Raw genomic sequence first — 72,089 nt, forward strand, 5'->3', positions numbered from 1 at the left:
TATGAAAAGTAAATAATAGGGAAAGTGGAACGTTTCCTAGTTAGAGAAACTAGGGAATTGCATAGGAAATTCTCTACATTCCCTACATGGCTATTTAGGGAATTTCCTATGCGATTCCCTAGTTTCTCTAACTAGGAAATGTTCCTCTTTCCCTACTTGTGTGTATTTTTAACTAGGGAATTGATAGGGAATTTCCTTTTTTTTCCTATGTAGGAAACGATTAAAAGTCCCTTGTGATAAGGGACCCCATCAGGTTAAAAGCAGGGCATGGCATAGATGCATGATCAAATTGAGGCATATGCAGGGGGTATGCATCATAGATGTGCAGGGACGTGTCTCCACACTTAAAACCTTAACAGGAAGGGCAAACCAAACATCAGGGACTACGACCACACATTAGACCAATTGCTGACGTCCCCACACTTAAGACTTGACCATCACTAAGAAACAAAATGTGTAGGTTTAGGAAAACTTGGCCCATGTTGGAGAGAATTGAGGTTGACTGTCGATGTCACATATTGTGTCGCAGTCGGATGTAGGAGAGACCAAGGTGTCTTTGCAACACATTCACATCTAGCAGGGTAGACGCCATGCAGTAGCCATACCCAGGGAGGCAGCTTTGTTGAGGGAATCACACAAAACTGTCGATTGCGCAAAATATTGCACTCAGCTCACGGTCACTCAAATGGAATGAAAGAACAATCACTCGCCCCATTATTGACATCACTCAAGTGAATCATGATGCAAACCCAACTCTCACACCCAGGTTAGGAATCGACAAGGAGGATGGTGTAGAGGGAGTATGCCAAGGTGCACAGTTGATGGTGCATTAGTGCGTCCAATCCCATCTGGCATAGGTGCAAGCAGGAAGGCTAGGGATCCGGATAATGCAATGCACAAAATAAAGTGACGTGTCCTGTGGTGATAGTAGAGACCAATCCCGTGTGTGCATAGGAAAATGAGAATATATCTGACTCCAATTGTCGTAATGTCCCTCAATTCTCGCCTCTCAATAATTGATTTAGGAAACACTAGTCACACTCAACCCCCCTCTATCTCACACTCTGTGGATAGATACAAGAGGACATCACATTCCTAAAACCCATTGGTGTTATCCTCTATTGAGATTGAGAGAGGCAGAGACAGAGTGAGGAGCAAGCATGCTCTCATCTTCTTCATTCATACATTCTCACTTAACCACACACATAGAGTAAGTGTATACAATAGTACTAAGGTCCATAGGACCATTTACACTGGGTCTAAGACCACCGACTTATTTAATGTCCCACACTTGCAGATACAGCTGGACACAGCTAATGTTGGTCATACATACTAACAGGAGAATAGTATGAGCTTGATATGCTAACACTCCCCCTCAAGCTCAAATCATCTGATGAATTCCAAGTAGTTGTCTAAAACCACTAAAGTTATCTTTACCCAAAGACTTGGTAAAGATATCTGCAACCTGTTCATCAGTCTTTACATGCATAAGATCTACTCTCCCTACAAGAACCATCTCTCTGATAAAATGATAGTGTATCTCTATGTGTTTTGTCATGGCATGGTATACTGGGGATCCATCTTACTTCTCTTGTCCCTGGGCACATGGCAAAATGCCTCACATCCAAACACACGGAGATGTGCATAAGAGGGAGGTTTTCCAGTCCATACCTCCTCTGCAACCTGGAAATCCAAACCACTAGAGGGTGATCTATTTATGACATGCACAGCTGTACTAACTGCCTCAGTCCAAAAGCTCTGTGGTAGGCCTGCATGGCTAAGCATACTGCATACACGCTCTTGGATGGTTCTATTCATCCGCTCAGCCAAACCATTCTGGGGGGGGGTGTAGGGGGCAGTCAACTAGCGCTTAATACCCCTCTCATCACATAACTGCTCAAAAGCACGTGAGACATACTCACCCCCATTATTTGTCCTTAGGCATTTTAGCCTATACCCAGACTAGTTCTCAACCAATGCAAGCCATCTCTGAAACACAACCAAAACTTAATGGGATAAGCCCAAAATTTCCATGAAAAATCATCTATGAATGTAACAAAATACTTTGCAACACCCATAGACTGACAAGGCATGTCCCATAGACATCCGAATGTACCAATGCCAAGGGCTCACTCATGTGTGGCCTACCAGACTTCTCATGCATAGACCTAGTCTGTGTGCCATAAAGACAATGCTCACATGAATCAAAACATGCATAATCAAGGGGTGGTAAGTACTGCAAACCAGAAAGCATTTTCATTCTCTTCAAAGACATATGGCCTAAATGGGCATGCCAAAGAGATACATGTGGGATAGAACCCACAGACAAAACATGATCAAGGGAAGAAGCTGATACAATCAAGGGGTAGAGACTGCCAGCCCTGGCACCTCTCGCAATTACAAGTCTGCCCCACGAGTGATCTTCCATGCAGAGTCTCCAAAACATACATGATATCTTGCATCATCAAGCTATCCAGCTGACATGAGATTGCGTGTTAAAGAAGGTACATGACGTACATCCTACATAACAAAACTACTGCCAAAGGGAAACTGCAGCCTAACATCACCAATGCCCACAATATCAAGAGAGTTGTCATCACCCAAGCACACAGAACCTGAAACAGTACGGTATGAATGAAACCACTCTCAGCAAGGTATCACATGAAAGGACGCACCTGAGTCCAAGAGCCAACACTGTGCATACATAGAGTGTATCTCTGTCATCTGCGAAGCACTAGAAGAAGCTGCTAGGATATAATCATCATCATCAACATTCTTAGGCTGTATAACATTGATCTCTCCAATTTTAACACCGGACTTTGTAGGTACTATGCTGTGATCAGAAGACTTATCCTGCACTTTGTTTTCTCCTTATCTTTGCACCTTTCATTGTGCAATTCTTGGGATTATGGCCTAATATGACCCTTTTTCCCACAATGGTGACAAGTAACATCTACATTCTTGCCACGGGATTTGCTACGTGACTTCCCATGAGACTTGGACCGAGATTTCTAAGAATCCCGTCCACGGCCACTACCACTGCCATGCTTTCCATATCCATCATTCTTGCCTCTAACTGTCATAGCATGAGTCACACAAGAGGCATCCAAATTCTTACGGTTAACCTCTTCCTGCAGAAGAGCACTCTCAACATCAGATAATTTCAAGGTAGTAGTAGAGGCACATAATGCAATACGGAATACATCCCATGACTCATTAAGAGTACTAAGCAAGAAAAGAGAAGTGACATCCTCTGCAAAAGTGATGTCATGTGAAGTCAAGTTCTTGAGTATAGCATGGAACTGGCTCAAGTGAGCAGACATAGTCACATTCTCCTTCATGCACAAATCCATAAGCTGCTTCAGCCAATACATCTGACTCATTGGACTTTTCTTGTCATAGAGATTTTTTATGTTTTCCCACAACTGACATGCACTCTGTTCTTCCTCAAAGACATTATAGTGAACCTATTCTATGAGAGACAATACAATAGTGGACTTGCATAACTCATCAAGCTCAAGCCATTCCTCATCTGGCATAGTTGCAGGTGGATTCCCGCTTAACCTCAAAGGTTTGATCTACGATTTCTGCAGCAACACCTGCCAAATCTGCCAAATCCAATAAGATTAGTTCGTACCATCAAGCTTAGTGATGTTGAAAATAGCATGAGAACTTGCCATAATGCAGGCTAGAAGACTGTAGACAGTTCAAAACTGCTTGTTGTTTACTGTAGAAAATGATAAAAAAATAACCAAAATTTAGGAAAAATGGCAAAGAAAGTGGAACCAAAGCTGCTGCCCACCAAGTACTAGTGAAAGTACATAATTTCAGAGTGTTTCAAAATGAAAAATCCATGTCATTCCATACATATATGCTTGTTGTAATAAATTTCAGATTTCAGTCAAAGAGAGCTAACAGTGCCAAAATCGGATCCCAAGGCAATCAGATACTGCCAAGACCAAAGCCGACATCATGCGGGCATAGCATAAGTATATGACAATCGATAAGCATGAATCCAACACCCAAGTATGTCATACAAACATCTTCCAGTGAGTAGGCACACCCCCCAAGCAACGGGGCAAAGTGTTCCTACCACTACCAAAACTTGACACAAGTAGGTGTCAGTTCACAAAGATACGGATCCAAAACTAAGACTTAGCTCATAAGCATACAGTGAACCAAGGAATATGATGTATCATCCCAAAAGGTAAGAAGTCCCAAAGTCTCAAGTGTCTGTAAACTGCTCAATAGCATGTAATGGCTCAATGCATAAAAGTACCACCTGCTCAATGTCTGATAAGCATTCAAGAATGCTTCCATTGGCACAAAAGCCATATGTACGAGCTCAAGAGCTCAAGCCAAGGCAAGACACAGTGCCAATGACATAAGTCCAAGACAATACATCAATAGTACATCCCGAACATGTAGGAGGGAGTAGAGCATCTGTATGTAGCATCCATAAGCATGTAAGACATCAAGTACATCCCAAGATACAACTCTGGCAAGCCAATAAATAGCTCAAGTAAGATCTGAGAATCCAAGGTTATGCCAAGACCGAGCTCCAGTAGCAATAGGCTCCAAACAATGTAACTAGCATGTAGTAATGGCATAGGCTAAGCATGTCAAGACCAGTTAGACATAATCAACATATATGCCATAAGTACATCCAAGATGGAGCATCCAAATGCTTTGCAAAGAGAGCTCAAGCTCAACCAATGATCCCGAATCAAAACCAAGCTCTATGTCGAGCCCCAAGTGTCAATACATCACCATATATGTTCGAAACATAGCCCGAAAAGCATAGGTATAAGTATACATGAGTAAAATGACTTAAGCCCAACTGTGTACAGTAGTGATTTACTATTCAAAACTGAGAATTTCAGCACCAAAATTAGCTTCAAATGGTTGCCAAACAATAGGCATACATACTTTCATAAACTACCTGTGGACTCTTATGACAGTCCCAAAACAGTGTTAAATCAGTCAAAATTCTATGCCAACACATCAACCATCAAAACCAAGCATCAAAGCATGTTCATATGCCCGAAATGGAGCCTTTCCAAGTGCCAATGGAAGGGGAGAGTTATTATGACTGTCAATGCTGAAGACACATATGGGAGAGCTGCGTGATTCCTCCAACTATAAATGCTGGTCCTGGGGCTACAAAAAATGGTGGCCAAGCTTCGGAGGGGTCTGGTTAAAGCCAAGGAACGCCTCAAACAAGCTCCAGCAAGTCTTGTTCAAAGGCAAGTGAGATATGAAGCAAGGGAGCTTCAATGGTGGCTGCCCCAATCTTGTTTATAGCCTGTGAGACTTGAGAACTGAAGTAAACCCTGAAGAAAATGATCAAATACCTCTGATGTAATGCCCTGAAGGTGCCCAATAATGCCGAGAAGGTGCTTCAGAAGCCGGGGAGTGACAAGAGCTCAAAGGAGTCAAATATGGCTACCAAGAAGGAGACCCAATGTAAGTAAGGAGTCGATGGGATGTTGAGAATGCCACGAACCAAGCTCAAGAGTTAGAAAGCAAAGCTCTGATACCAGTTGAAAGGGAGTGATGGATTGAAGGTTGGACTCGAGAGCTATGGCGGGAGAGCAAGAGCAAGAAAGGGAGATACTAGAAATGGGAACTCCAACAGTCATAATGTGTGACCGGGCCTTCCTTTATTCAAAATTTCACTAAAAGAATAAAGAATAAAGTGATGGTGACAGGCGCCTACCACCTACAGTGTGCAGTAGTGGCAACTGTCAGTGTAGTAATACACGGGCAGCTAGGCAGAGGTGCCTTTACCCCCAACAAAGCCTAGGCTTGATGAGAAACCTCTCAAAGATGTAGCCAAGGAGATGGCGCATTTGACCAATGAACCTGGCAAGGCTGTCCATCAGGTCGAACCTACATCCCGTGAGCACACACTAGAGAAAGGGAAAGCTGAGACCCAACTAAGCACATCAACGGCTAACCTAGTTCAAGGTCTTGAGTGATTAAGAGATGCACCTTTATTGACCAAGAAAAAGAGGAGAAAACAGCGAAAACAATAGCAGTTACAAGTGGTTGTGGACCCCAAGAACATTAAGACCAAGAGAGCTGAAGAGCTTAGGAATAAAGCATCGATTCCATCCACCAATGAACCCATTGATGTCTCTCCTAATAGCGATGAAACCTCAGACACATTCGTGTAATCTGAAAAATCAAAGTAGCTATTACCATCAAAAGTTTCTTGCAACACTCAATCCAACGACAATGGAACTCGCATTGACCAATCAAGAGTGGATACAACACTATCACAATAGGGTGACCAATCTATACCAGTCGCATCCAAGGAGAACCATGGCGCAGTAACAACAAAGCCTCAAGAGACACATAGAAACCCCGAGGATATAAGCAATCCTAGAGTCGACCAATCTTGCTCATCTAGGCCTGAGCCCCTAGCTATGCTAAAGCCTAGGGAAACTCCTAGAACCTTGCATTAGATAGCAATCCAGCAAGCCCTCGTTGAACATAGAAGTGTCATAGAATGCTTAACTGAGTTGGATTCTAAACTCAAAGTATTCGCACGTGTCTATGTCCTTGTGGACATGGGTGCATTCCCAAGAAGCAACTTGGGGAATACTTGCCATTTTCCCTATCCTAGGAAGAGTAAGAACATCTTGACGAGCACTATGACAGGCTCATGCATGAATGCATGCGACTCACCTCTGACAAGGAAGTTGACAAACTACACTTAACTGTAACATTCAATTATGTGTTCTGCCAACCAAATCTCTTAAAGATAGAGCAACTAAAGTGACAATCAGAGGGTTGAAGTCAATTTGAAAAACGTTGATTTGAAAACCGCATGGCAATGGCCGAGAACTAGGAGCCCAGATTATGATAGTCTCTGAGGAGCGATTGGCTGAATGGAATTCTCAAAGAGATCCAACCTATGCAACATCGACTTTCTTTTGAGTATTGACTACCACTCGGGGTATGGACTTAGCCGGAACTAGCCAAGAGAACTCCCTAGTTGATAAGGTTCTCACTGAGGAGGATCTACATGTTGCAAGTAGACTCGAACAAGGTACCATGATACTTGATGTTGCAAAAAACTTGATGTTATTAAGAAGGCTACCACGTGTACTAGATGCGTGTGCCACACTCTAGTACAATCCTAAGTTCTACAATTGGTTTTTATCCTCGCAATGTGATGGGTTCGTAAATATGTACATAAATAAACAATGAGTTTTGTGACCCTGTATAGATAATATCAACACACACAAGCAATGATAGTCAAGTACATGGAGAAGAGTTGGGTTTGACAGGCTGAGCTCCTCAAGTCCTCCTCTCACCACACATGTAGAAGATGTGTGACCATTTCCATCTCCAAGTGAAGGACATGCAACCCTCATTACCGCCATAGGAAGCTGTGACCAACATCTCTGATGGCATAGATGGGGCACCATCCCCTTCTGTACACCTTTTCCCTTTCCGGTCTATGTCTCACCTCACCTCACTCCTCTTCATATACACTTGATAATCCACTATTTAATCTCTTCCATGCAAATAACTCTACCTTTCCTCAAAGCCTAACCTTGGCTCACATTTTGTAGGTTCCTCTACAGTAGCCGTCATGGAGCACCCAGTGCAACTGGCTTGCAAGGATGCTATCCACCGTCGAAGGGAGCATGTGACACAAGCTCCTTCGTCAGAATGCTATGTGCCTACCCTTAAGAGGTATGTAAAGAAACGAGGCCCCAAGAGACACCGCCCTAGACGCAGGCCAAAAACTTCCCAGGCCAAGAAAACAGAAGCTTAGGGGAATGCCTGGGGAGTAGCAACCCTGGCCATGTGGGCCCTCCCCAAACTCGAGCACTAGATGCTCAAAGGAGGAGAAGGAAGCTCGATTCAAGAAGGAATTTGATGAATTGTTTTGGGACATTCTTAAGATCCAGGCGGCCAGGGACTATACCTCTTGGGTCCCAGCCAACGTCTTCCCTGCCCAGCCTGCCAGGCGCCCACCACCGGCACAACCCTAGTCGCCTGATCGGCCAAATTCACCTCGCCTCACACAAATCGAGTAGGCTTTATGTTGTATGAGCTGCTTGCCAAATGCCATCCTACCACAACTTTTTATTTTTAAGTCATTAAAGGGGCAAGCTTCCCCCATCTGTGCAAACCTTCCTTACTACTAATGCATGGAATATCTTTAACAAGCTTGGATTGGATGCATTGCAATCAACACCATAGGATTTAGATGAAGTAATATTTTTTGCATTGTAGCTGTTCATCATGATCGATGCATGTGATTTACACATACTCTCACGAAGCGTCAAGTGGATGAAGGATGACACAAGTCTTTGTACAAAAGTGTTCAATGCCCAAGTCACCGCAAGACCACCAACCTCACAAGAGCCATGATAGAAGCCTCACCTCCGGAAGAAAAATCACCCTTGCGATCATCCACATCGCATGGCTCACAGTGTGATCAGTGGCAACTCTCTCCTTCTAAGTCAAACAAAGTAAGATGAAGCAACACAAGATTGGCTTCAATCTCCCCCCGACATGAAGTGGGCAGCTCCCTTCATGCCGTATTTATAATAATATTATGAAATCTTCTTTGCCCAAGATTTAGGCCCTTTACAATCACTCTTTGCATAAAGAGTTTGAGTGTACTAGAAAAGAGATAGAGTAATCTAAATTAATGGATGCTAGCAGTTGTGCATCCCACAACTCTCTAGAACCATTAATATTTTATTAGACATATATTCTAAAAATCTATTTTGCTAATAAATATTTACATAGAGGCTATGCGCACGCTTTATAAGAAATAGCGGTGCGTCTAATACAATAATTCAATAATTTCCAAATAAATTCTTGAGGAAATAATCTTTAAAATGCTTGCACGTGGTGCGCCTTTCCAATTCTCTTTGCTCTACACATTAGCTTCCAAAAATTAAGAAAATCATGTTAGAATAATAACCAACTGAATAATTGTAGCTAGCCATATAAATCAATTAATTTGGAATTCCATACGATAATTAATTCACGAAGGCGTTAATACTCATGTGGATAAAATGGTATCACCCACGTTCACACTTGCATCGACGCCTAGAAAGGATAGGCGTCCCCATCGACCTTCTGCCTAAGACAATTCTTAGGAGCGTGCCCCGCATTGATGGAGAACCATTTAAGGCGCTCATCCTGCCAATGTACACACAAAGGAGAACCATTTAAGGCGCTCATCCCTTTTCATAGGTGCCACCTAGCAACAGAGACTAAGGTTCTTGATGATGGGTCGGCCTATGCAAGGATCTGAAGCAAGGATGGAAAGAGAGGTGTCTAGTTCATGACCATTTGTATTAACCATTAGCAGAATAAAGATTCTTTGAGGGATTCCCCTCTTCTAGCAGGAGAGCTGAATTTTTGTTAGGTATCACTATCTTGCGAGACGATAGTGGTACGAGTCAGCAGGGAAAGCTCTCGCCTCCTGAGAGCGGTAGTTTTTCCTCATGTATTTATGGTGTATCCACTGAAAGTACTTTTTGTTTTCAGCATATTTTCAATATGCCTAGAGATACCAAGCAGTATGTAAAAAGAAAAGAAAAAGAATTGATTCTTGCAGGTATTTTGCAAGAACAAGATAAGATAGATGGTCTCTATGATGGCCTTTCATGCTCAAATACTATGGAAGTTATTTCAGTATTGCTAAGTACTAACAATCAAGAGTTGTCATATGTCTTACAAGTCCATTCTCTGGCGATCTGTTGCAAAATTGTTGATTCATGATTCAAAAGAATTTGGGTGCTGAGGATTCTCAGCAAAAATTATTCTTTACTGATCTATTTCAACAAAAAGAGTTGGATGTTGCTGTTTATACACAGCAAAATTTGTGTTTACCAATGTATTTTCATCAAGGGTTGAAATTTGCAAGTTGTAGCAATGAATCCAAAGTAATTCAGACAAATATAAGATAGTTGACAAGAAGGCTAGACCAATTGCAAGATCGCTACCTTTCAATAGTAATGAGATGGTTAGGAGAGCTACTTTGCAACCTCCTTTACGAGATCCTGCGGGTGTCAATGGACATAAGTTTTCAACTAAGACATTGAAAGAGATGGAGTTTGGGACCGAAGAATTTCTACTTCCCAAAGAGGTAAGATGTTTTGAAGAGATGTTATGCAGACGAGAAAAGCTTTTGCTTTCTCTCCACATGAGATTGGATGTATTGATCCTAGGGTTGTGACACCTATGGTTATCTTTACCATTCCGTATGTCCCTTGGAATCTACGGCCTATTCCTATGCTGAGGGCTCACTTGCCCAAATTGGTGGAGCTTTTGAATGAGCAGATCAGGATGGGGATTCTAGAGCTCCCTTCAGCTCCATATTCCAATAGATGGTTCATAGTTCATAAGAAGCATGGGACGCTCAGATTCATACAGGACTTAGAGCTAGTAAACAAGGTCACTATTCGAAATGTTGGTGCGGGACCTATTGTGGATGAGTTTGCCAAAGATTTTGCTGGGCGTACTATCTATTCACTTGGTGATATTTATTCTGGATATGATCAATTTAATCTTGCCCTTGAGAGCAGATATTTGACTACGATGAAGACACCTTTAGGCCTTGTCTGAACATGTACGCTTTCGCAAGGAGCTACTAATTCAGTAATCCATATGATGAATGGGATGAACAAGGTTCTACGAGATTTTATTCTTGAGCTTAACATGCCTTTCATTGATGATTTACCTATCAAGGGTTGATTGGAGAATGAAAAAGATGATTCTTTAGACGATCATGGAGGCAGGTTCTTTGTGGCTTTACATATTGGAGATGTTGAAAAGGTTCTTTGCAAGTTGGAGGAAGTGAATTTGAACTTGTCAGTATTATAGTCTATTTTTGGAGCCAAAGAAGTTTTGATTGTTGGACATATGTGTGGATATTATGGCAGGAAGCCTTCTCCTACTAAGGTTGATGCCATAGAGAAGATTGCAGATACTTGCTCTTCTACTTCGAAGGTTCGCATGTATCTTGAGGGTTGTGTGTTTTATCTTATTTGGATTCCTCATTTTGCTCATGTTGCAAATGATCTCTATCAGCTCTTGAGAAAAGGGAAATGTTTTTCTTGGGAGATAAAGCATACTAAAGCTATGCAGAAACTAAAGAAATTATTGAGAGTTGCTTTGACTATTTGAAAGGCAGATTATGAGTGTGAGAGACCTATTGTTCTAACTATTGATACTAGTCCTATCGACATTGGATGGGCTATTGGCCAAGATGATGCAGATGGGAATAGGTATGCTATTCGGTTTGGGGCAAAAGTTCTAAACAAGCGGCAACGTAGGTATTCACAGATTAAGAGAGAGCTATTGGGAGTTATCATGGCTCTCAATAATGACAGAGAGGTGCTGCTTTGGTGGTCGAGACTAATTTTTTCCCTCTTCTAGGTAGGATCACGAGTTGTTCTACTCCAGATATTGCCATGCTTAGGTGGATTGGGTACATAAAATCCATGAATCCTGAGTTCAGGCACATAACAGGTATAGATAACCCAGTAGCTGATATGCTTTCACGTGTGAGGTATGATGGTATGGAGTTTTCTTGCATTAATGACGTTGATGATGGCGTTGATCTTTCAGCCATGCATACTGATTATATTTGTTATGTGTCTGCTTTGGAAAGCTTTGATGAGTCTTTGTATACAGGAGAGTATTTACAGATTGGTCGTTATTGGAGTACCATGTCTAGACACGATGGATGGACTGATGTGGACTTCAAGAAGATCAAGAGAAAAGCTTATGGGTTCTTCTTACAAAGTGGGCTACTTTGGAAGTATCCATAAAAGCAAGGATGATAGTAATTAAGAGTTGTCTGTGATAGAGCTTCACAAGTACGGATAATGAAAGAATTTCATGAAAGTCTTTGGGTTGGTCATCGAGCTGTTTGGGCAACCTATGAGAAGATCAAAGAGCGCTATTGGTGGAGAGGCACGTATAGAGATATCTCATAGTTTGTTGAGACATGCCCTGATTTTCAGTTGTTCTCTTCAGTGAGGCATAGAGATGAGCTTCATCCTACCTACCCGCTATGTATTCATTACAAGTGGGTTCTTCATTTGATTACTATGCCTGTTGGTTTATGGCAGACGAGATATATTATTTTGGTAAGAGAAGATCTCACAAATCAAGTGGAAGGAAGAGCATTACGAATGAAGTCTACTTCAGTGGTTTGTAAGTTTCTGTTGGAGAATGTTATTTGCAAGTATGGATGTATTGGAAAAATTATTGTAGATAGAGGTGAGTAGGATGCTGATGAGGCTAGGGAGTTTTTCTCTCACCTTGGCATTAAACTAGGCTTTGACTTCCACTACAAGATATAGACCTTATACCGATGTTTAAAGTGACAAAAATACAAACAACAAAATTTGCCCCCGTCGTCGCAAAAAGCGTCATTATTGACGACGCCATAGAAACGTCGCTATTGGCGTAGCTATATGCATCGCTAATAGCGACGCATATAGCGACGCCAATAGCAATGCAACCAGTAAATTTGCGACGCACATAGCGATGCCAATAGCGACGCGAGCAGTAAATTTGCGACGCAAATAGCGATGGTAACAGGGGAAAAAAAATTTGTGGCAGGGCAGCAAGCTGCCCTGCTACATATAGCACTGTGTGCTGTATGAGAGCCATACAAAATAGTTTCTGCACTACTGTATACAAAGCGCTGGCAAACAAAAAGAATGTATACTGAAATCATAAAACTGATACATGAAATAAATACATGATCGCATAAAAAGCGATTGGTACAATCATGACAGGATATCACTAATACATAGAAAATGTCTACATAGATTAGGCGACTAAAAAATAAAGGTGTGTGAGCTCCAAGGATCCAAGGGCGAGCTACAAATCCTCGTCCCCTGAAAGCTCGTCCCGCTGCAAAGGAGCATCGCACGGATTCTGCAGAAAAAGAAACAACACATCAATCCACCATACAATAATGCATTCAAATATCTCATGGTAACTACCGACAAGAAAGATGAGTGACTTACAAGGCCGCCGCGTCTATACAATCGGTCGATCAATGCATTGAGACAGTGCCTCTCTGCATATCGAGTCTCAAGGCCTTGCGGATCACGATTTGTAATGGAGTGCTACAAAGAAAACAAACTGCTAACTGTTAGAAACATGATTGTCAGTACAAAGAATATTTCAAAAAAACAAACAAGCAAAACAAAAGCGAAACTTACAAAGTCCTCCAAATATGTCCTGTGGCCGCCACTCCCAAGATGATGGACCACTCCCGCCTCGAGTCGTGCCCTCGCCGCCTCGCGTTGCTGACTCCAACATCCTGGAGAATCTGTAGCCTCCTCCCTCAGTCGCCGGCGCCAGTCGTTTTGCATCTAACCACTCGGGCTTTGCAGCCCCACTCTTGATTGCCTTGTGTGCGTCGGATCATCTATGTGACATGTATGCACGCATGCAATCCATCATCCAGCCCGTAGAGAATCTATCTACTACGGCTGGCACCGAAAACTCCTCGTGCAAGGATGCTACTATGTAGTCCTTGCTCCCCTCCGGTAGGTTCTTCCAATGATCCAGGACGTTGTGCCGAAAAACTTGTTGCCACAACTCTCTCATGCGAGCCATCACCCTCCTCCCCTCATCATTCATGATGATGGCTCCTGACCTACTATCAACCAGATATCCATAACCGCTAGGAGTCTGCCTAAGATGGGTCCTCTCCCATCTCCGTCCACGCTCTTGGGCATATCTAGGAGACCCCTCTACATTCGGTGTACCGACGGGGGTAACCTCTCTCGGAGTGGCACTCAAAGGGGTGCCACCAAAAGGGGTGCCACCTGCTGACGGCTGCGCAAAAGCCGGAGTAACTGGAGTAGACGTCCCCACAGGTGTGACAAATCCTAGAGGTGACGCAGCTCCAGCTGAACAACGAGACGGAGACACCACATTCGTGTCTCCACAGTAGCATCCCCTGATCCCGATGCAGTCCCTCCCTCTGGCCCAAGTCGTGAGCGTCGAGATCATTTGCTCGAAGCTGGAGCATCTGATCACGCTGAAGCAGATCTAGTAGAGCACCCTGACGAAGAACAAGACAGCTCCTGGTCTGCCATCTCTTTGAATCTCGCGAGCTGGTCTGGAGACATGCGTGCCATCATGTCTTGAAACTCCTCATCGCTCATCCCTCAACTCATCCTGAAAATTTCACCTGCACAGATAAAAAATGATGTTAGAATAATCAATTTAAACTATACGAAGCATAGTAATGTAAATCATTTTTAAAAAATCCCTCTTAAAATGCATATCTTATGTACCTTTATAAGAGATCTAAACAACGAATTGAGTAAGTGGATGCTCCAAGAATGAAGTATCCTATGGTCCCATGTTAATCTCCTGACACAACTCTGCATACACTGGAAGGTCGATAGACATGTCACCACAAAAGAATGAGTCTGCCTCGTTCTCAAAAAATTCTTGGACTTCTGTATTTCCATCATTGTTAGCTGATACGGGCTCCAAGCTTGCGGAGGCCTCCACTCCTTGTAATATTGACCCCTCTATTTGCATATTATCTTCATCTATGCCCGGAACATCGCTTTGACCATATACTCTTGCACTTCGAGGAGTTGAAGGTATAACATACCACCATCGAGGTTGTCGGGTGTTTGATAGAAGATTACATGTTCACAAACACGTACAAAGCGAGTTCAAACCATTCTGACATAAACCATGTCGTATTACAATTAGCAAGCAAATGACTCTATGCACCTGTTCACAATGGGCCGGAAACACAAAGGTGTCGCGCAAATCCGTCCATTTTTTTTCGGAATCTATTTCGAGAAATCCAGATGGATCTCGTCGAGCTGTTGCTCCAGCTCCTCCAAGTACCACTTTGAACCACTGCACACCAAATAGTATCATGGAGAAGCTACGGTAATCCACCGTAATAATACTTTGCAAGTTTCCAAAATACTCCATCTCATCCACAACCGTGTTCGGATCCGTTGCTCGTCGCCGGCTCTCTTGCTCAAACCTTGCCATGACACCACAGTCCATTGTGGAGAGCATTTTGTCAATACGCTCCACGCGAAAATGCCGTCCACGTGACCACGCTGCACTATATATTTTATACTGTACATTGAAACACTCAAATTAGATGTCGCATATAAAATTTAGATACGACATATTCTAAACCCCTCATCACCTTTGGACTACATCCCCTGGAGAATTCCCACTCCTCCATTGAGACCTCTGTCCCTTCGCTGGATGCTACGGTCAAGGCTCCATGCAACCATCGTGTTGACATAAACCGCGGCATCTCCTCCATGCCTTCGGGATATCGAATCGGTCGATGACGCGTACTGCATTAGAGTTCAGCTCGCGCTTCCTCTCGATCTTGCCTTGCAATCTGGTACTTGGCGAGCCACGTCTCCATGGAGGCATGGTGCAACATACAAAAGCAATTCACCTTCTCTTCCATTGAGGCATCCATTCTTTTTTCTACCCCATTTCCAACCACCACATCTCCAGTCAATCTATCATCGTCCATCTTTGTTTTCCATCTTATCTACATTACAGCAAACGAGGCTCAAATTGATAGCTTTATGGAGATGTATGTCAAGTTGCAAGTTGACCATAAATCTTGCATTGTACATAGTAGTTGAGAGATTTATTGATGTTATATCTCGGCCCTATATCATGCTCAAGGATTTGTTTATCCCAGTAGATAATTATTCGTTATTGTAAAAAACTGCACTAGAGGACTTTGAGTATAAGTAATCCATTTATGAGCATCATTGAGGATCTCTTAGTCTAATAATAAATCAGTCTCAACAAAAAGCATCTTAGAAATGTGGTTTTTTTGTCCTAGGATCACGTATTAAAATTAATGCCATCTATGAAATTTATCAACTATAGTAATAAATTTTGTTTCAATCAATTCTACTCATAGTCATAAGACCTGAGAGAAAATATCCTATACTCAATTTAAGGGATTCTTCTTCTATAACAATACTTTTGGGTTCATTTTGATGAAGTATCGTAATGACCATTAGCTAGGATATCATTTTCTTTTAGTCCTTCCATTGACTAGTTGGCATGATTTCTAATTTGTTATGCCTATAAAGTTAATACAAAAACAATGAATTATGCATATCACAATTAGATCCCCTACTTGGACATTATGAAGGACATGACCAATTTTATACCATCTTAAAGAGTCACCAATGTACGTGGCCCATGGCAAAACATATTGCATACCATTATTGATAAGTCTATTATCGTGCATCTTAAATCTCCTAATTAGACTTTATAAAGTGTATGACTAATTTTTAGCCCTCTTAAGGAGTCGATGTAATGCTACCCATAAAAAAAGCAAAGTGGATACCATTACCATAATCATGGATATGCTATCATTCCAATATATGTTATCTTTCTCTTTCTCTCCCTCTCACATTTCCTCCCTCTCCCTCTCCCTCTCCCTATTCCTCTCCCTCTCCGATGACACTCGACACATTGGATCTCAGATCTCCAGTTTGCTCTTTCTCCATCGCTGATGTACCACATCCTGCATCCAGGAGGGATCACCTGCTATTAGCGACTTCGACGACTGCTACTACATCCCAAGATAGTATATCTCCCTGCATCTGTTACATATACACATCGCACCACTTTATCACAGCCGACAGTTGTTCCCCTATCACAGCCGACATTTGTTCCCCTTTTGTAGCCATTATCTGGAGTACCAGAGCTACATACGCACATACACATACACGACACTTATCACACTCACAGCACCATATTTTCAGTTTCCAGTTTTTAGCCTTTCATTCATCACTTTTATTTTGGATAGCTGGACCTCATCAGTTGTATCACAGTTTGTCTCATAGGCCAGTTTTGGTCTTTAGAAGACGTTAATATAACTTTCTTTCTTTCTTTCTCCCTCTCCCTCTCTTTCTCTCTCTCTCCCTCTCCCTCTCCCTCTCTTTCTCTCCTTCTCTCTCATTTCCTCTCCTAAACAAGCAAAAAAGAAAGTGATTTAAACCTTTAATAAGCAAAAGGGAGAGGGAGAGAGAGAATGCACTCTCCCTCCCTCTCCCTCTCCCTCTCTTTCTCTTTCTCTCCCTCTCTCATTTCCTTCCCCTCCCTCTCCCTCTCTTTCTCTCCCTCTCTCTCCCTCTCCCTCTCTCTCTCTTTCTCTCTCATTTCCTCTCCTAAACAAGAAAAAAAGAAAGTGATTTAAACATTAAACAAGCAAAAGGGAGAGGGAGAGAGAGAATGCACTCTCCCTCCCTCTCCCTCTCCCTCTCTTTCTCTTTCTCTCCCTCTCTCATTTCCTCCCTCTCCCTCTCCCTCTCTTTCTCTCTCTCTCCCTCTCTCTCCCTCTCCCTCTCTTTCTCTCTCTCTCCCTCTCTCTCCCTCTCCCTCTCTTTCTCTCCTTCTCTCTCATTTCCTCTCCTAAACAAGCAAAAAAGAAAGTGATTTAAACATTAAACAAGCAAAAGGGAGAGGGAGAGAGACAATGCACTCTCCCTCCCTCTCCCTCTCCCTCTCTTTCTCTTTCTCTTCCTCTCTCATTTCCTCCCTCATTTCCTCCCCCTCCCTCTCCCTCTCCCTCTCTTTCTCTTTATCTCCCCCTCCCTCTCTCTCTCTCACATTTCCTCTTCTAAACAAGCAAAAAAGAAAGTGATTTAAACCTTAAACAAGTAAAAGGGAGAGGGAGAGAGAGAATGCACTCTCCCTCCCTCTCCCTCTCCCTCTCCCTCTCTTTCTCTTTCTCTCCCTCTCTCTCCCTCTCCCTCTCTTTCTCTCTCATTTTCTCTCCTAAACAAGCAAAAGATAAAGTGATTTAAACCTTAAACAAGCAAAACAAAGAGAGAGGGAGACTCACCGATGAGATATGGCGAGTGTGGGGCGGCTCCTATTTGCGATGAAGGCTCCTCCTCTCCTTCGCAAACAATGGCGGCGGCGGCAAGTCTTCTTCCTCTCCTTCTCTCATGACGGTCGCTCTCTCCCTCGCTCTCGCTCTCAAAATACACAATGTGCAAACGCGAAATGAAATCGCGCTCGATTTCGGCCCGCTTTTTTTCCCTGTGGAGCGTTGCTATTGGCATCGCTATTTGCGATGCAAATAGCGATGCCAATAGCAACGCCGCTACCCGCCGTCGCTAATCGGCGTCGCTACTAGCTCAAATCCTTGTAATGTTTGGCATATAATCCAGAAGGCAATGAGAAGAGCCAAAGAGGCCATCCAACGATTGTGAAAGATTTGGCCAAAGCATGTGGTTTGGCCAAAGCATGTGGTGGATGGGTCAGGGAGTGGCCTAGGTTGTTGCCCTATACCTTATGGATTAATCACACTACTCATAGTGTGATTACATGTTATATGCTAGTTGAGTTGATGCATGGACAGAAGCCAATAATGCCTACAGAGACTTGCATACTTACTTGGAGTACTTTACTGTGGCAGTAACACTACAAGGATATGGAGGTATAGCGACGGCTATTTGCAATGCAAAATAGCGGTATCGCTATAAGCGTCGCAAATGTGAAGCAAATAGCAACACAAATAGTGACGTAAATAGTGACGGTACTCAGACGAAAAAAACGCGGGTCGAAACCCGAGCGCGTTATTTTGCGCGCATACATGAAAGAGAGAGAAAGGGAGAGCGAACATCTTGCATTTGAGAGGGAGAGGGAGAGAAAGAGAGAAAGAGGAAGAAGAAAAGCTTCTCATCGCCACCGCCGCCGTTTGCGAAGAAGAGGAGGAAGTGTACATAGGGTGAAGAGGAGCGGCCATCATGAAGAGGAGCCGTCAAACCCTTCTCCGAGCCTTTACGGTGAGTGCATTGTTCCTTCTTGCTTTGTTTTTGTGTTTTCTCTTTGTCTTTTACTTCTGTTTGTTAAAATTCATGTGTATTGAGAGAGGGAGAGGAAATGAGAGAGGGAGAGGAAGAGGGAGAGGAAGAGGGAGGACGAGAGGGAAACATTAAACATAATAGGGAAAGAGAGAAAGAGAGGGAGAGGGAGAGGGAGAGGGAGAGGGAGGGAGAGAAAATGAGAGAGGGAGGGACAGGAAGAGGGAGAGGAAAGAGATGGAAACATTAAACATAATAGGGAAAGAGAGGGAGAGGGAGAGGGAGAGGGAGAGGGAGAGGGAGGGAGAGAAAATGAGAGAGGGAGGGACAGGGAGAGGGAGAGGAAAGAGAGGGAAACATTAAACATAATATGGAAAGAGAGAAAGAGAGGGAGAGTGAGAGGGAGGGAGAGGAAATGAGAGAGGGAGAGGAAGAGAGAAAAATTATTAAACATAATAGGGAAAAACTTGAAACTGCATAATAGGGAGAGGGAGAGGGAGAGGAAGAGAAAGAGAGAAAAAACATTAAACATAATAATGAAAGAGATCAAGAGAGGGAGAGGGTAAGGGAGGGAGAGGAAATGAGAGAAAAAGAGGAAGAGAGAAAAGAAAATGGGAGAGGAGAGAGAAAAAACATTAAACATAATAGGGAAAGAGAGAAAGAGAGGGAGAGGGAGAGGAAATGAGAGAGGGAGAGAAAGAGGGAAAAGGAAATGAGAGAGGGAGAGGAGAGAGAGAAAACATTAAACATAATAGAGAAAGAGAGAAAGAGAGGGAGAAGATTAAGCATAATAGGGAGAGAGAGAAAGAGAGAGAGAAGGTGAGGGAGGGAGGGAAAGGAAATGAGAGAAAGAGAGGAAGAGAGGAAGAGAGAAAAGAAAATGAGAGAGGAAGAGGAGAGAGAAAAAACATTAAACATAATAGGGAAAGAGAGAAAGAGAGGGAGAGGGAGAGGGAGAGGGAGGGAAAGGAAAGAGAGGGAAACATTAAACATAATAGGAAAAGAGAGAGGGAGAGGAAGAGAGAAAAAACATTAAACATAATAGGGAAAGAGAGAAAGAGAGGGAGAGAGAGAGGGAGGGAGAGGAAATGAGAGAGGAATAGGAAGGAAAAAACATTAAACATAATAGGGAAAGAGAGAAAGAGAGGGAGAGGGTGTTTAATAGAGAAATATAGAAAGAGAGGGAGAGGGAGAGGGAGGGAGAGGAAATGAGAGAGGGAGAGGAAGAGAGAAAAGGAAATGAGAGAGGGAGAGGAGATAAGAGAAAAAACATTAAACATAATAGCGAAAGACAGAAAGAGAGGGAAAGGGTGAGGGAGGGAGAGGAAATGAGAGAGGGAGAGAAAGAGAGAAAAGGAAAGAAAGAACGAGAGAGAGAAGGAGAAAACATTAAACATAATAGAGAAAGAGAGAGAGAGGGAGAGGGAGAGGGAGGGAGAGAGAGAAGGGGGAAGAGGTTGTTGTTTTCTTGTTTGTTCTTATTGTAGTAGTAGTAGTTTTTTTCTTTTCTTTTCTTGTTTATTATTGTTTAGTTTTCTTGTTTTTTATTGTCGTAGTAATAGTAGTTTTTTCTTCTTTTTTTGTTTATTGTAGTAGTAGTAGTAGTAGTAGTAGTAGTAGTAGTAGTAGTAGTAATAGTGGTAGTTGTTGTTGTTGTTTTTTTTTTCTTCTTCTTCTTCTTTTCTTGTTTATTATAGTGGTAGTCGTAGTTATAGTCGTAGTCGTGGTCGTAGTTGTGATTATTGTAGTAGTAGTAGCAGTAGTAGTAGTTGTTGTTTTTTCTTTTCTTGTTTATTATAGTGGTGGTAGTGGTAGTGGTGGTAGTGGTACTGATAGTGGTATTGGTAGTGGTAATCGTGGTCGTGGTCGTGGTTGTGGTCGTCGTCGTCGTCGTTTTCTTCATCATGGTCATGGTCGTGGTCGTAGTGATCGTAGTCGTAGTGGTCATCGTAGTGGTAGTCGTGGTCGTGGTCATGGTCGTGGTCGTGGTCGTCATAGTCGTAGTCATGGTTGTAGTAGTAGTAGTGGTTTTCTTGTTTGTTGTTGTTGTTGTTATTGTAGTAATGGTTTTTTTTTGTTTTCTTGTTTATTGTTGTCTAGTTTTCTTATTTGTTGTTGTTGTTGTAGTAGTGGTAGTAATAGTAGTTTTCTTTTCTTTTCTTGTTTGTTGTTGTTGTTGTTGTTGTTGTAGTAGAGAGAGATATATGTTTTATTAAAGAAAATGAGAGAGAGGGAGAAAGAGAAAAAAAAAATGGAACGAGAGAGAGGGAATAAACATATAGCATAATAAAGAAAGAGAAAAAGAGGAAGAGATGGAAGGAGAGGAGATAATGAATGGATAAAAAACAAAGAGAGAGTGGTGGCGAGGTCCGGTGCAACACCACGAGACAGAAACACTCCGACATACATTAATTTGTGGGTGGGTGGGTGGAGACTTTACATACGTTAATTTTTGCTGAGTTACAAGAGAAAAAATCCCTTCTTAAACAATTTAAGAAAGAAAAAAAAGAATGATAACAAAAACAAATTGTTTTTCGTAACGTAGACAAAATGGAAAACGATGAAGGTCTTGACGTTCAAGATCGCGAGGCATATCTTAATCAGCGCATCCCATGTCCTTGCTCTCAATGCAAGCTGGTAATATTCGACGAAAACATCGATTGTCTATAGAACACGTACGACACTTCGGCGAGTTTCAATTTGAGATCATTGATCAGGCGATCTTGGATTTTCAAAAAATGGTAAGAAAACTTAATATCAATCACGCATTATACTCGCAAGCTAATTGAATACCATATACAAAAAGATTGGGTGTAGCTGGCAAATTTTCTATCCAGGGAGGTGACGTCTCGTCCCAAGAAGGAGTGCACCCTTTGTGGCCAATTAGAAGAGTTCCTGGGTGTGCGATGGATGGAGTGCCTGAGCCAATCCACCACTTGGAAGGTACTACCCAATATATACCGTCAATACCAGAGGAGACAGACAGCCTTCGAGACTTAACTACAATCTTGGAGCCTAAGATGGAGGCAATGATTGATGCATTGGTTCCCATGGATGTCGAGACTTTTGATCCGCTTAGACATAAAGCATCCATACCATTATATGATGGGTGCCGAGTATCTTTGACTCGGTCTTGCAATGGATGGCATGAACCCATTCGGTTTGCGCTCAACTTCTTACAGTGTGTGGCCTATAGTCCTTGTCAACTACAATATCCCTCCATGGCTTTCTACGAAGAAAGGACATCTCATTCTTAGCTTACTCTTCCCCGGCCACTACAAAGTAAAAAACATGGACGTATATCTTCGTCCATTCGTTGATGAGCTTAAGATTTTGTGGGAGGAGGGGGTCACCGTGCAAGATATGAGTAAGCACGATGGTCAACGGTCTGCCAATATTTGAGCCATTCTCATGTGGATGATGCATGACTTTTCGAGATTCGGAGAGTTCTCAGGTAAATAGTCTTTTGTTCTCGTTGGTAATATCTATCATAGCTCGTTCAAGTTTGTATTCACTGGATAGAGGTGTTGGGACACGTCTCGTTACCTTAGGTTATCATGCATGTCCATTGTGCGGGCCAGAGTTAGAATCTCGAAGGTCACGAACCATGAAGAAGATAATATAGCCGCTTTCTTGCCAGAGGGTCATGAACTTAGGGAAGGTTTTCTTGGATAACCTCCAACACGTATGAATGCCCAAAGCTACTACGAGCTGAAAATGGTCCATGCGAAGTCACATCCAAATGGAATGCGATGGTTCTCAGTTTTCTACGAGTTGCCATATTCGGCCCACTTAGAGATCAACCGCTTGTTGGATCCCATGCATATTTTCAAGAACGTGGGTAGCTTGCTATGGGACCACATCACAGGAAAGAGAGACACTATAGGGGCACGAATGGATTTAAAGAAGGTAGGCAATATGGAGGCACTTTGGCCGCAGTCAAGTGGTGCTGATGGTCGTGTGCAGCTACCTCGTGCTCCTTGGATTTTGTCCACTAAAGAAGAGCGCATTGTGAAGCAAATAGTTAAGTCTATCCACACTCCGATGGGTATGATGTGTTCTCTCAAGTCTGTGTTTTCTAAAGACGACCAATTATCAAGGCTAAAATCCTATGATTGGCATAAGATATGTCAGGTTTGTACTACGAATGGATTGTAAGTGGCCTGCGCATTTTGCTATTTGGAGTGTAGTCATTGTTCATAATGCTTTCTCATTTGTGGCAGTTTGTACTACCGATCACGATCGCAGGATGACTTACTCCAGAAATACGTGGGGCCATTTACAAGTTATCAACTTTAGTGCAATGGATCTCACAGAAGGAGATTAAGATGTCCTCTATTGAATCTACGAGGTGGGGAGCAGTGGAGAATATCTGTCTCTTTGAGAAACGCCTATCTACCAGCATGCTCACACGACACAAATCCACCTTCTTGTGCATCTTGTAGATGAAGTGGAGATTGCTGGACCTCTCCATACACGATGGATGTTCTTCTTGGAGAGCTTCATGAAAACCTTGAAAGGCTTTGTGCAATAACGAGCTCGGCTATAAGGTAGCATGGTTGAAGGTTGGTTAGTGTCTGAGGCGCTAGTGCATATTTCACAGTGGCTACTAACAGTGGATTCACACAACAGTATGCTATGGTCACTGAAGGACGATGATAGACTGACCGGAGATGTGGTTGGAAATGGGGTAAAAAAAGGGATGCTGGAATGGAGGAGAAGTGAATCACTTTTGTATGTTGCACCATGCCTCTATGGAGACGTGGCTCGCCAGGTACCAGCAAGCTAGGCAAGATCGAGAGGAAACGCGATCTGAATTTCGACGTAGTACACGCCATCGACCGATTTAATTTTCTGAGGGCATGGAGGAGATGCCACGGTTTATATCAACAAAATGGTTGCATGGAGCTTTGACTGCAACGTTTCATGAAGGGGCGGAGGTCTCAATCGAGGAGTGAGAATTCTCGAGGGGATGTAGTCCAAAGGTGATGATGTGTTTAGGATTTGTCGTATCTATATTTTATATACGGAGTATTTCAATGTACAGTACAAAATATATAGTGCAGCGTGGTCGCACGGACAGCATTTTTGCGTGGAGCATATTGACAAAATGCGCTCCACAATAGACTGTGGTATCATGGCAAGGTTCGAGCAAGAGAGCCGACGACAAGCAACGGATCGAAATATGGTTATAAATGAGATGGAGTATTTTGGAAACTTGCAAAGTATTGTTATGGTGGATTACCGTAGCTTCTCCATGATACTATGTAATATTTCCGCACACTGCGTACCGTAAATATTGACTTCCCGCACGCCGTGTAAATCCTGTGCAAGGGTATCACCTACATCGTATTATTGGTAGCTTAATCCATACCATTCACGCTCAAAAATGAGGCCGCCACATTGTAAATTAGAGGCTGGGGTTGAGGACCGTAAAAACCGCGTGGGAACACCCTTTTTGAAGGGGCAATTGGATAAATTCAAGGCAATTTTTTTTAAAATTATTATCCCTTCCCCCAGCCGATGCATGGCTGGAGGAGAGGGAGTGTGGGGGGGGGGAATGGCCAAGGAGGAGTGAGTTGGACTGCATGAGGGGGAGTCCTCCACGTGTGTGGAGGCCCTCTTCCCCACCCCCCCCCAAGGCCTATAAAAACCCCCCCCTCCCCAGGGAGTCAGAGAGAGAGGAGGGCAGGCTGTGAGAAGGAGGAGGTCGCCGTCGTGAAGTCGCCACGCTGCCGCCCCAGTCCGCCAGCCGCCAGCCGCCATAGCTGCCGCCCCAAACCGCCAGGCCACCTCAGTCCGCCGCCGCCCGCTGGATTACGACTCCCCCCCCTCGACGTCGCTGCAGAAGCTCAGAAGCTTCTTAGAAGCTTCTTAAGAAGCTTCTTAAGAAGCTTCTAAGGGGGGGGCTTCCTTAAGCCCCCTTCCCACTACATCCCCCATAGACCCATTCATACCCCCCCCCTCCCCGGGACTTTGAAGAGGAGAAGGTGAAGCCCATAAAGACCTCCCACAAGACCCTTCGTAAAAGGCTTTTCGCAAAAAGACGTCAAAGCCCACAAGCCATCCGTGAATCAATTCCGTGCCAACCCGGGTTTTCCCTAAAGAACTCATAAAGCCCTCTTCCGCAAGCACCATTTATCCAAAATCTCGTAAAGGAATCTCCTGCGTACGAGGGAAAAAGGCAAAGGTCGGGAGGTTGCATGCCAAGGCAAGTCAATTCGTAGACCGCAAAGGCTAACCAGAAGCCGAGACCACGCCCACGATGGCCCCAAAAAGATCACAAGGTGTGCTTGCGGGAGGTTCATCTCCAAGCATTCAAGTGGATATCTCCCCGAGCCCTCAAGTCCAGGTTTTTTTTTCGAATTTATTCTCGCATAAAAGAAATGTTTAGGCGCGCTTAATTCCATAAGGGAGAATGAATTTTATGCTTATTTTTAATGCATGTGGCAGTGTTAAAAATACATTTGATAAATTACCTCTTTAAACATTAGATAAGGTTGGTGCATGTCATGGAATTGAAACGGTTGCATTTCCGGAGTTGTCCGCCTTAAAGGACTAGCTGCATGTTGCTATTTTGGAACATTATCAAAGTAATGAGTCTAAACATATAGGACAAAGAAATGAAATTGAATAAGTGCATTTGGTTACTAGACATGGTAGGAATAAGCGTGTGCCGCATTTTGGGTAATATCTTCCTTGTAATGATTTGTGGGGAAAAGTTAACACCCATAAGATATTATCCGGAAAAAAATAGAAGAGTACGAAAATGATCTTATGAACTTGCAAGTAGCATGTAACATGGAATAAGTTAACACTAGTTTTAGTTGGTATGAACTTCATTAACTACATTGTAGCTAGGGGAAAGTTGCGTGTTGCATAGTCATCATGCAGAAATTCCATTCATTAGGAGCCGTATCTAGAAAAGGTCGCATGGGTTATCAAAGCATGAGATTCTAAAGTGTAGACAACAAGGTTGTAAGCATGATTATTTGATGTAAGTCCTAGTATGTCCTAGGAAGGTTAGTATCCAGATTATCATGCATTTTTACTATACCAAGGAAAGATAGAGTTATTGTGAACCATGTGATGCGTGGGAGCAATGAAGCACATGTTTACATGTAATATGTTAGTTGCAACTATTTTTCCTCTTTTAGATCTAGTTTATTGTCTCTAGGAAGGATTCATCCTTGTCGCGAGACAAGCATAATGAATTACCCAAATCACCTAGCCACAAAGGAATCATATGGTACGATAGACACCCCGAACGCTAACTAGGCTAAGGATTCGGCCAAGTTTTCCAAATGTCGCTAAGTCGAAACCTTCAAGCCAATAGTCCTAACCACATTCCCAAAATGTTGAGCTAATTGGATGCTCATGTAAACAATAATCTAGGATTCCTACCTTAAGGACCAAGCGTTCAAGATGATGAAACTCGATTCGAGTTGGACTAAACGCTGTCGATTTAGTGAAATTAAGGATGGGTGGGTAAAAAGACACCCTAAACCCTCCTTCTCGACTGAAGTTAATTCCGTGACCTGAATACGCCATTCATTAAGGGAAATGATCTCTTAGAATGGAGGCGACACTTGTGCAATAAATTGCAACGTCACATAGCTTTGCGGTTTGATCGTGAGAAGTTTTGCCATTCCGTGGATTAAGGTTGGCGGGTTCTTGCGCCAGTTTAAACTCGCAAGGGGAAAAGGGTAGTCGTCCTTTTACTCTATCCTCATTAGGGAAACTTTGTCAAGTTAAGGGAAGCTAGGCATTTGCTTGGACGCAAATGATTAATCAATAAACTAAAGCGACATGGTCGCCGGAATTTACCATAAACCAAACCTAAAGTATTGACAGGGTATGACCCTAGCCCAAGGACGATAGGAATCTTGCCAAGTTGCAATTGATTCCGGATCGAATGCGGGTTGCATTCGGAGAAAAGGAGTCACCCCTTAACAGTTTGCCAGCTAAAACGACCACTGGAATTGATTGTGCTTGTAACAGTTTAGAAAGCACTGTTTGCATTGTTTGCTCAATGAACTAAAGTATGAAATGATATCTAAATACTTCAGGTTGAAGGCCTGAAGGGAGAGGCAGCTTCAGTTACCCCCGACTGCCTGCCTGACCCTAACCAAGGGGGTTGTTAACCGCGCCGGGAACGTGGACCGAACCCGCCGTGAGAGGTCTCTCCGTTGAGTTCTACTTGGAGCAGGAGGACGCTTGGGTGCCAGAGGGGGCTCTGGCCGTAAATCCCTCGCCTTCCGGGCCCTGCACAAGAGGCTAACGTGACTCGGGATTGGATCTCGAGGCCCGCATACTAGTCTACGGGCAGAAGCTTGGATTAGTGATCCCTGGTGGATTACTGGATAGCCTTCGGGCGGATTATGAACAAGCCTACGGGCGGAACTCCTTGTATTTCAAAGATAAAAAGATAAAATGATAATAAAGAAGTTGCTTTGACATTGTTTTCTTTATGTCCTGTGATAAGATTACGTGAAGGAACCAGTGCTTAACAGGGTTAATCAAAGAAGCTGTTTGCCATATGTCAAATTAATGTGGTAGGTAATTACATAACTAAAACAAACCGAGGAAAGTGCGGAGGATGGACCATGGGTCCGTCCTATGGATGGGTGGTCCCGGTTAGCCGGGAACTTTTCTCAAAAATCTTCAACGAACAGAGGGATGATCATCATCGCCGAGCAAATAACGAGAAGGATGATGTAGATTTACCTGTTACCCGATTCACGCTGTTTTAGGGGAACGGAATGGGACTATGCCTTATGGCAGAGAGGTTGAGCATGGCATCCCTCTCGTTTCCCATTCTCCTTGAACCAAGTGCAGCGTGAATCCGCTTCGGACCTGGCGTTCTGCGTAAAGTAGTTCGCTCGGGTCTGACGCTAGTTGCCGCTAGCTAATGACCAAACTAGAAAACCTTAATTCTGGTCGATCCTAAGTGGGAAACGGCCAGGACACTTCCGCTACGTGGCAGACGCGGAAAGACCTAGATTACAAAAACCGTAACATTCCATGGGAGTGCCGGGCGGAGTTCTCTAGACAGCCTTCCGATGGACTGCCAAGACGTGTCCTAGAGGATTCTTGCGGACACGTTACAGTTGGTATCAGAGCCGACCAACAATGGAATTGTTTTCATGAGATTTCATTAAAAATGAAGTAAAGAAATTGTTCCTGTCCAAACATTTCCTCATCTTCAATACTGTCTTGCAGAACTATGAAGCGTGGAACAAGTTTTTGGTGTTCCGGATCATGTTTATGACTGCAATGCATTCTCCGCATTATAGGCAGAGAATTGAAATGATGAACATCCTGGAGCAGATTTATAACCCATCACCTTTATATATAGAACGAAGATGGACGGGGTCTTCAGGAATCTACTACATAGCTGCCCACCGGTTCGCTTATCTACAGACCAACCTGAAGAGGATCAAGTGGTTGGAAGATTTGAAAATCGTGAAGCTGTTCATTTTTGTGGAAGCTCACGTAAATTCGACTTTGCATATTCGAGGTCGGAGGGTTGAATTGAACTCATATGTATATGAGGAAGTAACCCGTGTAATCCCAGCTGACAGGATTAAGGTATTGGGCCGCCATGGGAAGTATGGATTCCAGCGGAAAGGATATCCTGAGCTTCCGATGAATTATCGATTCCTAAAGATTCATGACCCAAAACCCTACTATTACACAGTTCCTGTAGACAAATCCAATACAATGTTGTTCTCCCCAAACTAAATGTAATGATTGGATTATCATCACACGAGATGTTGTATAGGGCTACGCCATATAAATATAAATAAGGACTTCTTTTTATCACTATCCGATTGTGCATCAGGGTTGTTGCAAGAAGTTAAGTAGCTTCATGAGTTACGAGATAGCTGAACTAAAGATAAGCTAATGTCAATTATCATACAATAATGTTAAGAAAACTTTTACTCAGGCACAACCCCAGGTACAGGTTCCAAATTCGCCCCCTACATCAAGTACTACTGTGATCCAGGAGAAGAAGTTCCTCCTCAAACAGATAAAGCCACCCGAGTTTGACGGGAGAGGCAGATTCGTCCAGTCGGATGCTGAGATTTGGATTGAATCTATGGAGGACTACTTCGAAGCAGCTGGCACTGCACCAACCAATCAAGCCATGCTCGCCAAATTAAAACTCACCGGTGAAGCCAGACTATGGTGGAAACAATGGTGCAAGGATCAAGGGATTTCAGAGGGGTCCGTTACCTGGGAGAAGTTAAAGCAAGCCGTGCAAGGGAGATATTTGCCGCCTGCATATCGTACACAGAAAATGAATGAGTTCTATGAGCTAAAACAGTTAGGACTCACCCTTGACGCATACTACTCTAAGTTTGTCTCACTCTTAAAGTATGTGCCACAAATGGACACGACACAGCAGGTGTCCAAATTTTGCGCAGGCTTAAATCCACCTGTAAATACCCGTCTCGAATCTATGCGTCCATCAGATCTTCAGGATGCACTCATTCGAGCGGCACCTATAATTCAGGAAGTGCAAGCTAAACCAAGGGGTATTAAGAATTGGTCTTATAGCAACCCGAACAGAGGAGCATTCAGACCCCAGGTTAAGAGAGTTCAAGGCCACAATCAGGGACAAAGGAAGAAAGCAAGGACAAATAACGTCAATAACTTTGTTCCTACTCACGGTAATGGCCGAAACATCCGATGTTTCCACTGCAATGAACTCGGTCACTTCAAAAGGCAATGTCCCAAGCTTAGCGAAGGACTCCGTCAAGGTGCAGGGCGCGGTCAAGGAGCCGCCACCCGTGGTAGAGGAAGAGCTGCTTGCATTACCAATAGGCAAAGATGTGAAGCAGAAGAAGGGGAAGATCCGACTATGGAAGCGGAATTCGAAAGAGCGACAGTCCATGCCGCTCTACATAAGAAGGGCCCGAATCGCCAATTCTCGGTGATTCAAACACCGTCGGACTATCAAGGTAAAGGTTTCAAAACCTTGATTGACTGTGGCAGTACTCATTCCTTTATCTCACCAGCGTGTGCTAAGAGATTAGGAATAGCCACAGTAGAAGCACCTACCCTACTTGTGGAATTGGCAAACGGTCGTGAGGTAACTTGTGCTAGGCAATCTGCTAAGGAGGAGTTCTATCTGGGAGGAAAGAAAACCTCAGTCAAATTCAGAGTCATGAACTTAGGTATCCATGAGTGCCTACTCGGGATGGATTGGCTTAAGCCTAATGACGCTCACATCCACTGTGGAAAGGGCCAAGTTTCCTTTCGAAACTCTGAAAGAGAGTTTGTTACAACTCAAGGTGAGGCAGGAGTGCCAAGGATCCAGTTAGCCAAAGTATCGCGGATCATAAAAGGGGTTAGGAAAGGATTACCTGTTTACTTGATCAAACTCAACAAGTTAGATCGGAAGCAAGAGTCTCATGAGGGACCCTCTTGGCTAAAGGAATATGCTGACGTATTCCCTGAGGAATTAACTGAACTTCCACCTCCAAGAGAAGTTGATCATGAAATAATAAGGTTCAGGGGGGAAAAATAATAAGGGGAATACGGGGGATTAAGAGGAAAGCTTAGGGATTTGGATTTTTAGGTTCAGGGGGGGAAAAATAATAAGGGGAATACGAAGGATTAAGAGGAAAGCTTAGGGAGTTGTGGGAAAAAAAAGAAAAGAGTTATGAGGGGGGTTGAAAAAGGGTTAAAAAGGGTTATAAGGGGGTGGTAAGGCTTAGAAGAATAAGACACAGGGGAAAAAAGTAATAAGACCTTAAGGTCTTCATGCTTTTAGGGGGAGTGACTTCAAGGTGAAAGTAAGGGGTTTTAGCACAAGGGTAAAATGGGGTTTAAAGGTTTTTAAAACCCGGGGGGGGGGGGAAGGGGCTTAGGGGGGATTAAAACCGGGGGAAAAAGGGGGTTTAGAGGGATTGAAACCTGGGGTTAAAACGAACTTTGAAGGGGAATCTCAGTAGGAAAGGGGGTTAGGTGGAACCCCTAGAAATGGGGGCTTAAATCCCGGCGGGGGGGATTATAAAACCCACTTGGAAGGGCTTATGGAAGCCCATAAGAAGGGGGCCTTCCCAAGGCCCTTAGAAGCTTCCTAGGAAGCTTCTTGGAAGCTTCTCTGGCCCACTGAATCCACCACGTGGAGGAAGAAGACGATTTGACGATGCTTGATGGCGGCCAGTTTTTGTCCCTCTCCCTTCACGACACTCTTCAACAGAGTCACGACGGCTTCAAATGTTGGTAGGTTGCATAGTAGATCAAAGCCCTTCGGCTCCTCACCTCCATGGCCTGGCGCAATCGATGATCAAAGGGAGAGAGAGGTGGCACTCTGCCTGGAAATAGCGGCTTTATACAACACCTCCTCCCTCCTCACAGCCATACACCACTCTCTCCTTTCTCACAGCAGTACATGACTCTCTCCTTTCCCTCGTCCCGACGTCATTTTGGCCCTCCTTGTTTAAATAGTGGAGGGGAGGGGGATCTTCCCTCCCCTGCGTGTCATCACGCATGTTCCCCCACCCTCGCTCCAGGCTCCACCAAGGAGCTTACTCAATCCTTCTATTCCCCTCCCCCTCCAGCTCGTCAGTCGGCTGGAGGGATAAGGGGGGAATAAAAAAAAATTCATTTATCCAAATTCATATTCATTTTGAGGCAGTTCACGCGCGTGCTTCTATTAGCGAATCGGAATATTACATTCTCTTCCCCTTGGAGGAATCGAGATGTCCTCATCTCGAGATAAACTGGGGATATTGATGGTTGAGAGAGATTTCATCTATCCAAGTGGCATCCTATTCGGGATAATCTTTCCACTGGACGAGGCATTCTCTCAAGGTTCTAGATCTTAATTGTCTTTTCCTAACATCTAAGATCCTATCCGGCCTTAGTTCAAGGACTCCTTGACTAGGCATTACAATTTGTTGGTCATCAAGTACATGATTAGGGTTGGGTATATATTTTTTCAATAGACTGATATGGAATACATTGTGAACCTTTAGGTTCTCTGGGAGTTGCAATCTATAAGCATTGGGTCCTAGGCATTTGAGGATTTTGTACGGCCCACAATACCTTGGACTTAGCTTCTTGCATTCTCCTAGGGATAGAGAACTCTTTTTAGGGCGTACACAAATGAAGACCATGTCTCCTTCTTCGAAGACTCTATCTTGACGTTTCAAATCTGCGTATGCCTTTTGTCTATCCTTGGCCGCTTGTATGTCTTGTCTTATTGACTTTATTTGATCATCCATGTCCTCCAACATTTGTCTTGAAGCTTCAACTCTTAGGGTTGGATCAGAAAAGTTTAGGGGACTTCGACAATCATGACCATACAATGCCTGGAAAGGGGTCATTTGAATGCTTTGCTGGTAAGAAGCATTGTAGGCAAATTCAACCAAAGGCAAGAATTGAATCCACCTCTTCGGCTCTCGACAGTAGTATGCCCTAAGCATATCCTCGATGACTTGATTTACTCGCTCTGTTTGGCCATCCGTTTGGGGATGGTAGGCGGTGCTAAAAGAGAGTTGAGTCCCAATAGCTTCAAAGATAGCTCTCCAGAAGTGTGATGTGAAGAGAGAATCTCGATCACTAATGATTCTTCTAGGTAACCCATGTAGCTTGAATATCTCCTTGATAAACAATCTCGCAATTTCGGAGGCTTTATAATTTGTCTTTACTGGAATCAGGTGTGCAACCTTGGTAAGCATGTCAACCACAACCATAATGAAATTGTATCCTCCTTGGACTTGGGGTAAGCCCACAACAAAATCCATACTGATGAATTCCCATTTCATTTGGGGAATGTCAAGCGGTTGTAGTTTCCCTGGCATCATGACATGTTCGGCTTTGATACGTTGGCAAGACAAACACTCAGTGACATACTTGAGAACGTCACCTTTAAGCCTCTCCCAATGGTAGCTCTTCCTAACTGCATTAAGAGTCTTAGCATAGCCAGGATGTCCTGCGAAAGGAGAATCATGAGCTTCCCATAATATCTTCTGCTTAAGTGACTGGCTTGCTGGTATACACAGCCTTGTTATGTAGTAGACAAGTCCATTATCAATGGAAAATTCCTGATACTTAGCTTGCAACTTCTGATTCTGCTCGTTGGTAGATATTTCATTTATCATTGTTTGGTAGGCCAAATCATGGCATGCTTCCTCTCTAGCTAGTTCAAGTATAGGGTTGTTTGGCATAGATACCTTTGTAGCCAGAGATCTGGCCGTTGATGGATTCTGCAAGATTAGGGGATTTAGGAATGCCTTGCGATTGAGTGCATCGGCAACTACATTCTCCTTCCCTGGTCGGTACTTGATTTCAAAATCATATTCCTCCAATACTTCAATCCACCGACGTTGCCTCATGTTGAGCTCGTTCTGGGTAAAAATCCATTTGAGACTCTTATGATTGGTTACTAGAGTAAACTTGTTACCCAACAGGTAGTGTCTCCAAAGCTTTAGAGCATGGATGACAACTAGTAATTCCAGATCATGCGTGGCATAATTCTTTTCATGACTCTTCAATTTCCTTGAAGAGTATGCTACTGGATGACCTTCCTGCATAAGTACACACCCCAAGGCAAGAATGCTAGCATCAGTTACTACCGCGAACTCGTTATTGAGGTCAGGAAGTTTTAGAATAGGTGCTGATACCAAACTTTGCTTCAATTTGTCGAAGCTATTTGTTCGGAAGTTGACCATGTAATGGAAGATCGCTTCTTTAGTAAGTCTGTAAGAGGTGCTACAATCAAAGCATAGTTTTTGATGAAGACTCTATACCATCCTGTCAATCCAAGAAAGCTACGTATTTCTTTGATGGATACTGGTATTGGCCATTCAAGCACATCTCTGACCTTGGCTGGGTCAACTGATATTCCTTCTGATGATACTATGAATCCCAGATATTCAATCTGACGCTTGAAGAATGCACACTTCTTCATTTTTGCATACAGCTTATGAGACCTCATTGTCTCAAGGACAATCCGAAGTTGAGGTTCATGATCTTCTTCCTGTTTGGAATAGACTAAAGTGTCATCGAAGAAGACAAGCACGAAATCATCAAGATATGGTCTAAAAATATCCTGCATTAATCTATTGAAGGTGGCAGGTGCATTTGTAAGCCCGAATGACATAACCAGGAACTCAAAGTGCCCATATCTTGTATTGAAGGCCGTCTTTGAAATATCTTCCTCCTTGATCTTTATCTGATAGTAACCTGACCTGAGATCAATCTTGGAGAAGATCTTTGCACCTTGAAGATGATCAAGAAGCTCATCTATTCTAGGAATAGGATACTTGTTCTTGACTGTTGATTGATTCAACCCTCGGTAATCAATACATAGTCGAAGTGTCCCATCTTTCTTTTTTTGGAATAGTACTGGAGCTCCCCACGGTGAGTTGCTAGTGCGGATGTAACCCTGATCTAACAGTTGCTTGAGTTGTTCCTTCAACTCAATTTCTTTCGGTATGGACATTCTATAAGGTCTCTTTGCAATTGGTGCAGCTCCAGGCACTAGCCTAATCTCATGATCTACTTCTCTTTGAGGCGGAAGTTCAGTCAATTCCTCAGGGAATACGTCAGCGTATTCCTTTAGCCAAGAAGGTCCTTCATGAGACTCTTGCTTTTGATCTAACTTGTTGAGTTTGATCAGGTAAACGGGTAATCCTTTTCTGACTCCTTTTATGATCCGAGATACTTTGGCTAATTGGATTCTTGGCACTCCTGCCTCACCTTGAGTTGTGACAAATTCCCTTTCAGAGTTTGGAAAGGAAACTTGACCCTTTCCACAATGAATGTGGGCGTCATTAGGCTTAAGCCAATCCATCCCGAGTAGACACTCATGGATACCTAAATTCATGACTCTGAATTTGGCTGAAGTCTTCTTTCCTCCCAGAAAGAATTCCACCTTAGCAGTTTACTTGGTACAAGTTACCTCACGACCGTTTGCCAATTCCACAAGCAGGGTAGGGGCTTCTACTGTAGCTATTCCTAATCTTTTTGCACATGCTGGTGAGATAAAGGAATGTGTACTGCCACAATCAATCAAGGTTTTGAAACCTTTACCTTGATAGTCCAACGGTGTCTGAATCACCGAGAACTGGCGATTCGGCCCTTTCTTGTGTAAAGCGGCATGGACTGTTGCTCTTTCGAATTCTGCTTCCATAGTCGGATCTTCCCCTTCTTCTTCTTCGCATCTTTGCCTATTGGCAATGCAGGCAGTTCTTCCTCTTCCACGGGTGGCGACTCCTTGACCGCGGCCTACACCTTGGAAAGGCGTTTGACGATGTCCTCCGCTGAGCTTGGGACATTGCCTCTTGAAGTGACCGGGTTCATTGCAGTGGAAACAACGGAGGTTTCAGTCGTTACTTTGAGTAGGAACAAAGTTGTTGATGTTATTTGTCCTTGCTTTCTTCCTTTGTCCCTGATTGTGACCTTGAACTCTCTTCATTTGAGGTCTGAATGCTCCTCTGGTCGGGTCACTATAGGACCAAGTTTTGTTACCCCTTGGTCTAGCTTGCACCTCCTGAATTATAGGCGCCGCTCGAATGAGTGCATCCTGAAGATCTGATGGACGCATAGATTCGAGACGGGTATTTACGGGTGGATTTAAGCCCGCACAAAATTTGGACACCTGCTGCGTCATGTCCATCTGTGGCGCATACTTTAAAAGTGAGATGAATTTAGAGTACTATGCGTCAAGGGTGAGTCCTAACTGTTTTAGCTCGTAGAACTCATTCATTTTCTGAGTACGATATGCAGGTGGTAAATATCTTCCCTGCACGGCTTTTTTCAACTTCTCCCAGGTAACGGACCCCTCTGAAATCCCTTGATCCCTCCACCATTGCTTCCACCAAAGTCTGGCTTCGCCAGTGAGTTTTAACTTGGCGAGCATGGCCTGATTGGTAGGTGCAGTACCAGCTTCTTCAAAGTAATCCTCCATGGATTCAATCCAAATTTCAGCATCAGCCTGGACGAATCTGCCTCTCCCGTCAAACTCGGGTGGCTTTATCTGCTTGAGGAGGAACTTCTTCTCCTGGGTCACAGCAGTACTTGATGTAGGAGGCGAATTTGGAGCCTGTACCTGGGGTTATGCCTGGTTAAAAGTTTTCTTGACGTTATTATATGATAATCGACGTTAGCTTATCTTTCATTTTTAGTTCAACTATCTCAAAAACAATGTAGCTACTTAACTTTTTAACAACTCTTATGCACAGCCAGATATTGATAAAAAGAAGTCTTTATTTGTATTTACATGGGCATAGCTTTATACAACGTTTCATATAATGATAATCCAATTATTACATTCAGTTTGGGGAGAACAATATTGTATTGCATTTATCTACAAGAATTGTGTAATAGTAGGGTTTTGGGTCATGGATCTTTAGGAATCGATAGTTCATTGAAAGTTCAGGATACCCTTTCCGTTGGAATCCATACTTCTCATGGCGGCCCAACACTTTAATCCTGTCGGCTGGGATTACACGGGTTACTTCCTCATATACATATGAGCTCATTTCAACCCTCCGACCTTGAATATGTAAAGTCGCATTTACGTGAGCTTCCACAAAAATGAACAGCTTCACAACTTTCAAGTCTTCCAACCACTTGATCCTCTTTAGGTTGGTCTGTAGATAAGCAAACCGGTGGGCGGCTATATAGTAGATTCCTGAAGACCTCGTCCATCTTCGTTCTATGTATAAAGGTGATGGATTATAAATCTGCTCCAGGATGTTCATCATCCCAATTCTTTGTCTATAAAGCGGAGAATGCATTGCAGTCATAAACATGACCCGAAATACCAAAAACTTGTTCTACGCTTCATAGTTCTGCAAGACAGCATTGAAGATGAGAAAATGTTTGGACAGCAACAATTTCTTTACTTCATTTTATAAAAACAATTTCGTTGTTGGTCGGCTCTGATACCAACTTGTAACGTGTCCGTTAGTATCTTCTAGGACACGTCTTAGCAGTCCATCGGAAAGGATGTCTAGAAAACTCCGCCCGGCACTCCCATGGAATGTTACGGGTTTTGCGATCTAGGTCTTCCCGCGTCTGCCACGTAGCAGAAGTATCCTGGCCGTTCCCCACTTAGGATTAGGGTTTTCCTGATTGGTCATTAGCTAACAGCAACTAGCGTCAGACCCGAGCGAACTACTTTACGCAGAAATGCCAAGTCCGAAGCGGATTCACGCTGCACTTGGTTCAAGGAGAATGGGAAACGAGAGGGATGCAAGGATCAACCTCTCTTCCATAAGGCATAGTCCCGTTCCGTTCCCCTAAAACAGCGTAAATCGAGTAAGACGTAACTCTAGGTCATCGTTCTCGTTATTTGTTTTGATGATGATGATCATCTCGCTGTTCTTCGAGATTTTTGAGAAAAGTTCCCAGCTAACCGGGACCACCCAACCGTAGGACGGACCCATGGCCCATCCTCCGCACTTTCCTCGGTTTGTTTTAGTTATGTAATTATCTAACACATTAATTTGACATATAACAATCAGCTTCTTTAATTAACCCTGTTAAGCACTGGTTCCTTCACGTAATCTTATCACGTGACATAGAAAAACAATATCAAGCAAGTTCTTTTAACATTTCATCATTTTATCTTTGAAATACAAGGAGTTTCGCCCGTAGGCTTGTCCATAATCTGCCCGAAGGCTATCCAGTGATTCCCAGGGATCACTATACCAAGCTTCCGCTCGCCAACTGGTATGCGGGCCTCGAGATCCAATCCCGAGTCACGTTAGCCTCTTGTACAGGACCCGGGAGGCGAGGGATTTACGGCCAGAGCCCCCTTGGCACCCAAGCGTCCTCCTGCTCCAAGTAGAACTCAACGGAAAGACCTCTCGTGGCGGGTTCGGTCCACGTTCCCGACGCGGTCAACAACCCCCTTGGTTAGGGTCAGGCAGGCAGTCGGGGGTAACTGAATCTACCTCTCCCTTCAGGCCTTTAACCTGAAGTATAGGTACTCATTTAATTTGTAATTCATAAAATAGAGCCCTAAAATCTCTAGCAAGCACAAAAATTTCCATTAATCAACCCAGTTGTATGGCAAACTGCTAAGGAAGTGTTCTTTCCTTTTTGAGTGTATCAGCACTCGTTCCCAAGGTGTCTTGTAAATTGGCAAGATCTTTTACATTCCGGTGTAGGGCATAGCCAACTTGGTTAACCCTAAAGTTCCTTAGATATGCTAGTTTCCGGTTTACAACCTTCCTTATTTAGAAGGATATCCAAAAATACGTCTTTTTGCAAGATAGCTTGCGTAGGGATCTGCCATCCTTGATGAGGGTTTTTACCCTTTCTCCTTGTGAATCAATCACAAGACTAAATGATTTCATACTTGTTGCGCAAGTCCTGGTTTTGGAATAATCTGTTTAGATCCTTTAAGCTGATGTATGTCAGGCCTAGGGTTTCTTCTTTTAAGAACCTTAGGGACAAACCCTAGTTTCTTATCTTTACAAATTTATTGTCCCTACAGTAAGGGAAGTAGTCAAGTGCTTAGGGTATGAATGTTTCTATGTCTAGATTGGTTTGGATAATTTTTGGAAGGTAATATTAATCGTCTTGTCACAGTTTTGCTATTCTGGTGACCATTTACTTTTTCAGTCAATACAGTTCAATTTAAACTTCCGTTTCCTTACAGACGAACTCATGCCAAATAACAATATTTGCCTTGCTAAGATGTACAATCAGCAAAGATAACTTTCTAGTAAATTGGGCAACGAAAGAAACCTTTCATGAATTTAACCATTTACAATGACTCATTGCGAAAGAAATAAGGCTAATGGTGCAAGATATTATTTCTACACCTTTAGGACTAAAATATACTACTATAGTAAATGGATAATCTTGCTCGTAATTTATAATGCTTGACGCAACTCGAAGGAAACTAAGTTCTATTCGTTATCATTCATTCAAATAAGCTAAACTCCTTCATTACAAATAACTCGGACAAATATATCCTATCCCTAACAATTTCTCTTTGCAAGATCGACTTAAAAACCGAAGTAAAGACAAGAAGAAAAACCTGGTTTTGGGGTGAGATATCCACATGGATACCGGTGGATGACCCTCCCACAGCTACACCTTGGACTTTCTTCGGCGGCATCGTAGTTCAAATGTGAGATAGCCTTTTCCTCTTTCTTCTGGAATTCCACCGTCTCTTTGGATCAAAAAAAGTGTATGGGTGAGTGTGGTTTTGCAACCACGGAACCCTTGGAGGATTTTGACTTGGGGTAGAAGGAATAGAAAGCACTTATTCTCCTTCCTTCCCTTTCTTTTATCTTTTTCCCACTCTTCCTCCTTCACTCCTTCTTTTCACTCCCTCTACTTTCCCTCCCTATCTTTTATCTCACGGCTACTTTTCCCTTACGGGATATCATCCGAGGCCATGATGACGATTTGGATTTTTAGGTTCAGGGGGGGAAAAAATAATAAGGGGGATATGGGGGATTAAGAGGAAAGCTTAGGAAGTTGTGGGAAAAAAAATAAAAGAGTTATGAGGGGGGTTGAAAAAGGGTTAAAAAGGGTTATAAGGGGGTGGTAAGGCTTAGGGGAATAAGACACGGGGGGAAAAAGTAATAAGACCCGTAAGGTCTTCGTGCTTTTAGGGGGAGTGACTTCAAGGTGAAAGTAAGGGGTTTTAGCACAAGGGTAAAATGGGGTTTAAAGGTTTTTAAAACCCGGGGGGGGAAAAAGGGGCTTAGGGGGGATTAAAACCGGGGGAAAAAGGGGGTTTAGAGGGATTAAAACCCGGGGTTAAAACGAACTTTGAAGGGGAATCTCAGTAGGAAAGGGGGTTAGGTGGAACCCCTAGAAATGGGGGCTTAAATCCGGGGGGGGGATTATAAAACCCACTTGGAAGGGCTTATGGAAGCCTACATGAAGGGGGCCTTCCCAAGGCCCTTAGAAGCTTCCTAAGAAGCTTCTTGGAAGCTTCTCTGGCCCACGGAATCCACCATGTGGAGGAAGAAGACGATTTGACGATGCTTGATGGCGGCCAGTTTTTGTCCCTCTCCCTTCAGGACACTCTTCAACAGAGTCACGACGGCTTCAAATGTTGGTAGCTTGCATAGTAGATCAAAGCCCTTCGGCTCCTCACCTCCATGGCCTGGCACAGTCAATGATCAAAGGGAGAGAGAGGCGGCACACTGCCTGGAAATAGCGGCTTTATACAACACCTCCTCCCTCCTCACAGCCACACACCACTCTCTCCTTTCTCACAGCAGTACATGACTCTCTCCTTTCCCTCGTCCCGGCGTCATTTTGGCCCTCCTCGTTTAAATAGTGGAGGGGAGGGGGATCTTCCCTCCCCTGCGTGTCATCACGCATGTTCCCCCACCCTCGCTCCAGGCTCCACCAAGGAGCTTACTCAATCCTTCTATTCCCCTCCCCCTCCAGCTCGTCAGTCGGCTGGAGGGATAAGGGGGGATTTTAAAAAAAATCATTTATCCAAATTCATATTCATTTTGAGGCAGTTCATGCGCGTGCTTCTATTAGCGAATCGGAATATTACAATGGCATCCACCTCTACATATAGTTTTGAATCATTTTCTATGTATGAGTTAACTTGAATGATTAGTAAAACCTGGGCTCTATCATGGCATATGTTCCTAAAAGAAATGAAATTCTTGACTCATTTGCAATATTTACTATCTCTTGACTACTTATGTCTTGATTCATGTGATCATTGTTTGTATGAAAGGCAAACTTGTAACTCGTATAAAAAGTTTGGTTCTACATGCATGGTGAGCCATTGGCTCTTGTGCGTTTAGACTTTTGTGATCCTAGGCCCTATTCGTCATCAAGTGGTGCAAAGTATTTCATTATATTAATTAATTATTATTTACATAAGATTTGGGTCTATGCCATAAAGCAGAAATTATAAATTTTACCTATGTTTCAACACTTTCTTGCTATTGTTGAGAATCATTCTAGGGATAAGTTGAAATGTTTATATCTCACAATTGATAGTGAATATGCCTCTAAGACATTTGAGCACTTCTATGATGAGAGAGGTATTAATCATAAATTAATTGCCCCTTACATCCCACCCTAGGATGGTGATGCAAGGTACATGAATAGGACGACTGAGGAAAGAGTCCACAATATGCTTAGTCAATTAGGCTTACCATAGTATTTTTTGGCTAGGTAGTTACTATTGTAGTTTATTTGATTGATAGATCCCCATGCACTACTCTTGGTAGTAAAGTTGTTGAGGAGGTATGGTTTAGTAAGCCTCCATTGTATGCATACTTGCAAGTGTTTGGATGTGAAGCTTTTTGCCATATTTCCAAAGAGAAGCATAATAAGTTAGATCCAAAGTCTATCAAATGCATCTTCCTTGGTTATTGTAATGCAGGTCAGATGGGCTGTCACTTTTGGTATATTCGTAAAATCAGATGCTCGAAAGGTTATCGACATCCATGATGTTGTGTCTCATGAGAATAAGTTGTATAAGAGACTAGAGTAGGTGGTTGAAGTATGCAAGGTGGTCTTTCAGGAGAAGCCTCCTATTATAGTACATCAAGTCCTAGTTTGAAAACTTGCCTATTAATGATATAGTGGCCCAGGACCCGCCTGTTGTGCATAATCATGATATTAGACAAATAGGATATGCAATATGAGCCCCACAGCCAATTTTGAGATACTCTACTATAGCCTCATATTCTCTTGATTGTTTTGAGCTCTCTATGCATTATATCTTGGTCGTAAATTATGAAGAGCGTCTTATTTATGAGGAGGCTATGCACATAGGTGATAGTTACTCTTGGGAGAGGGCCATGTAGTCTAAGTTTGATTCACTATAGAAAAATCATATGTGGGACTTGGTTCTTGTGGTAGATGGTAAACATGCATTTCCATGCTAGTGGGTATATAAGTTGAAGAGTATCCCTGGTCACCCAAACCTAGTATACAAGGCCCATTTGATGGTTGCAAAGGGCTCTAAATAGGAAAAGGTAGTTGACTTTTAATGAGATATTCTCATCTATGGTCAAGATGACTATACTTGGTTTTGGCCTTGGTCACAGAATTATCTCGAGCTTTATCAAAGGGATATAAATACAACTTTCTTACATGGGGACTTGCACGAGGAAATTTATATGCAACAACCTAAGGCTTTGCAAAAAAGGTTAGGGAACACCTAGTTTGCAAGTTGAGAAAGAGTGTCTATGGACTTAAGTAGGAACCTAGGGAATGGTATCATAAATTTGATGCTTTTATTCATTTGCACAGTTAGTCCCACATTGATATAAATCTGTGTCTTTACAAAAGAAGGCATATGATGGTAGCCTTATCAATTTGGTACTATATATTAACGATATGCTAATTTTTGGGAGTGCTCATGCTGAGTTGAATACTTTGAAGATTGAGCTCAAGAAGAGATTTTAGATGAAGGATATGGGTCATGTCTCTCACATACTTGCTATGTGTATTATATGCAACCGATGTAAGGGACTCCTTTACTTGTCCCAAAAGGGGAACATCCAAAGAGTACTTGAGCAATTCCATATGCATGGTGGTAAACCTATTAGCTATCCATTACCTTCTCATGTGAAGAGAAATTAGATAGATTTTCACCCGATGATGAGAAGGCCAGGATGGCCAAGGTCCCATATGCATTCGCAATGGGAAACTTTATATATGCCATGATAGCCACTAGACTTCACATAGCATTTGTACTAGGAGTTGTGACTCATTATATAGAGACATTTGGCTTGAGATATTGGGATTCCATGAAGGGTATGATGAGATACCTTAAGGGAATTGTAGATATGTTTATTTATTATAATAGCAAGGATAATGGACTCTTGGGCTATATAGATTCAAAATATGTAGGACATGAAAGTAGGAATTCCACCTCTACCTATGTCTTCACTTTTTCTGGAGGTGTTTCTGGGATGACGAGGATGCATAAATGCACAACCTTATCTACTACCGAGGTTGAGTACATTGCAACCAATTGAGGCTTGGAAGGAGGCTCTATGGTTGTAGACCTTGGTATAACTATGAATCCTATATTGTCATGAATTACGTAGGGGGAGGACTTGCTTGAGCTATTACAGAAAAAACATACACTATACACAAGAGGAAGATCATTTAAGAACAAAAGAAGAGATATGGAGGCCAAAACATTTTCTTGTTGGTTTTTCTTATTTCTTCCTCGCATAATACAATGTACACAAAGTATAGATAAGATACAATATATAGAGATAACTAGCTATACTAATCGACTTGTACTATAACTATACCAGCTCTATAGGTAAATCTAATAAACCAAATATAATAAGCAATAAGTCAGTGCGGCCATATGAGGATCATAATGACCATTGACATACTAATTATAGACTTGCAGACCCTTCTAACCAAGTGGTCAATCATCAATGTCTACATATTTTGATCTTGCCATGTCAACACTCCCCCTCAAGCTCAGCTACATTGTTGCAACTCTAAGTAAGCTTCAAAATTTTTGAAGCTTCTCTACACCCATTTTTGCCCAATGCCTTTGTGAAAATGTCAACTATCTAATAATGTGTGCTAACATATACCAAGTCAATATCTCCTGCAAGTGCCTTGTCTCTTACAAAATGGTAATGCATTTCAATGTGTTTTTTCCTAATATGGAACACTTGGTTCTTAGCTAACTATATATGATTCATGTTGTTACAATGAATGACTAATGAACCATCTCCTTGCATATCGAAATCACCCAATAACTTTTGCAACCATACAATCTCACATGTTGCCATAGCAGCACCTCTATACTTAGCCTCTATACTTGATAAAGAAACCATTGGTTACTTTTTGCTACTCCAACTAACTAGTGCACTACCAAGGAAAAACATGAATCCATTGGTAGATCTTCCATCAGACCTACTAATAGCCCAATTTTCATCCACCATGTATCCAAATACTTGCACATCCTTACTTTTCTCATAAAAAAGTCCATAATGCAAGGTGGATTCACATACCTCAATGTGTATTTGATTGCACCCAAATGAGGCTTCCTAAGTACCTGCATAAACTGACTCATAATTCCAACATCATAGCTCAAGTTTGGCCTTGTGTATAATCATATAGATCAAACTCCCTACTATCTTCCTGAACATAGTAGGGTCTTCTATCTCATCCCTAACATTCACACTCAACTTTACATTTTTCTCAAATGGTTTTGAAAGAGGCTTACATGCCAGCATACCATACTTGCATAATATATCCAAGCCATACTACCTTTGGGATAGCCATATACCATTAGTACATCTATTTACCTCAATACCAAGAAAGTATCTTAGCTCACCCAAATCCTTCATCTCAAACTTTTGCTTCAAAAGGCCCTTGATATTAGAAATCCCACAATCACTATCACCTATAATAATTAAGTCATCCACATAGATGACTATGACAACCAAACCTACATCATCCTTCTTCATATAAAGTGGGTGATTTGCATCTAAAACATGTCTCTTCATAATCTATGCCATACGTCTGTGCATAACCTTTTGCAACTAGCCTGGCCTTATACTTACTAATAGAGCAATCTGTGTTATTATTTATTTTATAGACCCACTTAAAACCAATATATTTCTTGCGCTTAGGCAATGATACTAGATCCCAAGTCCTATTGGCCCCTAATGTAGCCATCTTCTCATCCATTGTTGCATCCCAATAACCATAACCAACAACCTCCTCAAAACAAGTGGGCTGAATATCCTCAACTACCTTTACCATATAAGCATAATGGTGAGCTATGTAACCCTCAAAATCAAATCTTCCAATAGGTTATCTCACCCTACTAGACCTCCATACCACTGGATCACTCAATGGAGGTTTTACATTACCATTTGATATCTGTACACCTAGTGTCCTAACTAAAGGAATACCAAGCTCATCATCCAAGCTCTCTAAGCCACTAGAGTCTCCATCAAGAACTACATGACTAGTTGATGCATTATTACCATTAGACATTTTCTTCTTCTCTTTGTCATTACCTCTAACACTAGTAGATGTAGTTGAAGATGTGGGCCTAGCCCTTAGTCTAGCCGTTAGTCTTTCAGACCAAGAACTAACTACAAATCTACTATAAATTGTTGTCTTTGAACCACTAAGAGTCTATGATTCCTACTTTTCTATCTACACATGGTTATCATGATCATCAAAATCATCCAATGCATCTCCACTAGAATCATACCAATTGCTCGTATCATTTAAAAAAACATCCCTGCTTACTCAAAACTCACCACTAGTAGGGTTACAATTGTGATAGTCTTTCTACTCATCAGTAGAGTATCTAGTGAAAATACATTTTTTAGTTTTTGGGTCCAACTTCTTCATTAACTCATCAAGCACATGAACATATGAGATATAGCCAAATACTTTCTAGTGTGATAGGTCAGGTTTCTTGCTTGTAAAACATTTTTTAGGGATCATACCACAAACTATAGCTATAGGAGACCTATTCATAATGTAGACAATAGTATGAACAACCTCAAACTAAAAATGCTTAGGCATAATTTTATTAGCCATCAATGCCCATGCAATTTCTGTAATATGTCTATTTTTTCTTTCTACAATCCCATTTTGTTGTGGGATGTACTTGCATGTAAATTGTTGCCTCATCCCATGAGACCTTAAAAATCCATTGAACTCATTGGAGAGATATTCTTTCCCTCCATTTGACCTCAAGCACTTAACTTTCAAGCCTGTTTCTATTTCAACAATAGCTTTGAAAGTTTTGAAGTGCTCAAACGCTTCACTCTTTTTCTTAATGAAATATACCTAGATTTTTCTAGAGCAATCATCAATGAATGCAACAAAGTACTTGCTAGCACCAAGAGATACATACTCGATAGGCCCCCAAACATTTGTATGCACAATATCAAGTGTATTCTTGCTTACATCTTTAACATGTGAAAATGATTGCCTTGCCTTCTTCCCAAGTTGACATGCTTCACAAAGTTTATATAATTCTATAACTCTGAATGCAACTCTTTGGACTACATTAATTTTAGCCTTTGGAGATTTTCATATCCAAAACATTTGTGTCATATTTCAATGTCTGCAACCACATCTTTGCCTTTAGCATACATATCAGTATTTATAGTAGGGACTCTAGTATCCAAAGTAAACATATGACCAACTTTTCTTTATTTTGCAATCAACCTTCACTTATTATTAAAGCTTTCAACAAAACAACACTTTGCATTAAATCTAACCCACAACCCTTGCTCTACCATTTGACCAACAAATACCAAATTCTTTATCATTGATGGCACATGTAAAATATCTGATAAATACTTTGTCTGACTATCATGCAAGGACAATGGAACTTTTCCAATATGTGAAATCAAATGACATGAATCATCATGTGTCTCTACATAACCTACACTTTATAAATTATGCATTTCTCCAAATCATTTAGCATGGCAGGTTATATGATTAGATGCACTCAAATCAACATGGTATACATCATCATGTGCCCCCTTTCCTATAACAACTTTCATCATATATTGCATGACAAACAAACACTCTCTTTTTTTCATCATTCTATCTTGAAGACGATGTATGATTTCCTTGCTACGACTTGCCATTGCAAATGACATCCTTCATATCAAAACAATGGGCTATAATATGACATCTTCTTCCATAGTAATGGTAGAAAATATAGAATTGCTAGAACTTGTTTTCTGTCATCCACTTCTTTCTCTCGAGCTCCCCCTACCTCTAGAATTACAATGGTCTCTTATAATTTGCATGTCACTAAACTATTGATTTAACTTGTTTTGTTGGTTATCATCACTAGCATGTCCCATACCATGGCCTCTTGAAGAGAATCTACCACATCTCCTTCCTGATTCTCCTATAGAGAGATCCGTAGATTTCAACTCATTTAACCCTTTCCTATTTGGATTTTTGAATGTGTCATTGTTGCTACCCAAATTAGGTAGGGATTCAATCCTAGGCCCATCACAATGATGTATCCTTGAGCAGTGCACATTGCTAGATATATCATTATGGCCTCTGGTCTCATCCACTTGGGAATTAACCATAGTATATCCAGTTGGAACTCTTTGCTTGTGATCCGATACACTAGCCACACTTTTAGAGATTTTGGGCCTCCAAACCCATCTCTTTCTAATCTTTGCATGGCCTGATTGGCTGCCACCACTCCTTCTATTTTGATATTCTTTCATGATGACTGATCCATCTCAGCTCACTTGCTGCCTATCACTTCCCTTCAAGAAGTTCCTGCTACTATATTCAACTCTAGGTGGATCTTTACCATTGTAAATCCCAGATTCCCTATTACCCTAGTTCTCAATGGTTGAGACATCCTCCACATGGTAGCATATATCAGCTATGTTATGGGGCGTCATCTCATTGACATGATTTTTTTTTCAAACTTAGACCACTAGGGGTTGCTTAACCACTCCACCCTATTAGGTCTACACCCATTTCTATCTAGCTCATGGATTTGGAACATGGGATTGGCTGCACTAGGATGCCACGGTTCTTGGGCCTCAAGGTCATTATAGTTAATGCAAGGATTCTCCCTACTATAGCTGTCATTTTCACCTCCAACATGACTAACCTTCAGCAAATGTTGCCAATCCTTATGGATTTCAAGGGTGTGGGAAAAACTCCAATAGCTCTCCCAACATCTCTGAATACATCTCTCATGATCTTCTGCTTGAACCTTTGCCTCCTTCAATGACTTAGGGTTTCTCATCCTAAGTTGGAACTACATATTTGTTTTCAAGCCGCTGACAAAGAGTTCACCAAGAGTTCACCAAGCCGTTGACAAAGAGTTCACCAAGTATGTCTTCTGGTAGTTGACTAACTTTCCTTGGCCAAATCTTCAAAATGTCATCAAAGGCTCTCATGTACTCTTTGATGGAGGTATATAACTTTTTCCGAGTTTGCATAAGTTATTCCAATACCTGAATAATGGGAACCTTATTCTCATATTCATCCAAAAATCTATCACATAATTCATCCAATGATTTGATTGACCTTCTTGGGAGGCTCCAATACCATTTTCTGGCCTCTCCCTTTAGGGTATTTGAGAATACAAGCATCCGATGTAAATCATCAAACCCACTTGCAAGGCAAGTTAGGCCATATTCTTTCAAGTGTACCATTGGATCCTCATCCTCCTGCAGCCCATGAAACACCAGGAGATCCCTGTAAGGAGAAGGACATTTAGTCCTCTTCTTTGAGATCAAGAGGGGGCCATCAAAAACTTCATATTCATCTTGACTTAATATCCGTGTGTCAGGGTCTCTAATCTCTTCCGTTTCCACCTTTATCGCATTGATTGTTGAGTGTCCGCCAACCCTTTAAGATTTGTCTCTTCTTCTCATTTGAATGAGTGTTAGCTTGCACATCCGACCATGAAGGTGTATCCACATGAAACCTTATCTCGCATGATGGAGTCTGCCATCATAGCTAAAAGTTTGCATACACTAGGTACATCTCGAAAGTTGGAGATGAGTTCTTATAGAGCTAGACAAGAGTAGCTCTATGATCAACAAAGAGACAGGGCTAATCAAAGAAAACCTACCTCTATCTATGACCAATATTCAAAGCCAGAGGTTAACAAGAAGAAGTGCAAGTATCTCTCACCCTCTAAGATACAAAAGTACAAAGAGGAAGGAATGTGCTTTCTTTGTGGTGAGTTAGGGCATATAAAGCCTGATTGTCTTCACAAAAGGAAGGAAGAAAATGTTTTTAAAGATCCTCCTCCGCCATTAGAATCCACACGTCTTAAGTTACTGCATGCCTTAAATATAAGAATTGATTAATAGATAAAATATTAAAATATACCTCATTAATTCATAACTAATCTGTATTCATGGGTTTTGGAAAAAAAAGATAACCATAAGGATAGTGGTCATAAATTATTTATTTAAATCCGAATAGCTGCCATAGTTAGTCTTGACCAAAACATTATTTTAAGGCTTATACATACACAAGCCATACCGTTGTTATTTTCTTCATTTATTTAGATAAAATTTTTGATATTTTTGATTTATGGATTGGGACTAATCACAATCAGTGAGAATTGATTTTATATTCATTTCTAATCCATATGAATCCCAAAATCACAACAAAATCTCCAAAATTTATCATTTTTATGAAAATCATATAATTATAGGTTTTGCGTATTTTGATATAAATCATTCTATGACTAAATTTTATGGTTTCCTTCAAGATTTCTTATAGATTTCAAAATTAAGGACCAAATCCATCCATTTACAAACAATTTTATCAGAATATCTATCATAAAATAAATAAATCTATTACTTTCGCATAGAATCACACTGGTCTCCCAACCATGAAATACACATCTCCAAAAGTGTGATTCTATGCGTAAGTAATAGATTTATTATCACAATGGTCTCATTTTGCATGAAAATTTGGTCTTTTATGGCCTCCCGACCACTTTTCGGCTTCAAAGGAATCTTTAAAATTCGCTCTTAGTTATACTACTTTGCATATGCTTTTCCTACTAGATTCATTATCTTGTTGGAAAGGATGTGTTGTCTTCAATTTCGCTAGAATGTGCCTATATACTTTGTAGATGAGAGCAACACCTTGGAATATCTCAAGCTAAGCATGAAGTTCAAGAAGAAATATGTTCATTCTACATAGCAGTGGAGTAGGCTTTTGATTGTATATTCTTTTTAATGAAATATTTTCTTATTTTTGCTCTCCATTTTTTTTGGAGCATGTGCCACTCAGACTACATCATTGTAGTGTATGTGAATTCTGTGTTCTGTGATGTGTGTGTGAGGTGTATGTGCTTTATTCTTGTCAAATGGAGATAAAGTCGAAGCTGAAGATGATCAAAAGCTTGATGGTGGTTGAAGCTAAAGATTTTTTTGAAGATTATGTGTTGAGATGCATAGAAACTCTTATATCCTTTAATGGTTTGAGTTTAGGCCTAGGAACTAGCTATCTTGAGTAGTGGGAGAACAAATGCCAACCTTTTGAGTTCTCCTTATACTACTCTCACTCCTTAGACAGGGTCATGTCTCTAAGAGTGGTGCAGTAGGTGATTAGGATCGCACAACGACTAGGAAACTATTGGATAGATGAACAAGAAAAATACCCTATGGGTGGCAAAGAGAGTCTGCGGACTACTGGCAAGACAAGGTTTGGGAGATCCCAAAGACCATCAGTGGATATGAAGCCCAAAGGAAATGGCAAAAACGTGCATGGGACTCCAACCTTGATGCTTGGATGGCCTTTTTTAATACCCAAAGGAGCGCAATGATCCCACCTATATGCCATATCCATAGAGAATAGGGATAGACTATAATCCAAACGTGCATGGTAGATATGATTTTCGCAAGATCTATAATGTGATGCAAGGAGTCTAGAGGAGTACTTAATCTTCATTAATGAGTGAGACATCCGTCCATCCATCACGTACTTCCTTGATGAGTTTTCATCTTGCCTTGACCCCGTATTCATCACTACTGTAATTATCCTAGGGTACTTAGGATTTTTCTCAAGCAAAAGCCCGTAGTGGAAGAGGCCTAGCTATCACCACTCTTTTTTTATCTCAATGTAGGAATCAATAGTTGCGCGATGTCCCACCTCATGATGAGGGCCACGCTCCTACCTTCCTTTTGTATGGCAATCCTTGAAGATATGAATGACAACCACTTCACCAAGTGCAGTCACCCCTTCCTATCAATGGCACCCCTAAATGTATGTATTTACATAAAAGGCTACTTGCAAAGCGAACCATTTCTTACCAAGTCTCTTAGGCCTCCTCACAATAATGTAGCTCCTGAAGAATACAAGGATGATATTTAGTGGGCTCCCTCCTAATGTATTTTTATTTTTTTTAAAGGAGAGAAAGAAAGAAGGCAAAGAAAAGACAAAGACGAAGCATAAGAAAAGGAAGAAATTGAATTCTCATGTACCATCAAAGTGCTACAGACACAATGCACCTAGGGACAATTATAGCCCTAGCCCCTAGCCCCTTCCCCCACTTCACACTTAGGGCACATCAAGGGGAGGATGTGCCTAGGGAGTTTACACTCACCTACGGGTAGACCTGTCTCCCTAAGTCACACCCACAACATCTCCACTTGTATGATCTGGGTCCTCAAGTGTGGGATAATACCACAGGCTTGCTTGAGGTTTCGCTTGAGGTTCAACCCAACTCCCAGTTCCACTGGCATGCACACCATGCATTACACACTGAGATAGGAACAGCCTCAGATAGTGCACTTCCTTTTCCTTTTCAGGTACATTCGATAACCCATGATCAACCACCACTGACCTCTGAGACCCCCGTCATCCACTCGATCACTTCTCGGCCTCCAGAACCTCACATCCATTTTGTTATGCTTCTTCTCCACGGCCAATCTCCCCAAAGGCCCATCATTGACCCACATGGCCTATTATAAATACATATATAGGCCTTGAACACACGTATAGAGGGTATACATATAGTGAATTCCTTGGGATATACATAAGATTTTGAAGGCCTATACATAAGCTACTTTCCACATAAATATTGTGATAAATATTTTGAAGTCCTATACATAAGCTACTTTCCACATAAATATTGTGATAAATGAACCACTGTATTTGTTGCACAAAACAAAAAACTAGTCGGCCTGCGTGAACCCTAACACAATCTCCATAGCCACCAAGCTTGAGCTCTTCTCCCACTTCAATTTCTCATCCTTCTCAGTCAACTGGAGTTCTTGTCATTTAGATCTGATCAGTTTCAGCAAGTGCAAAATTCAAGAAGAAGATATAGCAACCCACTTGAACTCAAGCAGTCCACTTGAAATCATGCATCATAAAGCCTGACATCAAGCTAGTATCTCTTGATACTAACCTAGTGCTTCTTGGCACTTTTGTTCTTAGCACATTCAAGAACAATTCATTTGTTGGTTTTATCTCAATTCTTGTAATGACAAACATGAAGATTTTTATTGTGGAATGCCCAATTGATTAAATCACTTGTAAGCCTCAATCTCATTGTAAAAGGATAGACACTGTCCGAGTATACTCGTGGTAAGACCTTCTTCAAAATGTCTAAACTTGAGCAAATAGCCAAACTCAATGATGAAGGCTTTCACACATGGAAAGGAAAGACAATGTACCATCTCATGAGGAAAGACCTCTGGGATCTATTTGAGGATGATAGAGGAGATGCAAATGGCAAGAAGGAAGATGATGAAGACAGGTTCATTGAAGAAGTCCAACTTAAGACAAAAGAGTGGAAAAAGATGAACAACAAAGCTCTAAGCATCATTGCCTAGCGACTATCTAATGATGTATTGCACCATATCTCCTGCATCAAAGATGCAAAAAAGGCATGGGATGAGCTTGACATGATCTTTGGAACTCAAGCTAAAACCTCAAAAGTAAAATTTCTCATGTAGTTCTATAAGTTAGATGTAAAAGATAGTTCTTTGATGACCATGCATATTAACAAGCTTAAGAACCTAAAAACTCAACTTGCAACTTTAAAGAAGAACATAGATGAGGATGAAGCCATAGTGGTGCTACTAGCAAGTGTAAATCAAGAACCATATGAGAACCTTATGTCTACCCTAAGTAATGTTGATAATCTATCACTTAAAGACATTGAGCATTCTCTACTTGATGAAGAAAGTAAACTTAAAAACAAGGATGCAAAAGAAACTATTTTAAAGGACAATCTCTTTTGCGCAAAGGGAACTTATGGAGCAAAAGGATGTGGATGAGAATTCAACACCAACAATAAGGATCAGGTCACATGTCATTATTATGGTAAGACTAGGCACATGGTCAGTGAATGTTTCCACAGGAAAAGAGCATGTCAACAGGTTCAGAATAATAACCATCAAAATCAGTTCATGAATGAAGAAGATGTTTCCACTATTGCTTGCTTAAGCTTGCAACTTGGATCTTGGAGCTACTGGAGAGTTGGTGAGAGGAAGCAACTCGATTGGACATGAAGGTAAGCTCACTACACTCATAGATGTGAGAATGCTCACGACTATGTGAGAGGTATCCATTGCAGTTGGCTTGAAATTATTGAAGCAATAAGTGGTCCATGGGACTTGGTGGCTAACCATGATCTTCCACACCCAAGCTAAACATCCATTCATTAAAATAGATATAGAAGCAAAACAGAGGCTTACAGAATAGAGAAGAAACTCTATAGACACTACAGAGGGTCAACAAAAGGCATAAAAATCATACACCTCAAACCAAAACCAATTAAAACCATCCAAAACCATTCAATACACTTTCAATCATTCCTCAAAAGACTTATTCACATTCCCAACCTCACAAAAAAAAAACATATCAAAACAGAGGCAAAATAGACCATATCAGAACCAAACATACACATTAGAAAACCTATCAAAACATCATATCTCAAATAAAAACCATCATAAGCTTTTCAAACATACTCAACCTATCCCAACACATTTCAAAACACTTCCAGCACAACAAAAATCAATCAATAAACTCTAAAAATCAACCATTTAGCTTAGAAAAATAACCTTTATTGGCCCAAAAAGCAAGTCAATTAAGCCATCAACATATCCCCACACTTAATCGGGGAACATATTCGCAACCTTGAAAAAGGAGGAATACTAAGTCCAAAAACTAACTCAATACTACATTCTCGAACATGGATCAATTAACATCCACAAACCAATCTCAACCCCATTAATCTTCAAAATAACCTAGATCTATCAAACGAATTGACGAAAGAAAAATACTTTTATAACATAACCAATTCTTAGTTTTCAAAAGAGAACCAAACAATTTAGTAAAGGATTCTAGATATTCTTTCAGTACTTCACAAGTCTTCAAAACTTTTGCCAAATCCATAAATCAACATCTTCAATCTTTTCACCTTATCGAACTATATATCCAGATAAACACAAAATGAAACAAACCCACACACTCATAGAACACATAACATAGATGAATATGAATGATACCCCAAACAAGGGAAAATTGAAATGAGTGATTTCATTAAAATTCAATCAACCAAGTATATCATAAAGAAAATATCAATGAAGATGTTCCCTTTTAAAGACTTGATGATTTTGAAACTTATCCATAGAAAGAGTTTCATCTACAAATATCTTGGGAGGATTTTGAAAGAATTGCAAATAGCACATCCTCTCCACAAGGACAAGATATATGCTCAGTAGACAAATAGCATGAAAGTACAAGATATCTAATTGACAAGGATCAATAACCAAACTGGCATTTAAGCACAACTTTGGAACTTGCTTCTGATCATTATGAGAGTGTCAATGCATGTACACTAGATAACAAGCAAAATGAGTAGTCAATCAAACTGAAGGATCAGTAGATTGATGATGAATCTGGATAAATTGCAAATAATTATGATAAGCTTGGATAGGAGTCTGCCAATCCCCTGGAATTTTAGGCTAGTTAATCTGAGGTCCCATCACAATGAATCAATCTGTATCCACCCTCTTCGTCTTTGTATCTGCAAATCAAAACTAGAGCAACTACTAATCAACTGAGGGGGGCTAGAAATAAAAGAGTTGTTGCATTTTTCTTTTGAGTGCTTGAATGGTGCCTTGATTATTGATGGTAGCTTCCAAGCCTTTGAAGGTAAGCTAGATTTAGACATTGTCTTATTCAAAGATGATTTGTGCTTGGAGAGCCTCTAAAAAAATCTTGTTTGGCCATAAGGGAGGCTTAAGAACAGTGTCTAACATGAAGAATAACTTGCAAGACCATATCTCCTACATACCAAGTCATATCCTCATCATCAGGAATTAGTAGATCACCTCTAAGGTAGATATAAGATATCAACATTGTGTTTGGTATGACTAAATCCACAAAAGCCATTCTTGTAACTTCTGCTAAAAGATATGAAGACCAAGCACCACCCCATACATCCTTTGGAGGATGCAAATCCATAGTGGACAGCTTCATGTAAAAAGCTAGCTTTTGTTGCTGATAGTGCACAAAGAAGGAATGATCTGGTGGAATTGATGCCAGGAGGCATATTCCACGGTGGATTCCGTGAGGTTTTTCGATGAATTTTGTAAAACTATATTTATTTACCAGTGTTAACCCTCAAACGAATAAGGTGGAAAAGTTAGGAAATCTAAAGCAAAAGACAAGGCAAAGGAAAAAGTGAAACAGAAGACGAAGGCATGCCAAGAAGAATTTGGAAACACAAGAAGTGCAAAAAATTCCTAAATCAACGAAAAAGGTGCACGAGAAAAAGCGAAAGTCTATACTTTTGTAAAAAAGTGCAAGGCACATCATGATGTATTTTAAGATTGCCAGGCTCTCACCCGTGCAATTTGTAAATGTAGACAGGCAGTGGAAAGGAAGTTAGGAAGATAGGAGGACAATGGTAAAAAGGGCCTAGGCCATGGTCAGCCATGTAAAAAAGGGGATAAGGGAATGACCACCCAAAAGGGATTTAGGGTTTTGTATATAAAGTTGAAAAGTGAATGAGAAGCTCATTCTTGTGTGTAGCAAAAAGTGGCTCTCTTCTTCTTCTTCTTGCTAGCTTGAGCTTGTGCTTGAGAGAGGGAGTGTGAGAGTGTGAGGGAGTGAGTGTGTGATGGTGAGGGACTAGGGAGGAGAAGCTCTCCATCTTCTCCTCTTTTCTTCTCTTCTCTTCTCTTCTCTTGGTCACGGCAATGGATCTTGGAGCATGGAGCTTGAGGATGGAGCTTGCTTGAAGCATGCACTTGGATTGTGGAGCTACCGAAGTGCGCCAGAGAGGAGGTAACTTGATCGGCATGGAGGTAAGCTCACTACACTCGTAGATATGGATGGTGCATCGGCTATGTGAGAGGTAGCCATTAGTGCTGAACTTGGAATGCTTGAAGCAATAAGCAGTCCATGGGTCTCGGCGGTTGAGCGAAAGCTCCCACATTTTGGTTCCATTGCCAGGACCAATGGATTCAAGCCTTGAGTGCTTGCACGCTTTGAATCGAGCATCGACGTATGGTTTTTTCCAAACCAGTGCTTGAGATAGATAGGTAAGAAGCGAGGGAGTTTGAAGAGCTATTCGATTTCCTTAGCAAGTAGGTTTTTGGTTTTTGGACTTAGAAAAGCATGATGGAGTAGTGTAGGCATTTCTCCTATGATTTTTTCTTGCATTTAGGAAGGATAGGAGAAAAACATTGGAGCACATAGTAGGATTTTCTGTTGCTGTATAACATCCTAAAATAGGGAAAAGAAGAGCAAAAAATGAAATTTTGGGTTAAATGTTAGTAAGGGAAGCAAGACTAAGGTGAGTATAGGCCTGGGCAGGGTGATATGGGACTAGGAGTGGCAAGAAAGGCCACATTTTGCATTGTAGGGTTTCAGGAGAGCTGGAGAGAGAGAGAGATCTTCATCACATGGGCATGCTTCAATCTGGTCATCTAGGAGTTATTTGCCCAGCCCAGGTAATTCCACACCTTCCGCTACATGAGTAGCTTGGATTTGGAGGTGCTCAAGAGCAGGTTGTACGAAGGCCTCGATCACTTGACGCAACGAGTTCTTTGAAGTTGGCAAAATCCATGTCGCACTCGACCCGTCCAAGTGAGGCGATTCTGGGCCGAGTCCCAAAATCGGTGGCCCTCGGTCCACTTGACTCGGCCCACTACCACTCGGATGCTAACCACTCGAATCACTTGGCCATTTGGCCCTTTAGTATTCGGCCCTAGACCAACGCCTTTCATTCGGCCCGTCTGAGTGAAGCATTCGGATACCAACTTTGAAATTTGGCCCTCGGTCCTGCAGACTTGGTCCAATCCTACGCGGACAAGTTGACACTTAGCCCACTTGACTCGGCCCATCTGACTCGGCCCTCGGACAACCACACTCGGACTCGTCAAATTTGACATTCGTACCAGTTGCATTTGGCCCTGTCTCATTCCACCCTTGGCCATTCGGTCTGGGGGGGGCAGTCCCCCTGGCCCCTGCAATTCATACATGTTGGGCCGAATTTAGATATTTTTTTCAAATTTTAACCTATAGACCCTGAAACTAACTAAGAGACCATATAGAGCCGAAACCATATCATAGATCTATCATTGGGCTGAAATCTAGAGCAAGTAGTTCAAAAATTGGCTATAAATAGTCCTTCAAATTGTGCATGGTGTTTTTTGTAACGGCCATGCAGGCCACGGGGGACTGCCCCCCCAGATCCCCACAGAGGCAGCTCTACCCCCTCCACACCTCCCCTAGGTAGTTGGAGAGAAAACACGTTCCGTGATAAGTCCTCCAAATTAGATCCTAGTGTAGTAATGGCCCTACACATGCATGGATTTGCACTTACAAAAGAGCAACCAAAAGCCCATACCCAAACAAAGACAAACAGAGACCCTAAAACCTCAATGGGCCAATCTAGCCAACAAGGGCAAAAAGGCCACACTGCAAAAACATGAATGTGTTGCATTCGGACTGCATCTAATCAAAGTGAAAATCAACAAGATCAAGCTACAACTGTGAGGGTGACTAGATATGATATTCCTGATGATAGATGCACCTTGAATAGCAGTACACAGACAATCCGAGATGTCAGTGGAGAATCCACATCTAGTCGTGTAGTTGGGGACTCAAGGGTGTTTTTCAAAAGGCTTAAATTTATAAGCCAAGACCCGGAAGATGAAGACATAGTGCCGCCTACTTATCTTAGGGTCAAACTCACCGCGAAAAGAGAGCACACTGTCGATTCCCTCATTGATGAAGGAGCTGATTTTAATATCTTGACCTATGACGCATGGACCCTATTGGGCCAATTAGAGCTCACACCGACTAATGCAATGCTTAGTCCTTATGGGGGACACTCACAAGCACTTATAGGGATTTGCAAAATCCTCGCGACAATTGAAACTGAAAGCTTGCCTATTCTATTTCATGTTCCTCCAAATAGTGCTCATTGCGGAAAGGAAACCCTCCTAGGAAGACCCTTCAAAAGGGCGACCAAGTGTGAGGCCAACAATGTAGCACAGAGAATACACCTAACACTACCAAGTGTGAGGATAATCACAACCTTTAGCAAGGGTGACCTCATGAATCTCAAGGAAAAGGCAAGGAAGGTGTTGACATAACAGGCAAGCCTAGTAATGAGAGCAAGGACCTGTTGAAAGAGTTGATAGAAGCGCATGTTGAACAAAGAGAACCAGTGAGCAAGGCCATGCTTGAAACAAGAAGGTCAGGAGGCAATGCCAATGACAGGCTTTGGACTTATAAATATCATATAAGATCACAAAAGAAACCCAAGCCTTATAGACGAAGGTATTGATGGAGAGCCAGCACAACGCCGCAATGGATATCCAAAGCTTTGCTATGTGCTCAAGGGTATTATGCAGGTAATCGATGGATTTGGGTACCAAAACCCCCTGCTAAACCACCTCTATCAGCTGAAGGCTAGCTTCAATCAAAATCAAAGAAGCATAGGAGGAAATCTAAGAGAAACTTCAGGTCTCGGGGTAAGAAACCAAACATGAGTGTTCGAAAGGAAAAGCCTCGGTCTAGTATGCTTAATAAGCATATGTGAGATGTAACCATTGAGCATGCACAAAGACCACTAATGCTCAAGGAGCTTTGGACTTCCCAAGAGGATAATGAGCACCACATGCACAACGCTGCTCATAAGAAGGTTGATTGTTTGACAAAGAAAATGGCACAATCACCTAGCAGCCACGAGAAAATATTCCAGCCAGTGTTAAAGCCACTTAGGAGTCCCAAGTCTCCTACACCCTCTTTCCCTAAACGGACACAGGAAGCACAATAGTAGTCACCAAGTGTAGCTACTCAATCCCAATCTCTATCTCCAGCTAAGCTTCCAAATGTTTAAGAGGTGGAACATGACACCACCCGTAGCTCTCAGCCCAAGGATATGCCTGTGCAATCTATTGTGACTAGATCTGTTTAGGCTCAATCTCTACACAAGTGAATTCTTAAAGGGAAAAAAAAGACAACCACTTCCAATCTGCCTGAGGACCTGACATTGGTGTTTCGTCTTCGTATGGAAGACCGGATTCTTGGCTAACTGAATAGCACTCATAGAATCCGAATGCAGTGTAGGGATAGCATCAATACCAAGGTCAGCAACTAAACGACCCAACCAAATGGTCTCTTTGCAAGCCTCAGTGGCTGCAACTTACTTAGCCTTTGTAGTAGAAAGGGCCATGCAGTTCTGCACCCTGGACATCCAAGAAACTGTACCTCCAGCATAGGTGAATATATAGCCGAAAGTGGACTTTCTACTATCTGCATGTCCTACATAATCAGAGTCAATGTACCCCACGACTCCTGTATCCTGGCTGCCATAGCATATGAACATATCTACAGTGCCCTTCAGGTATCTCATGAAACCCTTCACGGCATCCCAATACTTCTTGCCTGGTATAGCCATACAGCGTGCCACAACACCAACTACAAAGGCAATATCTGGATGAGTGGCTATCATGGCATACATAAGACTGCCCACTGCAGATGCATAGGGAATCTTGGCCATCTCGACCCTCTGCTCATCTGTCTGCGGACAATCAGCCTGTGATACCTTCACATAAGAAGGCAATGGACAGCCAATAGGCTTTACGTCCTGCATGTGGAAGCGCTCAAGGACTTTATGAATGTACTCCCTCTATGACAAGTAGAGGATTCCCTCATGCCTATCGCCTCTAATGTGCATAACAAGTATGTGAGCAGCCTGTCCCAGATCTTTCATATCAAATCTCTTCTTGAGTTGAGCCTTAAGAGCATCTAGCTCATCATGAGCTTTCCCTGCTATCAGCATATCATCTGCATAGAGTACCAAAATCAATAAAGAACCATCACGGGCTTTCTTCTCGAGTAAAGACACGGATCCATAGCACTCTGGCTATAGCCTTGTGATTGCATAAAGGCATCAAACTTATGATACCACTCCCTAGGTGCCTGTTTCAAGCCATAAAGACTTTTCTTCAATTTGCACACTAGGTGCTGCCTGCCAGGTTCTGAAAAGCCCTTAGGCTACTCCATATAAATCTCATCATGCAAGTCCCCATGTAAGAAAGCCATCTTGACATCCATTTGGTATAAATCCAAGTCAAGCTGAGCAACCAAAGCCAAGACTAAGCGCAGGGTGGTGATCTTAACCACAGGAGAAAAGACATCGTCAAAGTCCACACCATGCTCCTAGTTAAAAGCCTTTGCTACCAATCTAGCCTTGTATGCCGGCTTGGGGTGTCCACGGGTACTTTTTAGCTTGTACACCCACTTGCATGGCAAAGCCTTCTTGCCCGTATGAAAGGAAACCAAATCCCAAGTGTCATTCTTATGCAGGGAGTCTATCTCAGACTGCATAGCCCTCTCCCAAGAGTGACTATCACCCCTATGCATAGCCTCATCATATGTGAAAGGCTCTCCTATATCTATAACCAAGATATAATGCATTGAGGGCTAAAATCTATCAGGTGGACGTCTGTCTCTAGTAGACTGCCTCACAGCAGGCTCTGGTGCCTGCCCAACTGCCTGTCCAACACCCTGACCATGAGCATCTGCTGCAGCTATAGGCTATCCAACTAGCTATGCGGGAGCTCTCGGATACTCCTGAAATATGACCATGCAGATCCCAACAACTCTCTTAGGCTGCCTATGCATTTTGTCTTTATGGAAGACTACATCATGACTGCGGATGACTTTTCACGCCTGCAGATCCCAGAGACGATAACCCATCTCGCATGCATCCCCATAACCAAGGAAAATGCATTTGATACTCTTTGTTCCGTTATGCGGAATTTGATTATCTCTTCAGTCACATTTCATACTTGTCTGAGATCAGAAGGCAGCCCCTTCCCATCCAGGTTTTTTAATGTTGCCCTCCCCATGCAGGTGTATTCAAAAAATTACCTTGGTTCTAATCAGAATGCACAGACTGCCCCTCACGTGGTTCTTTCAGGTCTTCTTCTCGTTCCATTCATTACCAAGTTATGATTAGATCCACTTTGATTTCATATATCTGTTTTCTCTTCTAGCTCTTTGTATTCTTGTCATTTGATCATTTATAGACATTCTTTGAGCATTGCTCTCAGTCAGTTAGATGAAAACATCTACACTGTCCCACTGCATTCTATGTCTCCTATTCCCTGGGTTTAATCATTTAATAATGATAAAGATCACACGCCTTTCCTTCGAATCAAGAAGATGTAGTTGCCTATTCCTTGGTTTTAGTCATTTAATATTGATAAAGACCATAGGCCCTTCCTTGGAATCAACATCGGGTGCGACTGCCCGTTGTCTACTCCATGCTATTTACAGGGTAATGCTACTGTTTGATGAAAACAAAAGCCTAAAACTCTAATGTTGGAAGCAATAGATGATCCCTCATATTTCTGCCAATGAACAATCAGATACTCACAAGTACATTACTTTCATCATTTTTTCTTTGCTCATTAGAAAGTGTGGCATGTATTGTGGCTGTATTGGAGTCATATGTTCTTGATGAGCCTGAAATTGGTTGCTGTCACTCGGTGTGGGAGAGTACATGGCTACACAGAAAGCATTTATGGAGGCAAAATTATTTGAAAGTGATTACTCAGATGAGTCTCTCTGCACCTATGAACTGACCTGTGGCTTCACGTCCAGAGATGCTGAAGTTTGAGGTAAGATTGTGCTTCTCTGAACTGTATTGTTTCTTTGACCATCGTGCATTCCTAATGAAAACACGTCTGTGACTTATAGAGACATCCAGGAACTCCATCATCAAACTCATTTGTCTAGTCAAGAAAATCTGTCTCTTCTCAGGATCAATCAGCACCTCATAAGCCTTCTGGACAACATTAAAAGTGTTGATCTATTTTTCCTTCTTTTTTCCCTTATTGAAACGAAAAGAGTCTGAGGAAGCAGAGATGATTTCCTCCTTGATTTAGGAGAAGGCCTTCTCTCTCTCTAAGATGCTCACCTCCTTGATTGAGGATAAGGCACACATATGTAGTTAGTTTGAGAGCCATGAAAGATCTTCTGCCCCAGAGTCTTCAACCTTACTACTAAGTCTAATATTGACATTTCCTTGCTAGAGGAGTGTTATGATCGGTTCCACAATTTGAAGATGCCCCTTCCCAAATATGTGCACAGATCAAAAGCATATACTCAAATGACCTGCAGATCAGAGCAACACTATGAAGCTAATGAAAACATAGGCATATCCTCAAGCTAATGAAAACAGAGCCATAGCATGCATGAAAATTGAGATCGCAAACAACTCCCAGAGAGGAGGAGGAGGAGGATAGTCTGTCAGAGCTGCATGCAATGGACTCTGCATGTAGCCATGCCACTGAAATTGCACCCATGGGCCCACCTTTAATCGTGCTTTTTAAAATTTTGTTTACGTATGGTTTAGATAACTATTGCTAAAGTACTTATGTAGCTCTATTGCTAAAGTACTTCAGTCCATATAGTTTAAATGTAGCAATATTGTTAAACTAGTATGGACTATGATATGTCTATGCAACTAAAATATGTTATGGGTCAATTTTTTTTTGCAGTCTTGGAGTTTTAATTGTGGAGCTCATAATTTCATCAACCTTGGATTGAAGATTGAAGATACTCAAGTAAGGGATGTCTTCTTCTAGAAGCACATTAACAAAATGTATATATAACTACAAAATGTTTAATTATTTCATTTTCTTAGCATCAGTAGCAATCCACAAATGTGTAATTATGTTGGATATGTGGCCTAGTGTGTAGAAAATGGACAATATGTTGGCTAGATGATAACATCAGCACTCCAAAATGGTGTAGTAGGTGGGCATTCTCCATGATGAGAGGTAAGCCATGTTTGAATTCCTTTTTAAGGATACATAGACACTTCTTGGTTACATCACGATATATTCATGCAATCCTCGAGCAGAATGTGCACGGGAAGATCGTCATCATAACCGGGGCTTCATTTGGCATTAGCAAGGTATGATCAACAACTTGTATTTTACTGAATTTCTGTGACAGCTAGATAGCTTTTAGTAGTTTGGTGTTCTCATGACTGATCTGCCATATGGTGAAAGGAAGATAAATACAATCACTCACATTGCCAATGGGATAACATCAATTCCAGGAGGGATGAATCCCATATACAACAATAAATTGTACAAAACTTTGCTTACTTTCTAATTTGACTTGTTCACTTTCATACTACTGTAACGTTTATGGATCTGCTGATGATTTAGACTGAAGCTCTATAGACATCCGTCTTTTTTCAACACATGCATTAAATGTATTTAAATAGGCTTTTGATAGTATGGCTAAACATAATTTGATCGCACTTTCAAGTGCCCCTTAAATAGGAGCACATCACTTAGTCACAGTATGAATTAATCTCTAAAAAGATGACAACACTAGCTGGGAGTACATTGGTGTTTAGGTTTTCTCACTCTCAATATTCAAAATGTGTACTAATATTTCAAGGACTAGGATGGTGTGAGGTTTTCTTATCTAACATTCACTATGTGTATTGATATTTTCTGCATATGCAAGTTTGTGTTTCAATTAGCAAAGCATCATCATCAAATGATATTTCAAAGGAGTAAAGGTTCCAAGGAGAAACCAGAAAAAAAAAAGAGAAAGGTGTATAGTTTACCAGGGTAGAAGCATGATCCTCTAGATGAGGTGGGATATATTCTCTCTCTCTTTTTTGTGAGCTTACTGATAAATGAAAAACTATTGTTCAAGCTTACTGATAAATGACAGCTCTGTGAGCTACTACTATAGAACATGGCCATTATGTTTGTCATGGTTCCTTCAATTTTGTACTATTGTTATTGAGTTGCAATGTTTTAAGGGATTGCCTTGAACATCAAGCACTTGCAGCTGCTAAAGATGTAGCAAAAGGAGTAGCTGAATTACAACAAAACATGACAGAATGACTCAAGCTTGATGTAGAAGATAGCATCCTAGAAGACAAGGCTATTGATGAATTTGTAGAAATTAGGGGATCAGAATCTCCCATGTAGAAATCGTGGGATCAAAGCCATTTGGATCTGATCAATAGCCCATAAGCACTACATGACACCAGAGCAGCCTCAAGCACTAGAAAATGTAGCACCCATTAGGCATCGGGAGTCCGGAATTCTTGAATCTCCCTTTGGAGTTCCTCTTAGGCCTTGCTTTTGCCTTTCTGGCCAGCCATTTGGATGCAGTCCACAGGACTTGCTGTCAGTAAAAGGGGCATAACTTTTTGTAGGGAACTCCTATTGATGAGATTTTTGGCTCCAGTTGGAGGGGACAAAGTCCTCTTTGAGATGAGATATTAACCTTTGTGATAAAAAATGATCAGAATTTTTTGCAATGGATCTACTGTGCTTGTCCTAGAGCGGTCTTCTGCACCCTATCCACAGTGACCCTAGTGCACAAAAATAGGCATAACTTTCAAACCATAGCTTCGATTGGGAAGGTTTTTTATTCAAATCAAGGGACTACTCCCAAATTCAAAATGAAAATTTCTACAATGGGATCTTATTGATTGTCCTATAGGATTGTGACCAAAAACACTGCCTGGCTCTTATTGCAAAAGCCTTACATGGATGGAGCATAGTTAGAGAGGCATGATCAGCAACATAAATAGCATCTTGAGCATATTGAGCATTATCCCAAGCATCATTGCATACCCATCTTATATCTACCATCAATGCATAAGTGAATTCACTCCCATACATCTCTTCTGACTACATGCACTTCAAGTGTTATATATGGATGCCATTTAGCATTGATGGGGTATCCAAGGGGAATCATTGCATTAGGAAAAATGGAGATCATGGGGAAATACCTGAACTTACATACAAGTATCGAGCTCTGGATCACCGAGAGGTGGGCAAAGTTCCCCACGGGCCAGGTTGTGCACCCCTTTAGGGTCTTAAGTGGTAAGGGAGGGTCACCTCTCTTTTGTCTTACCACATCACCTGCTGGCATCGGCCTTTTTCCTCAGTTGAAGTATACATGGCAGACATTTTAATTAAGCAATCATCATGAGATTCATTAGAAAGGAGACATTGAGCCTTTTCATGAGATGCAAGGAATGGATAAGGGTTGAGGTAGGGGTTACCTTGGCAGTCCATTGGCTACTACTTACCCAATTTACAATGGCTATTATTGGATTTGAGGCTTATCCTAGGCACAAGACAAAATGGGGGGTTAATGTCAACCAATACAATGAATTTTCAGGATTGGATATGATGCATGCATGTAGAGGCAATTGAGCTACTGAGCCTATGCAATGTTGAATCTCTCCAACAAGGGATTAAGCTCAGTAAGTGGCTAAATTTGAGTGATTAGCATACCTCTTCAATGCTTGGGGAGACCATTGATTCATAGCCATGATGCTCGTTTGCTCCATCAATCAAGCCCGGTTGGTTGGGGCATTCCCATGGGAGAAGACTTCAGCATTTGAATACTCCTAAAGATGATGATGGCTCCTATGCTTGTTCCTGAGCTTGAGCTTCAGAGAGGGAAAGCTTCAAGTGGATCTTTCATGGCTGCCCACAAGGCTCCCATGCAAGCTGAGTTCCATGTCTTCAATCTAGGTAAGGAAGGGAAAAAGGGGTTGAGAGATCTCCTGATGGTTGAGCTCCACAGGTTGTGGGCTGGATCAAGAGCTTGGATTGAGTAGTAATGGTTGCCCACATACAGTTTTCAACAGGGGATTCAATCAAGGTTTCAATGTTAGAGGGGAAGGGGTCAAATCTTGTTGAAGAGGGTTTAGCCCTTGCCCCCCAAGAGGCCAAGAGTGCTAGGGGGAAGGTTAGGAGTAGGAGAAGGAGGCAGAAAGAAGCCAGGGGTAGCAGCGTGATTTGCTCCACAAATTGCAAGTTGCTGCCTGCTACCTTGACAGGGATTCCTTTTGAGGTTGGCTGATGGTTGGAGCAAGCTTGGAGGGTTTGTGTTGGTTGGTAAAAGTAACTGGGATTTTTTCCCTCTTCCAACTCTTGGAACTCCAAACTTGGCTTGGGACCCCTAAATTTTTCATGAAAAGAAGTGATGACCTGCTATTTTAACCGTTTTACCTCTAGATATGTCTGAGTCTCCAGCCGTAGCTCCTACTTGCTCCAAAAAGCTGAGGTTAACTACAGTCCTTCTTGCTATACCTATACATGTAAGCTGAGTAACTAGGTTTTTGGGATTTGAAAAGGAAGAAAGGGGAAAGAAGAAAAGGACCAAATCCTAAAGATCTCATACTACTTGTAATGAATGAAACTAAGAGGAGAGAGAAGAAGAGCTTAAGAGAGAGACAGAGAGCAAGAAGGGAAAAGAAGACTAGAAGAGGAGAGAGAAAGACAGAAAAGAGGAGAGAAGAAAGGAGGAAGCCATGGAAGCTAGAGATGAAGATGAAGAGTATGTTCTTGATAATAACTTGTTTCCCTAATCTGGGACTCTTACACCTTATATACCCTAGTTAGTGTGATTGGGTATCTAACCCTTAGTATGTGTGTATTCCGCTTGTTACATAGGAAAAAAACCCTATATAGAAAAATATTCTCTATTTAGGAAATTTTTCTTGACATAGAAAAAAAAAGCCTATATAGTGAAAAGTTTTAACATAATCTATTAGATGTGTATTATATCTTATTTGAAATTAACTAAAAAATCTCTATATAATTTTCTATTTGAAAATTTGCTAGATAAATTTCTACTTAGAAATTCACATAAGTAGGAATATGTAGACTAAGAAAAATGTAATATTTTCGAGCTATAGAAAAATTAGAATCACATAAGATATTTTTGTATATAGGAAAATTACCATATGTAGGGAAACATAGTGGAAATATTTTCCTACTTATGAAAGAAAAAAAAGAAAATTCCCTATCAATTCCCTAATTAAAATTACACAAAAGTATGAAAAGTAAATAATAGGGAAAGTGGAACGTTTCCTAGTTAGAGAAACTAGGGAATTGCATAGGAAATTCTCTACATTCCCTACATGGCTATATAGGGAATTTCCTATGCGATTCCCTAGTTTCTCTAACTAGGAAATGTTCCTCTTTCCCTACTTGTGTGTATTTTTAACTAGGGAATTGATAGGGAATTTCCTTTTTTTTCCTATGTAGGAAACGATTAAAAGTCCCTTGTGATAAGGGACCCCATCAGGTTAAAAGCAGGGCATGGCATAGATGCATGATCAAATTGAGGCATATGCAGGGGGTATGCATCATAGATGTGCCGGGACGTGTCTCCACACTTAAAACCTTAACAGGAAGGGCAAACCAAACATCAGGGACTAGGACCACACATTAGACCAATTGCTGACGTCCCCACACTTAAGACTTGACCATCACTAAGAAACAAAATGTGTAGGTTTAGGAAAACTTGGCCCATGTTGGAGAGAATTGAGGTTGACTGTCGATGTCACATATTGTGTCGCAGTCGGATGTAGGAGAGACCAAGGTGTCTTTGCAACACATTCACATCTAGCAGGGTAGGCGCCATGCAGTAGCCATACCCAGGGAGGCAGCTTTGTTGAGGGAATCACACAAAACTGTCGATTGCGCAAAATATTGCACTCAGCTCACGGTCACTCAAATGGAATGAAAGAACAATCACTCGCCCCATTATTGACATCACTCAAGTGAATCATGATGCAAACCCAACTCTCACACCCAGGTTAGGAATCAACAAGGAGGATGGTGTAGAGGGAGTATGCCAAGGTGCACAGTTGATGGTGCATTAGTGCGTCCAATCCCATCTGGCATAGGTGCAAGCAGGAAGGCTAGGGATCCGGATAATGCAATGCACAAAATAAAGTGACGTGTCCTGTGGTGATAGTAGAGACCAATCCCGTGTGTGCATAGGAAAATGAGAATATATCTGACTCCAATTGTCGTAATGTCCCTCAATTCTCGCCTCTCAATAATTGATTTAGGAAACACTAGTCACACTCAACCCCCCTCTATCTCACACTCTGTGGATAGATACAAGAGGACATCACATTCCTAAAACCCATTGGTGTTATCCTCTATTGAGATTGAGAGAGGCAGAGACAGAGTGAGGAGCAAGCATGCTCTCATCTTCTTCATTCATACATTCTCACTTAACCACACACATAGAGTAAGTGTATACAATAGTACTAAGGTCCATAGGACCATTTACACTGGGTCTAAGACCACCGACTTATTTAATGTCCCACACTTGCAGATACAGCTGGACACAGCTAATGTTGGTCATACATACTAACAGGAGAATAGTATGAGCTTGATATGCTAACACTCCCCCTCAAGCTCAAATCATCTGATGAATTCCAAGTAGTTGTCTAAAACCACTAAAGTTATCTTTACCCAAAGACTTGGTAAAGATATCTGCAACCTGTTCATCAGTCTTTACATGCATAAGATCTACTCTCCCTACAAGAACCATCTCTCTGATAAAATGATAGTGTATCTCTATGTGTTTTGTCATGGCATGGTATACTGGGGATCCATCTTACTTCTCTTGTCCCTGGGCACATGGCAAAATGCCTCACATCCAAACACACAGAGATGTGCATAAGAGGGAGGTTTTCCAGTCCATACCTCCTCTGCAACCTGGAAATCCAAACCACTAGAGGGTGATCTATTTATGACATGCACAGCTGTACTAACTGCCTCAGTCCAAAAGCTCTGTGGTAGGCCTGCATGGCTAAGCATATTGCATACACGCTCTTGGATGGTTCTATTCATCCGCTCAGCCAAACCATTCTGGGGGGGGGTGTAGGGGGCAGTCAACTGGCGCTTAATACCCCTCTCATCACATAACTGCTCAAAAGCACGTGAGACATACTCACCCCCATTATTTGTCCTTAGGCATTTTAGCCTATACCCAGACTAGTTCTCAACCAATGCAAGCCATCTCTGAAACACAACCAAAACTTAATGGGATAAACCCAAACTTTCCATGAAAAATCATCTATGAATGTAACAAAATACTTTGCAACACCCATAGACTGACAAGGCATGTCCCACAGACATCCGAATGTACCAATGCCAAGGGCTCACTCATGTGTGGCCTACCAGACTTCTCATGCATAGACCTAGTCTGTGTGCCATAAAGACAATGCTCACATGAATCAAAACATGCATAATCAAGGGGTGGTAAGTACTGCAAACCAGAAAGCATTTTCATTCTCTTCAAAGACATATGGCCTAAATGGGCATGCCAAAGAGATACATGTGGGATAGAACCCACAGACAAAACATGATCAAGGGAAGAAGCTGATACAATCAAGGGGTAGAGACTGCCAGCCCTGGCACCTCTCGCAATTACAAGTCTGCCCCACGAGTGATCTTCCATGCAGAGTCTCCAAAACATACATGATATCTTGCATCATCAAGCTATCCAGCTGACATGAGATTGCGTGTCAAAGAAGGTACATGACGTACATCCTACATAACAAAACTACTGCCAAAGGGAAACTGCAGCCTAACATCACCAATGCCCACAATATCAAGAGAGTTGTCATCACCCAAGCACACAGAACCTGAAACAGTACGGTATGAATGAAACCACTCTCAGCAAGGTATCACATGAAAGGACGCACCTGAGTCCAAGAGCCAACACTGTGCATATATAGAGTGTATCTCTGTCATCTGCGAAGCACTAGAAGAAGCTGCTAGGATATAATCATCATCATCAACATTCTTAGGCTGTATAACATTGATCTCTCCAATTTTAACACCCGACTTTGTAGGTACTATGCTGTGATCAGAAGACTTATCCTGCACTTTGTTTTCTCCTTATCTTTGCACCTTTCATTGTGCAATTCTTGGGATTATGGCCTAATATGACCCTTTTTCCCACAATGGTGACAAGTAACATCTACATTCTTGCCACGGGATTTGCTACGTGACTTCCCATGAGACTTGGACCGAGATTTCTAAGAATCCCGTCCACGGCCACTACCACTGCCATGCTTTCCATATCCATCATTCTTGCCTCTAACTGTCATAGCATGAGTCACACAAGAGGCATCCAAATTCTTACGGTTAACCTCTTCCTGCAGAAGAGCACTCTCAACATCAGATAATTTCAAGGTAGTAGTAGAGGCACATAATGCAATACGGAATACATCCCATGACTCATTAAGAGTACTAAGCAAGAAAAGAGAAGTGACATCCTCTGCAAAAGTGATGTCATGTGAAGTCAAGTTCTTGAGTATAGCATGGAACTGGCTCAAGTGAGCAGACATAGTCACATTCTCCTTCATGCACAAATCCATAAGCTACTTCAGCCAATACATCTGACTCATTGGACTTTTCTTGTCATAGAGATTTTTTATGTTTTCCCACAACTGACATGCACTCTGTTCTTCCTCAAAGACATTATAGTGAACCTATTCTGTGAGAGACAATACAATAGTGGACTTGCATAACTCATCAAGCTCAAGCCATTCCTCATCTGGCATAGTTGCAGGTGGATTCCCGCTTAACCTCAAAGGTTTGATCTACGATTTCTGCAGCAACACCTGCCAAATCTGCCAAATCCAATAAGATTACTTCGTACCATCAAGCTTAGTGATGTTGAAAATAGCATGAGAACTTGCCATAATGCAGGCTAGAAGACTGTAGAAGTTCAAAACTGCTTGTTGTTTACTGTAGAAAATGATAAAAAAATAACCAAAATTTAGGAAAAATGGCAAAGAAAGTGGAACCAAAGCTGCTGCCCACCAAGTACTAGTGAAAGTACATAATTTCAGAGTGTTTCAAAATGAAAAATCCATGTCATTCCATACATATATGCTTGTTGTAATAAATTTCAGATTTCAGTCAAAGAGAGCTAACAGTGCCAAAATCGGATCCCAAGGCAATCAGATACTGCCAAGACCAAAGCCGACATCATGCGGGCATAGCATAAGTATATGACAATCGATAAGCATGAATCCAACACCCAAGTATGTCATACAAACATCTTCCAGTGAGTAGGCACACCCCCCAAGCAACGGGGCAAAGTGTTCCTACCACTACCAAAACTTGACACAAGTAGGTGTCAGTTCACAAAGATACGGATCCAAAACTAAGACTTAGCTCATAAGCATACAGTGAACCAAGGAATATGATGTATCATCCCAAAAGGTAAGAAGTCCCAAAGTCTCAAGTGTCTGTAAACTGCTCAATAGCATGTAATGGCTCAATGCATAAAAGTACCACCTGCTCAATGTCTGATAAGCATTCAAGAATGCTTCCATTGGCACAAAAGCCATATGTACGAGCTCAAGAGCTCAAGCCAAGGCAAGACACAGTGCCAATGACATAAGTCCAAGACAATACATCAATAGTACATCCCGAACATGTAGGAGGGAGTAGAGCATCTGTATGTAGCATCCATAAGCATGTAAGACATCAAGTACATCCCAAGATACAACTCTGGCAAGCCAATAAATAGCTCAAGTAAGATCTGAGAATCCAAGGTTAAGCCAAGACCGAGCTCCAGTAGCAATAGGCTCCAAACAATGTAACTAGCATGTAGTAATGGCATAGGCTAAGCATGTCAAGACCAGTTAGACATAATCAACATATATGCCATAAGTACATCCAAGATGGAGCATCCAAATGCTTTGCAAAGAGAGCTCAAGCTCAACCAATGATCCCGAATCAAAACCAAGCTCTATGTCGAGCCCCAAGTGTCAATACATCACCATATATGTTCGAAACATAGCCCGAAAAGCATAGGTATAAGTATACATGAGTAAAATGACTTAAGCCCAACTGTGTACAGTAGTGATTTACTATTCAAAACTGAGAATTTCAGCACCAAAATTAGCTTCAAATGGTTGCCAAACAATAGGCATACATACTTTCATAAACTACCTGTGGACTCTTATGACAGTCCCAAAACAGTGTTAAATCAGTCAAAATTCTATGCCAACACATCAACCATCAAAACCAAGCATCAAAGCATGTTCATATGCCCGAAATGGAGCCTTTCCAAGTGCCAATGGAAGGGGAGAGTTATTATGACTGTCAATGCTGAAGACACATATGGGAGAGCTGCGTGATTCCTCCAACTATAAATGCTGGTCCTGGGGCTACAAAAAATGGTGGCCAAGCTTCGGAGGGGTCTGGTTAAAGCCAAGGAACGCCTCAAACAAGCTCCAGCAAGTCTTGTTCAAAGGCAAGTGAGATATGAAGCAAGGGAGCTTCAATGGTGGCTGCCCCAATCTTGTTTATAGCCTGTGAGACTTGAGAACTGAAGTAAACCCTGAAGAAAATGATCAAATACCTCTGATGTAATGCCCTGAAGGTGCCCAATAATGCCGAGAAGGTGCTTCAGAAGCCGGGG

Source organism: Lygodium microphyllum, chromosome 28 (genome assembly GCF_053477565.2).
Source record: "Lygodium microphyllum isolate KBCC chromosome 28, Lygodium_microphyllum_v1.1.10, whole genome shotgun sequence".
NCBI lineage: Eukaryota > Viridiplantae > Streptophyta > Polypodiopsida > Schizaeales > Lygodiaceae > Lygodium > Lygodium microphyllum.